A 72089-nucleotide genomic window follows, 5' to 3' on the forward strand; every position below is an offset into this window, starting at 1 on the left:
TTTTTGAGCAATGGAGTGTGTGATAATTAGATTAAATCTACCCTGCCCATCTTTAGATTTAATCACCAAATGTGAAAACATCTCCACTTAACTCACAAGTTGAGTGGTCTGTAACCCACTTGTGCTAGAGTGAGTGACAAATCAGAATTTACTGACTACCTTCTGGGGAATCCTAAGAAAAGCATCTGTTGTGATTGGACACATAAACTAAGAGGAGGGCACAGGAAGTGACGCAAAAGAGGCCCCTTTAAAAAGAGAATTCGGTGAACTCAGGGCTCTCTTCTGGTTTATGAATGGGACCTGAAGGAGCTCTTCTGGTTCATGACTGGGACTTGGAGGAGCTCTGAAGTTGGTGAGACTGTTCGTAAATCTTTCCTTTGGAATTCCACATGGTAAGTGTTAAGACTAAATCTTTCTGAACTTCCCTTTCAAAAGAAACTCTGTGACTGAAGCTTTTGCTTCAAATGCCTCCGAGGCCTTTAGGCCTTGGCCCTTGGCTCAAGGCTTGTCTTTTTTCCAACTGAGGACTAGTTAGATCTGCTTGAGTTAAACCAGGGACCTAAGCAAATTATTTAGTTTGTTAGGTTAATTATCTTACCTTATCCTCTCTCTAAATTTCTTAATTTCTCTCTCTCTTCTCATTTGTAAATAAACTTCCATAAAAGTCATTTTGACTTGAGGTTATTCTTTAATTGGGGATTGATAATTATTCAATTCCCTGTTGTGATAAGTAGATTAAGTCTACACTGCCCATCTTTAGATTTAATCACCAAAGGTGAGAGCACCTCCAATTTTGGGAGGTCCGTAACCCATGTGTTCTAGAGTGGTTGATGAATCAGAATCAACTGACTGCCCCCTAAGCAGTCCTATGAGAAGTGTCTGTTGTGACTGGACACGCAAACTAGGAGGAAGGCACAGGAAGTGACACATAAGTGACCCCTTTAAAAAGAGGGAGTTGAGTGAGTGAGAGGGGTCTTCTGGTGAAGAGGGCCACTGGTGAAGGAACTCTTCTGGTCTGTGAAGGAGTGCTGTTTGGAACGCTGAAACCTTGGTGAGACTGCTTTCAATATCTTCTTTAGAAGTCCACTACCTAACCTTTTAATATTCACCCAATCAAAACTCCTTTTTCCCCCTTACATGTGGTATGGTCAAACCTATGTTTCATAAATCTTGCACTGACAGCACTACAAAGGATAGAATGGAGGAGAGAGATATTTCAGATAAGACGACCAATTAGGAGACTTTTGCAAGAGGTGATAAAAGCTTGAATAAATGTGTATGAAACTGAATTTAATTTTATGAATTGTTTCTTAATTTCTATTTACATTTACTCAGAGAAAAGTAGAGCCTGAAAAATATGCCCAAGCAGATCATTTAAAAGACAAAATATTCTACTAAAATGTTATTGGAAAAGAGAATGAAAATGTGACTTAAATAAAAATGATAATGGCTAGCATTTATATAGTACTTTAAGTTTTGCAAAATGCTTTACAGACATTATCACATTTGGTTCTCATAACAATACTGCAAAGTAGGTGCTATTATTATCTCCATTTTCCAAATGAAGAAACTGACATCCAGAAAGGTTAAGTGATTTGCCCAGGCATATAGCTAATAAGCACATGAGGTATGATTTGAACCCAAGTCTTCTTGACTTCCAGGCCTATGTTCTATCTACTATGTCACCTACCTGCCTAACTTCCTGTGTGACCTGAGTAGGTCACTAAACTTCTCTGTCCTCATTTTCTTAATTTATAAAATGAGGGGTCTGATGTGATGACCTTTAAGAACTTTAGGACCTAATGTCTCTATCACTCATTATAGAACAGTCATAGTTAGCACTGTGTTATTTTTTTTTTCTTAAATCCATACCTTCCATCTTAGAATCAATACTATGTATTGGTTCTAAAGCAGAAGAGTGGTAAGGGCTAGGCAATGGGTTAAGTGACTTGCCCAGGGTCACATGGCTAGGAAGTGCCTGATGCTAGATTTTAAAACAAGACTCCCCTTCTCTAGGCCTGCCTCTCAATCCGATGAGCCACCCAGCTGCCCCCTGCTGTTTTTGAATTATTATTTAACTTTGTCCTTTGTGTCTGCCTTGTCTTCAAAATGAACCTGAAAGTTCCTTGAGAGAAGTAACCATGTCTTAAAGTTCTTTCCATCATCCAATAGTGTCTGCTGAGCACACAACAGACATGTACTTAATTCAATATCCTTCTATCTGGCTAAAAGAAATAAAACTAATGCAAAGTATTCTCAAACAATTGAATTGATTTGTTAATATTAATTAGGTTTTATATTTTAATGTACATATAATAAAATCTTTTTATCTAATCTGAATACCAAGTACAGTAAAATGTTCAAACACTCTTCAAGCTCATACCTCTGTGTTTTAGCCCCAAGTCGCAATGGGGAAGAACAATAAAAGATAATAAATAAATAGGGACAAAGGGCTATTTACTGAAATAGCCAAGATATTTTACATTGGCCAAGTAAGGAAAAACAATCAGAAGGAGTTTATTTCTCCCCCTTCTCCAAATCATCTTCATATAACATCAGGTTTATATCTTAGACAAAGCCTTTCTTCAGTCCTGAAGAATAATCTCAATGAAGTGTGAGAAACTAGTAGTATTTAATGTATATACAATACAATTACATGTTATCCTCACCTTCTACTTTTTCTGCGGCCCAATATTGTCCTGCAGTCTCAAGAATCCAGGCTTCATGCCTATCAGCTATCAGAAAACTATTGTGATAGCTAAATACCATATTCTCTGAACAATTTCCACCTTGTCCATATTTTTCTAGTAAATCAACAATAGTGATGAGTGCTTTCTCAGCTGTATCAGCTCTTTCAAGTCCAAGCCTAAAATAAAATATAAGTTCTCATAAGATATTTGTATTTAAAAAAGTATTGTTTGAAAGATATCACATATCAATTTCAACAAAAAATTCTGTTGAAAATAACAACTAAGCTGACAAGTATTCTTAAAATTTATCCTCTATGATATTTGGAATTCCTGGCATTTCATCTTTCTGTTCTGTGTTATTTTGGAAAAAACAAAAAACATGTTTTCACTCTCTAAGAGTGATATAACAAATATCAGACATTTTAAAACATACTGGCATTATAATTTTAAAAGTAAATCTAAGTTCTACAAAGTTTGCTTTTCCCCCTCCTACAAAACCCACAAGTATATCTAATAACCTGACAAGATCCATGCCAAGTAATGCCTCTTCCTCACGTACTTCTTCTCTTCCCCATACAGCTTCATTTCCAATGCAAACTCCATGTTCATTGGCTCCCATTTCTGCACCCCATAACCAAGATGGCCGACTTAGTACAACAGCATATGTTTCTGCCACTTGTTCAATTTCAATATACGTGCACTATAAAGAAATGCATAGTTTAAAAAAAATTTGTTAATGATTCAGTGAAAGATGGAATTCAATAGCTTTAGAATCAAAATGATTACCAAAAAAGTATAACAAAAAGCATTAAACAGACATCAACAATAAATATTATAAAATATGGTCAAAAAGGCCCCTACAATAATGAACCAACATACCAAATAAAAATAATCTAAAGTACAGTCATTTTTAAAATGAACAGTCCAAAAAAAAAAAAAGTTTACAACTTATAAATGAGAAAAAAACTGCAAAATCAACCTTTAAACTAGCCCTACATTAAAACTTGTGGAATGAAATGTTATGGTTCCATTAATTATTCATAATATCACATCAAATATGATCACAATAATTTATTACATCTTAGTGGCTAGGAAATAACTGGAAACTAACATGGACATAATTTTCACCAGCTTTGAAAACAGAGAATTGGCTAACCAGAGGAAAAAAATCAAACTGAATACCAAATTAAAAAAACTAAAATCATAAGATAACTAACTAAACTAAAATGACTCAAACTTGTCCTATTCAAATAAGCTACTGATTCAGGGAGAAAAAGAGTTAAGAAGATGGACTCTAATTCTTAAGAAAGTTTAAACTCATATAAATTAATTATCATTAACAAGGAGACCAAAAGTGCCAGAAAACTGCCTTAAAACATAAATATATAATATCCCTTACAAAAAGAAAGAGGTGGCAGCCAAGGCAACAGCAACTTGAGAATATTAACTCATTTGTAAAATCTTAAAAGAAGGTAGAAGTGGTATTGTTTCATAAACCAGCAAGAAGCAGTAGAAATAAAAAATAATCTTACAGAAAGATTAGCAAGAGACCCAATTAAGCCAGATCATGCCTTTAAAGGATGAAAATGGAAGATAATAAACAAGAATAGTAGGAAAGATTTGTCAACATCACCATTTTTTTTCCATTAAGGATAATACTACCACGATATCTGAACTTTTAACATTATAATCCCTAATATGCCTTGTGAGGTATTAGAAAGACACTAAAGGGGGCAGCTGAGTAGCTCAGTGGATTGAGAGCCAGACCTAGAGATGGGAAAGTCCTAGGTTCAAATCTGGCCTCAGACACTTCCCAGCTGTGTAACCCTGGGCAAGTCACTTAACCCCCACTGCCTAGCCCTTACCACTCTTCTGCCTTGGAGCCAATACACAGTATTGGCTCCAAGACAGAAGGTAAGGGTTCGTTAAAAAAAATCAGACAAAAAAAAAAAAGGAAAAAGAAAGAAAAGACACTAAAAAAAGAAAGCTATAAAGAACAAGACTAGAATAAATTTACACAGGAAAGCTAAGTGAAAATGTTACATTTGTGAGTGTGTTGAAAGATAGTCTCAAAATATCTGAAAGAGGAGGATACCAAAAATTTGGGGAAGTGGGGATTACAAATTTTACTACTGGAAAAAAGGGCAATCAAGATAACATATTAGAAAAAAAGAAGAAAACATCAATAACTTCCAATTCATATGTCTATATTCCCACTGTTATAAATTTTATAAGAATAACCTATATACTTATCAAGGGCATACTTAATCAAGGAATTAGAAGAAGACATTAGAAAAGCAAAATTAGAATGAAGGTTTTCATAAGTATCTTCTACAGCAGACCACATTTTATAGTCACTTGATTGACTTAAAAATTTGGAAAATTATTGTTTGCTGCCTACAAAAGAACAAGTGATTCAGTTCAGCAAAATGCAATCTCCTTCAACAGTGTCTCCCAAGAGCATATAAAAATCATATAAGATTTTTCAAAAGTTGCATCAGAGACAGCTTTAACTGATGACCCACTGATTATTATAGGTATCAAGTAAGGCATAAAGCTGGTTAGTCATGGAGAATGTCCAGGGCAGAGTTGAAATGAAAGAGATTCTTTATTGATGATGAGGTCCTTCAAATTTGTCTGTTTGTATATGACATTATGCTATTTACATCAAACCTTGTAACAGTATTGTGCTTCCTAAATGAAATCAATAATTAAGATTTTAGCCTAACTATCCACATAGGAAAAACTAAGTGGAAAAAAACATGCCTGCTCTCCAGACCATGAAAGACAGCTGTACAGATATATAGAGTTGTTCCATCAGCATACAGAAATTCAGCAGACAATGAACTGGGCCCAGAATTGGATGGGAGATGAAAGGCTAGATTGTATTTGAAAAAGTGTATGGTATTTTAAATGATCAAAAATTTCTCCCTGAAACAAAGGTCCATCTTTTTCCCATATTCTTCTGTTAATATCATATGGCTACAATCATACAATCTTAGCTTCCCAAGATCAAGATGTGGGTCACTTAAAGGACAATGGAAAGGAACATGGTGAGCATGAAGAGGTTTCATCACATCATATTACCAAATAAAAATACACAAGTAGCATGAAATAAATTATCAGAGAGATAATCAGAAAAGAATATGAGTCACTCAGCAAATGAGAGGGATAATCAATTGTGAGTGAGAAATCCCCTACCACCTTTTATGATGGTTAGATTTTAATGTTAACATAAGGAATTAATATTATAATACTCCTTATGATTTTAGTAGTTTTCATGATTGTTTTAGTAATAGTTTTAAGGTTTGATTTAATTAAAATTCTAGTCTCAGCATAATCATTGTTAGCATAGGCTGCAGTTTTAGCCTCAAACTTGCTATGTCATGCACCCTCAGAAATTATGGTCTTGAACTTGTAACTTAGCCTTCATTAGCATCAGGCTTTTCTCTAGGTTTGAGGCTCATCACCAACCCTTCACCCTAGTATACACCCTAATATACATCAGCAATTACATCATGAGGCGTCTTTGACTAATGAGAAGATTGCTTCAACCAATCTGCATCTCTTTATTTTTATCATTGTCCTGAATTATTTTTAAAATGGTATGTAAGTTGTGCTTGTCTTGGGCATAAAGGAGGTGCTCTCACAAGGCTCTGGGTCTTTTGGTCTTGACCAGAAGTCCAGCTTTATTGTACGACTGGCCATCTCTCAATAAACCTATTTCTTTTTGGCTTGAAGCCTGAGACTTTGTTTCTCTTATTGGCATTTCTGCAGGCAGAAATTTCGCCACACAATGGATGGTCCATGTAGCCTCAATAGAACTCACACATTGTCAAGAGCCTAGAGAAAGACTGCAAAAATATTAGGTAATCTCCCAGGGAAGATTTACTCGACATGGACAAAATCTGGATGGGCTGCAATCTATACCTTTGGAGGGGATACCTATATTGATAAGATAACAGATATAGCAAAGTACTGAGGTATTTTGAAACTATTTCCATTTGCATAAGTACAATAAGAGGCATCATACATTGGAGAAATCTCCATTTTTGGAAACAGAAAACTTGATGTTCGAATCTTGGCTCTGCCACTTACTACCTATGTGATTTAGAGAGGTCATTTAACTTTCCGGATCTGTTTCTTCACCGATAAAATTGGGGGGCTGTGTTAGAATGTCTCCACTAGATGACCTTTAAGGTCCTCTTCTAGAGCTACATGACAGAGACATTATTAGCCCTAATTAATAATAATGTCTAGGAAAAGCAAGATTATAAGATTTTTTAATCCTTACCTTTCTTAAATTAATTCATTTTGACACATGATTGCTCAGCTCCTACTAGTTTACAAAGCACTCACTATGCTAGTCACTATAGGAGATTAAAAAAGTATTTAAGAAAATGATCCTTGCCCTTATGTAGTGTATAATCTTTAAGGAAGAAAACTGTATACACACAAAAGCTATAATCCAAGCAAAACATAAATGAATTTAAACAATAAACACCAACAAATGTGAATTTTCCATATATAAAAAACAATGTATTATATATCAAATTCTGTTACAGCCTGTATTTTTAAAGGTACATAATAAATTCAACAAGGACAAATGAATTTTTCTAGAATATTTTGCAAGGTCAGAAATAGGAAAGGTCATATCCAGCTGGGAGAGATCAAGGAAGATTTCATGGAGAATATAGCATTTGGGCTTAAAATATAGATAAGACTTCAATAAGTTAAGATGGCAGGAAGGACATGTAAGCAATGGGGATGGAAACAGAAAATGTACAGGACAATGAGGATCCCAATTTGGCTAGAATATAAAGTATAAAGTAAAAAATAATGTGAAACAAAAGTCTGAATGATAAGACCATGTCAGAGTCTGGTAGGCCTTAAATGCAAGGATAAATAGCTTAGACTTTATTATATAGTAAGGTACAGTGAATAGAGTGCCAGGCCTAGAGTCAAAAAAACCCTGAATTCAAATCTGGCTTCAGATACTTACTAGCTCTGTGACCTTGAGCTAATCACTTAACCCTGTTTGTCTCAGTTTCTTCATCTATAAAAAGAACTGGAGAAGGAAATAGCAAACCACTCTAGTCTTGTTGCCAAGAAAATCCCAAAAGGGTCACAAAATGTCAAATATAACTGAAAATGATTAAACAACAATAACAAGCACATGGACATTGAAGAGTTTTAAAGCAAAGAAGTTACATGCAAGTTACAGAAGAATCTAAGCTTCCAGAGGACAGGGACTATCTCATTTTTTGTCTTTGTGACCCTAATCCCTAGCACAATGCTTTGAACAAAGAAAGTAATTAATAAAGGCTTACTGAATTGATTTAAGCAAAATATTACAAAGCTGCATCTATTTTTTATATCAGATTCCAGAATTTTTAAATTAAATATCCCCTAGAACAATATTTCATTCACAAAAAAGTTAATCACAGTGCTTAAGAATGGTATTGAAAAAAACATTTTACCTTACCTCAAGTTTTTTTTCAAGGCTGTGAGTTGTGGCAGGAAAATAAATAATCTCTTGTACTTCATCGAAGGGTCTATCTGAATTTTTCCCAAAAATAATCCTATTGCCAACTGTAGCAGGAGGCAATGCCACAAAGGTGTCACAAGAATTAGGTTTCATGTTTCTTGAGCCAATCCTTAAAAACCATGGAAAAAATTATTAAAGGAGGGAAATCAATTTGGAAAATAAATCAAACAAAAAAATACAGGAGTTTTCAGGATGAAGAACTATTATATTAAATTATGTAAAGATCACATTTTATGCAATATTTCAAGGGTCTTTTACACTTATATGTAAATTATGACCCTTCTATGACTTAGAACTGTAACTAGGAAGATAGTCATTAAGAGTTTGTATAGCCAAAAAATCCATCACCCTGCAGTCAACGGGAAAAAGCTGCTCTAAACTTCCATTGGTCTAAAAATAACAAACATGCAGTTTGCCTATACTGTAAAGTGTTTCTGGTTTGGTAAGCCCTTTTAGAACTTGTGCTCCAATGCTTAACCTTTGGGAATTCACCTCTATTCCACACCACAATGAGACAATGAAAGAAGATTTTAGTGGAATATAAAAAGTTCCTAAGAAATTTTCAATTTCATATATATATATATATATATATATATATATATATATATATATATATANTTTTCAGGATGAAGAACTATTATATTAAATTATGTAAAGATCACATTTTATGCAATATTTCAAGGGTCTTTTACACTTATATGTAAATTATGACCCTTCTATGACTTAGAACTGTAACTAGGAAGATAGTCATTAAGAGTTTGTATAGCCAAAAAATCCATCACCCTGCAGTCAACGGGAAAAAGCTGCTCTAAACTTCCATTGGTCTAAAAATAACAAACATGCAGTTTGCCTATACTGTAAAGTGTTTCTGGTTTGGTAAGCCCTTTTAGAACTTGTGCTCCAATGCTTAACCTTTGGGAATTCACCTCTATTCCACACCACAATGAGACAATGAAAGAAGATTTTAGTGGAATATAAAAAGTTCCTAAGAAATTTTCAATTTCATATATATATATATATATATATATATATATCATACACTCTACTATTTGAAAACCTCATTATGGAGACAACTGTGGGGTCCCAAAGGCTATGCCAGTGGAATAAAAGCTCCAAAGTACTGCTCCCCAATCCCCCAAATCTCTAGCTGCTTAGAGATTAAGTTTTTTAACCAAAGGACTCATAAAGGCCCTCTCCTATGGTAAGGAGCAGGCAATAATATATATATATATATATATATATATAGGAGCAGGCAATTATATATATATATATATAGGTTGGAGGAATTTTCCATGCCAATGAAATCAGGGATTCTTGAAGTATTAACTATATCAATCCAAAAAAATGGTATAGGACCATGATGGTGAACTTATGGCACCAGTGCCAAAGAGAGCATGCAGAGCACTCTCTGTGGGCACACAGCACTGTCACCAGGCAGAGTTCTGTCACCCAACAGTTTGCTACTAGAAAGGCAGAGGGACTTGGGTGGAACTATTCCCCTCCTCCTCTCCACCATATCTGATGACATTTTTTCACATCATCATCCTTTTTGCCCAGCAGCCCAATAGGAGTACTTCCTCCCTCCCCTGTGTGGGGTAAGAGGAGGGGGGGGCAATGCACATGGTCTCTAGGGGGCAGAGGTGGGCAGGGGTGGGGCATGGCAAAGCACTCAGCCTCTAAAAAGTTCACCATCACTGATGTAGGATATACATCATTTTTATTTGTAATAGTATTTTAAAATAATATATATCAAATATAAGCATGTATATATATATATATGTAATTTATAAATCTTAAGTAAATATTGTATCTCATGATTTGGAAAATAATTTTGAATAGTAATATAAGGCAAATGTACTGGACTCATTTATAATCAAATGAGATAATACTAATGTGCTTTGCAAGAAATGCTACCTATTATTAGTTACTATTATAACAGCAAATCCAAAAAAAGTCACAAGTTCCAAACTATTGAGATTCTAAGTTGTCCCAAACTGCCTATTGAACATTTCACACTAGATATTCCATCAAATTCAACATATCAAAAGAAAATCCATTTCTTTCACCCTAAAAGTAGGAGTTTGGAAAATTTGTATTTCTTAAAGCTCTAAATAAATTCACAATGCTCTATTTTTTATTTTCTAAGTTTCCTTCTAATAGCAATGCTATTTTTTTATCATTGTTTTAAAATATCTAGTATTTTTCTCATTTTGTAATTCTGTAAACACCATTAAGGCAATGTACACTTGACAAAACAATTTTATTTTATTTTAACATTTTTCCATTAGCATAATAGCACTGTGAAGAGAGATCTAGGAAAGTTCCTGGCACATTAGTAGGACTTTCTATGGCAAACTTATGAGAGGACATTGACAAAGAGTTACATACAAGCTGGGCAGATATGGATATCGGGCAATCTGCAGAACATCAATACATTGGTAATAGATCCATATAAGTAGATTTTTTTAAAGCCTAAACAAGGACCATGAGGACTGTGACTATAAAGATTGTTGTAGAAAAAAGAACACAGGATTTGTAATCAGAAAACCTGGATTTGAATTCCAGGCTCACCACTTAGTTTTATCATTTGTAAAAGAACACTAGCCTAAGTGTTATGTAAGGTCCCTTCTGTATCTAAATCCTGTGCACTGAGCTTTTCTCCTTTCCCTTTATTCTCCACCAATTGCAGGTGGAAAAGGGGTAGAAATGGCCCTCTCTTAAACTTCATTTCTACTTCTCCCATCTCCACCCTAACCATGTTCTTTTCTCAGCCCTTTTCCATCCTGGCACTGCTCCCCTCCTCTCCCTCACTGATGACACTGCTTCCAAGTCACCCTTTCAGATCTAACTGCCCTTCTTCTTATAAACCCAACTCATTGGTTATGGAGAGAGTCAAATTACTCTTTACTTCCCATGGATATTTCCAGACTTTCTCTCTACCACCATTACTTAGCAACCTTTCCTCTGAATTACAAATTCATCACCCAATCAGATCCTGGTGATCATTAATCTCCTCTTTCTTCTTTCTTAGTAATTTCAGGATCTGGTCCACTGTCTTTTTTCTCCATCTCAACTCCTGCCTTCAAATTAGGAGACTTTAATATATATGTTGATGTTCCCACAAATATCCTAGTTTCCCAGTTTCTTAAGCTACTTATATTCCCTGACCTCTTTCATACTCTACCTCAAGTACAAATACAAGGTCATACCCTTGATCTTGTCTTCACCCACAAATGCTCTAATTCCATGTTCAAAAACTCCAAAATGCCCTTATCTAATCATAATCTTTTATCATTTTGTCTCTTTGTACTCATCAGGCCTCCAATCTCTCCTACTCCTCAATATTTTCCTAAGTGAACAGTCTTCCTACCTCTCCAATCTTTAGTCTTTGGTTACTCTATTCATCTCTCCTCTTGAATTCTTTGCTCTTTGTTCTACACCAAATCAAACCTTGAAAAATCCTAACCCTAAATTACTTCCTACCATTCTCTTCTTTCACTCCTACTCAAGTGTTTGTAAACTGTAAGAATTCACAAACTATACTAATCAGGCTCACTATAAATTTATTTCATCTACTCTCAAATGGGCCCTGAGGGCAAGGCAATTCTACAACTTTATAATTGTTTTCCTATGCCACCCACCATAGCAGCTGTTCCAGGCCTTCTTGTTTCTCTTCAAGTCTCTAGTTATTCTTCAACCTGCCTTTAACAGTCAGCTGAGGACCTTGCCTCATACATCAATAAACATTAAGTACCTACTATGTGCTCCGTACAATGTTAAGTATAAAAAGAAAGGCAAAAAAGTCCCTACCCTTAAGAAGCTAACACTAATGAAGAAAGATAACACATTAAAAAGAAACTGGAAAGAAAGGAAGAAGTGGGAGGGCAGGAACCTGATGAAATCCTGCAGCCAAAGTCCTGGGTGCCCTCCTTAAATTATGGAAGATCTGGGAGGGGTCCTTCATCTGAAGGAGGGATGGGCTCCAGGGAGTGTGATTTTCAAAGTTTCAGGTTCAGAGATCTTGCAGGATGATCTGTTTCTGGAGACGATGACAAGAGGGAAGTTGAAGGAACAAGTATTTTTTATTACTAATTATTTATTTTTATTAAAGAAATTATTTTTATTTTATTTATATTATTAAGCACCTACTGTGTGCCAGGCACTGTGCTAAGCATTTTATACTTATTATCTCGGTTGAATCTCCCAATAATCCTGACAAGTAGGTGCCATTACTAGCCCCATTTTAGAGATGAGTTAACAGGCTGACAAGTAAAGTGACTCATCCAGGATCACACAGCTAGTAAGTGCCTGCGGTTGGAATCGAACTCAGGACTTCTTGACTCCAAGCCCTATACGGGATGCCCTCCGTAATGTCACCATCACATTCCATAATCGGAGGGAGAAAGGGGTCTCAGGGTCAGGGAGAAACGGTCCCACCTGGCCTGGACCCGCTTTGGAATCCGGTTGGCTCTCTCTCTCAGTCCAGTCGGTTCACCCGTGACAAATAAACATGCGCGTCCCCTTCTCCCCGCGACCCAAGCGACCCTTGCTTGGCCCTGCTGACTGCCCCTCACCTGGGCTAGTTCTGGACTGGAAGCGATGTCCGCGGCTGGGGGAAGGAAAGTCACAAACCCAGAAATGGAGGTGCAGCGGATCCTGGAAGGAAGTGGAGGGGGTGGGAGAATATCAGTGACCAGATCAGGTTAAGGGGAGGGAAAACTCGGTAGGGCGGAAGTCATGCCCTCTCACCCCGGAAGTTATATATGAGTGCCAGAGCAGTTCCGGTTCGATAGTGGAAGGTTGTTGACGTTGGGAGCTAATCCGACACAGCGTCCAGCTTCAACATGGGGAAATCATTCGCTAACTTCATGTGCAAGAAGGACTTCCATCCGGCGTCCAAGTCTAACATCAAAAAAGTAAGATGGGTCCACGCTGAGGCAGTGGAGTGAAGTGGGCAGGGTGCGATGTTTGGGGCCGGCCAAAGGCGGAGACCCTCCCCACCGACCGAGGGTACCCTGCGGTGCTACCGCCGAGGAAGGGGATGTGGAGGCGCTGCGGACGTAGCTCGTTAGTCCTCGGTCCGGGTTGACTACGGGCTCCGGAGTCTTGCTGAGTGCTTGATGATTCCTGTCTCCCCAAGCCCCAGTGAATCCCAGAGATAATGTTCTCTCTTTGATCAGTTTACTGAATTGTTCTGGAACCACTTTTTGGGGGAAGTTAATGCAGCCTCGGATTTCATTAAGGATCCTGAGGCCCCGTGTTAATTTACCTCATCCCTAGAGAATCTGATGGTAAATTTAATTGAGTTTCTTGTTATGATCTCGCCGGAGACCACAGATGCTTAAATGACTGCTTATTGGAACTCTGTTGTTTCGAGTTAGAGCCCCGTGCCCTCCTCGTTTTTTGACCTAGCGTCTCCTAGAATGGATTCTCCGGCCTGGAGGGGATCCGGAACACTTTGTTTTTTAATTCACTAGTGATAATACCCGGGATTGTGAGCTCGCCTTCCAAACTAAACCAAGATACCTGTTGCATTTTTTTTTTTTTTTTTTTTGGTCCTACTGGAGTAGTACAAATAGCCCATGCTGAAAAGGTGGGGCTAGATGATACAGAAATGCTACTGTGTTGGGCCTGGCGTTTTGAGTAGAGAAGGAAGTGATGTGAAAATTTCATTTGAGGTTGTTACTCCTAAATTTGAAGGGGCATAGAAAGGTTTTCTCCATGTTCATTCACGCCACTGCGTTTCATATTGGCACAGAAATTACCCCAATATTCTTGTTCATTGAGATATAGTGGTTGTGTACCCTCTTAAGTCTGCCTTTTGTCTCCTGAATTCCTTTGATCACTTGTTTTCCCTTTTATGAATTAATGTTCTTCTTTCCCTCTTCCTCATCTTTCTATCTTTGGAAGTACTACTCTTTCTTCAAGGACCAGCTTCAAATGCTAACTCCTCCATAAAGCCTTTGCTACTCTTCATCAGAAGTAATTTCGCTTTCCGTGAGATGCTTTGTATACCAAGATCTAGAGTTTTTATTTTAGTCAGTGGGCAACGGAGAGCCAGTGAAGTTTTGTGAATGGAGAAGAGATACTAGAATAGTGCTTTAGAAAGATTACTCAGCTTATGATATGAAATAGCATCTGGAATAGAATAGTTTGGAGTCAGGAAGACTAATGGGGAGGCTCAATAGTTAGGACCTTAACTGGGGTAGTTGTGTTGTGAATTCAGAAGAAAGTACTCTTGAAAAATTGAAGAGATATACCATCAACCGGATTTGGAAGGTGATTAGACATGTAGAGAAAGGGAAGTTATAGATGACTACAAAGATATGAGCTTAGATAACTTGGGAGAATTGTAGGGCCTCATTTTCTTGACTTGAAGGTGACTAGTGTTGTATTTATAGGATTTAATAAGGATTGTCATGAGAATTTTTTACTTCTGTTAGATTTTATTATTCTCATTATTTATGGTCAAGGGCTTTCTTGTTTAGGAACTTACTCACTGGCAGAAGCCTTTTCCCATGGGATGTTAAAATTAAATGAAGATCCTTTCACATTCCTGAGGTTAGACGTTTCAAGACCCAAGAAAATTTAAATTTTTTTATTTATGGAAGGGTCCCTGTCAGTGATGGGGAGTTTTATCAGGACCACCTGTCCAGAGTCCCAAGGGCTAAGAATGTAGACGGACTCAAGAGGGCTGATGGTAACCAGTGGCAACTTTATTGAGGGGAGTGATGATATTTATATTAAGCTGGTTTGATACCCAAAGATATCCATCCACACGATTACAGGCAATATTTTCATAGTAACAGATAACCAATCACAGAGAGTCTTGAGGAGAACAGTGCATCCTGTCAAGGTATTGATCTGTTGGGTACTTATCTGTATGGTGATTGGAAGATTCAGGGGTATCCATAAGGTACATGAAAACATACATGAGATGACGTCTTTTCTGTTAGAGTTTCCAGGGATATAGTACACAAATATGTCCTAGGTTCAGCCCTAGGTCATTCCTCATTCATTCAGGTATATTAAATGTATTATGGAACCTTTACTAGGGGGCCCTGTAACTTGGGGGCCCTATCAGGTCCCAACCCTCTAGGACACTGTACCTAACTTTTTCACTTAAATAACCTCTGTTTATTATCCCAAGGTGTAAAAGTTGCCTTGTAAGTGTTCATCTTGATTGACAATTCACCTTACTTTATCTGTAGTCAAAAATTATTCGTCTCTCTGATGTATTTAAAAATATATAAGCTTTGTTAAGAGTCCTAATCAGTTATTTTTCTGACCTCTGCACCTATGCTTGACATAATAAAGACCTAGATTTTAACTAAACTTTTGGATTGCTTGAGTGGTTTAATTTAATTCTTCAGCAGCAATTACTGTCACAAGAATTCAGTAGGGATATTCTTCCTAAATCAGGACTTCAAATGTTCTAGACCTGTGGTTTCACTGCTAAAAGAAACTACTGATGAAGAAACTCCCTCTACCAAAGATCTGTGTGCATCCTTGACTATTTACAATCTTAGGCTATTTCCCTGAGACCACCAAGAGGTTAAGTAATTTAATTAGCCTTAGGTCAAAGCCAGTATACATGACCTGTAGGCAAACCCATATCTTTCTGACAATGAGGCCAGCCTTTTATCCATTATCAAAAGATTCTGTTATAACTCTTAAGACTTGCCAGTCTGTCAAAAAAAATAAGGCATTTTTTAGTATTCAAAAAGATTGGTAATTTCATCAGTGTGGATACTCCATCAGTGGAGATCACCACCCTGTTTTGGAATGAGTTGCTGTGGCCTTAAAATATTTATTATTTGGTAGCTAATTTTCTAGTAAAGACCTTCTCCAGACTTTGCTAAGCTTATTCTCAAACAAATATACAGTTTGTTGTCAGTCGCATACTTTTATTGCTGTTATAAACCTGCCAGAGTCTGCACTCACTTGGAATAATCTGGTTTGTAGTAGGAAGAGACATCAGGGTATGTCTTTATTGAAGGAAATTGCCTATAAATAATAGAATTTTCTTTCTTTTGGGGGAGGGAGTAAAAGGGAAACTTAAATTTAAATATTAAGTTGAATGTTTTTGCTTTACTATTAAGGTATGGATGGCTGAACAGAAAATATCATATGATAAGAAGAAACAAGAAGAATTAATGCAACAATACCTTAAGGAACAAGAATCATATGATAACAGGTGAGAAATGGCTGGTATTTGTGTTTCTTTTTTAAGTTAGCAAAGAACTAAAACATAAATGTCAAGAATCCCTTACCAATCTATTCTGTGTGTGGCTTGGTAGAGTTCTTTTGAGTCAGGAACCCACTAATATAGCACGATTCAAGCAGTGATGTGAAACACAATTAGAAACCGGCTTCTTGACTCTTGAGTATTTGGAGTACTTGGAGTAAGAAAAATTCTTTCATTCCTGAAAATCTTCTCTAAATAGTCAGGTAATTCTTTTTGCACAAACTATTTTTAAACAATCTTTACACTAAAAATTAATGTTTTAATCATATGAAGTTATTACATGATAGCCTCTAAATCATAATTTGTCTTTAGTACCATAGTTTTTAAATGTTTTTTTTCAATGGGACCTTTCCTATTGTGATTTCTCAATTTTACCGAATTTACCCATACTGGACAATTTAAAAGAAAAAGTGTAGTGCAGTTAACAGAGGGCTAGCTTCAGAATCTGAATCAGTCCATCTGGTTATCCAGAGGTGCTCCTCACCTCACACATCCTTGCTGTGTTGTTCTAGGCTAGTCATTTAATAGCCCCAGATAATTGTCTACACATTGCATAACTGTTACTTATCTGAATAGGAAGGAGTTTGAAAGCTTCCGCCAAAAACAAAAACAAAAAAAACCAGTTCTAGTGGTATCAGTTGACATTGGTACTAAAATATAGGTAATATAAGTGTAATTTAGATCCTGAAAGTATAAATTAATGGTAATAGCTGAAGCACCTTAATAGTTTTAGCATCTTAAAATGTACAAGGTATGCTTAGATATCTTGTCATATTTGACCCTCAGAGCAACTCTTTGAAGTAAGTACTACAGTTTTATTACCCCATTTTACGGACTAGAAACTAAGGCTCTAAGAGGCTTAATGATTCACCCATGATTATTTGATCAGTGTCAGAGACAGGATTCAAACTTAGATCTTGAGTGACTCTGACCTGTGTTTTTTTTACTATGCCAGATTACCTTCTCAAATGTAGAAAAATTATTTTACAGACACTGCACTACAAACCAGACTAACAAAGATTACATGGCATACATTGGTGTGTATGCATATAGTAGTGGACTCTAGGCCAGCAAGAGATCATCAGTTCATTGCTTACCATTTTCACTTAGTCTTTGATTATTTTCTACACCGAATAAAGGTGTGCATTGTGAATGCCTGATACAAGCTATGAAGTGGATAGTTTTGCTATGGGTGCCTATACTCTATTATAGCTTTTTCCTCATGTGAACTTCTTAGATCACTATGCTGTACCCTAGAGTTTCTAGAGAACACAGTTTGAAAAATGCTGATTTAGATCATAACATGAAATAATTTTTTATCTTTGTAGCTCAGCTGTTGCAAATGAAGTCCACCAAACCCTTTAATTTTATACCTCAATCTCAAAATTATTAATGCCATTATTTGACTTTTATAGCTGTTGCTCATTTTTGCCTGAATAGTCAGTCACAATATTTATTTCATGTTATTACATGATAATTTAAGCAGTCATCAGCTAACTTGGGGGAAGAGGGAAGTGTAGTGAGGAATGAAATGAAATGGGAATGTTTAATATATTTCCAGATACATAGTAACAATGAATAATTGTATTGAATTGAACTCAGTTCTGCTTATTACAGAATTTACAACAGTGAAATAAATCATTGCAATTTCTTTAGTACTTCAAAAGTTGAATAGTCTCAGAATGGCAAAGGTGACCCTTTTCTTTTAACAAATGTGCCTGGGACTCTCAATGTAGGGGGTGAAACTTCTTCCTAATCAATATGTAATTTGTTAGAAATTTTATGTAGGTGATTATAAAGCTGTTTGTTTGTATTTCAGAAATATAAAAGCATATAGTGCTGTTCATGAAGTGAAATTTATAGACGTCTTCCTAAGAAAGTTTTTTGTAGCAAAATCCACAGGTTCTGCTCCTAGGGAGAATTATTCTTTAGAATGCATTTTTGTTTTTCTTTTGTGTAATTTTCATACTTATGTCTTATTTCACTTAGGTTGCTTATGGGTGATGAACGTGTAAAGAATGGCCTTAATTTTATGTATGAGGCCCCACCAGGAGCTAAAAAAGGTATTTGTGTGACTGCTTTATTTTTTAAAAGCCAGGGCAGGGGCAGGAGGGCAGGTGTCCAACCAATGATTAGGAAGTGTTATAAACTAGCATTAAGGAAAATAGCTTTTTGAAATGATAGTGTGAAGATAATAAAGTGACTCTTCAATAGATAAGAGAATATTTTAAAAATAATACTTGATATTGTCTCTCTTAAAAGAAAAATTCCGTGTGAATACAGATTTAATATTTCCATTTGTGCAAATATATTTCTTACTAAATACAACCCTTACAGAAACTGGAAAGATAATATTTCCATTTCACTATGCTGGAAATGCTGAAAGTTTAAAAATTAGGAATTTAACATGCTTATCAATAGTCTTATTTTAAACTGCTTTAATTCTTTATTATTCCAGAACTTACTGTGTAAGTGGAAGAAGCAAGGAAAAAGGAGATTTAGTTCTTTATAAATTATAACATGATGCCATTATGAATGAATGCATGTAGCATTAATAGGGTATATAATTTATATTAATGTTCTTAAACTTGTTTTTTCCATGTGTCTGATATTCAATCAAGAAAACAAAGAGGTAAAATGTTATTTTCTGGTTTTCCATTTACTTTAAATTCAACAAATATGTATTATTGATTGCAATGCATATATTTTATGGAACTTTTTGAAGACTCATATTTATATTTTTAGCAAGAAGATGCAAAAGGAGAGACTGAATACAAATTTGAATGGCAAAAAGGAGCCCCACGAGAAAAGTAAGAACTGTTACCTTTCCTAACTAAAATTTATACATCATAGAATTTATTTTTCTTCCCCCTTTTTTATTTCTTTTGTTGCCTCTTTCTTCACCTAAGAAAAGGTGATTTAAAAAAATACTGTCAGGTGACAGAATCTGCTTGATATCAGTCATTTTTAATTTGATTTACCTGCTCATTCTGCAAAGTCTGAATTGTCAAGCTCAATACTAGGTATAACTGTAAAGCACCTTTTAAAATTACTTCCCCATTGAGGATTTTAGCTTATTGTGGATTTTATAGTTCTCTGCTTGTTGAAATGAAATATTGTGATAACCTGTGAATTATAAAACTTTTTCAGATTAACTGTTACTGATGACTGAATTATTTCAAGTTTTTGCAACATGTACATTTTCTGTACTTAATAGATATGCAAAGGATGACATGAATATCAGAGACCAGCCATTTGGTATTCAGGTAAATATTTCACTTTGTCAGAATATTATTTATATTATAGATTGTTCTTTAATTACATCATTCAGCAAAACTGTGCGTTGTGAACAAGTGCGGTACATTTTCTCTTACCATCTGATAATAGAAAAAAAATGAAGTAAAAGCCAAGTTGGGTACACTGAAATAACAGGGGCAACATAGTTGTGTGTGTGTGTGTGTGTGTGTGTGTGTGTGTGTGTGTGTGTGTGTGTGTGTGTGTGTGTACATTATTACTAGCCTAGGGTATTGCTTCAAGCTTTGGTCTCCATGATTTTTTGAGAACTGTGGGGATTTTTGGTCAGGATCTAGAAAAGGGCTTTTCCATCTAGGTAATTTGGTCATCAGGGTATCTAGGATTTGGTTATTGCATTTAGTATTTTGAGTGCAGCCTTACTGGAAGTTATGGAAGTGTGCTTTGTTCTATTTGTATGTGTTCATTTTTTTCTATCACTGTAACTAAAATCTAGAGTACTATTCATTATGAAGAGCATGAGGTAAACCTCTGGGAGTCTGTACGACTCCTTAGCCAAACCTACATCAGCTCCAACTACGACTCTATTCTCCACACATACTTAAGGTAGAAAAAGAACAAAAACAGCCAACTGTACACCCTATATAACCAGACAGTTGAGTTCCCCTTCTTTTTGAGGCTTTCTACAGAGTTGTTTCAGACCCTTTTGTAGCCATTTAATGAACTACTTTGGGTTCTTGATCTGAGGTTGAGAACTAAATTTTTTAAGTGAAAAAACTCCTTAGTTCACAGGCCATGTACACTTCTTTTTTTTCTTAATTTTATTTTTGAATATTTTCCCATAGTTACATATTTCATGTTCTTTCCCTCTCCTCCAAACCCCACTACCCCCTTAGCCGACACACAATTCCACTGGGTTTTACATGTATCATTGATCAAGACCTAATTCCATATTATTGATAATTGGACTAGAGTTATCGTTTCATGTCTACATCCCCAATGATATCCCCATCAGCCCATGTGTTCAAACAGTTGTTTTTCTTCTGTGTTTCTCCTCCCACAGTTCTTCCTCTAAATGTGGCTAGTTTTCTTTCTCATAAGTCCCTCAGCCTTGTTCTCACAGGCCATATAGAAACAGGTAGTAGGCCAGCTTTGGCTCATGGGGCATAGTTTGCCAGTCCCTGCCTTAAAGCAACATGATATGTTTTTGTTTTTGTCTATTGAGTTGAAAACTAAAAAAAAATTAATCTGGCCCCAAATTTAGGGACTGACTTCTAGATCCAAAACAAGCCCTACCCTGAAGGAAAATCATAAAAAATTAAGCCTAGATAATGCCAGGCTAAAGGGTGACTTGATAATTGCCATATTAAAGAGGCAATCATTCTGTTATCACTTAACATGGCAAAAAGAAATAGACTTAAGTTTCCCCTTAGAGATTTCAGATTAGTTATTAGACAATATCCATATAGTTAAAGTTGTTAATCACCATATTGGAATTGCTAAAGGAGGGCATAAAGTCTCTTTTCCTGGATATCTTTTATTATTTTAAATCTTACAAAAAAAAAAAAACAAATAAAACAAGCATTTCCAAATTTAAAGAAAAAGATCATACATAAATGAAATCATAAATCTCTTATATGTTTTGCTTATTTTTCTTCATATCTACATGACAAATCCTATCTACAAGTATCCCAGCCCCTCTCAACCCTCCCCTTATCACAGAAGGTATTGTCCAGAACTTGGAGATCTTTAAAAATAGGTCAAAGCTTGTCATTGCAAAATCATTTCAGTTCAGTGATTCATAAGAATAAAGGAGTTAAAACAGCAAGAAAATCTGTGAGATATTTAGTAACCATAACAAAACCTCTGGTTTCTTAGGTTCGGAATGTAAGGTGCATTAAATGCCACAAATGGGGTCATGTCAACACTGATAGAGAGTGTCCTCTATTTGGTCTTTCCGGAATCAATGCAAGTTCAGTTTCCAGTGATGGCTCAGGTAGGCAATGGATAAATATTTGCTTAATTTTTATATTTGGGATTCAATCCAAATTTGGATAGGAAAAAAAAATACAGTTTTTTTGGTTGCTTTCTTGAATTTGGATTTGTACAAAAATGAATTTAAAATTATCAGAAATGTTATTGTTAAAACTGTTTATCAAATGTCATTACACACATAACACCACACCACACCACATCCTCCTGCCCCCTAACCCAGCCTGTAAACTAGTCCCTCTTCCTAGGATTCCTCACTCCTTCAAGCAATACAGATTCACCCTCAGGAAGCTAGTTTCTAACACAAAGAATTTTAATTTAAAAAAAGTTGAGTTTAAGATATTAGTTCTTAAAGTTCAGGTTTGGTTGGCTCATTTCAGAGGAATGGAAATTAAATTCCCAATTTTCTAGTGACTTATATGAGTCAAGCTCCTCTTGTAGTAAAAGAACAGTATTGTGCAATATAGAAAGAGCATTGGGCTTTGGTGTAGATGTTCCCTTAAAGAGACTGACCACAGTCCTTCCTGACTTGAAGTCTGGATATTTGGTTTAGATACTATTTCAAAGCACATGCTCTAGCTGTGTTTCCCATGGGTAAGTCACTGTGCCTCAGTTTCATCATTTGTAAGGTAGAGATAATGCTTGTGGTGCTTAACTTGGTGATACTGTAAGGACTAACCAAATGAGATGATATACAAAAAGCATTTGTAAAATTAGATATTTCTTGTTACAGCATTCTTCCTTGCACATTTTTAAATATTTCAAACCATGTAATTTGGTTAATTGTTTCCCTCTATCTACCTCCCAGTTTTGAGGAGAAACTTTTTCTTTTTCCCCACAATCCCCCCTTTATTGGACCACTATAGAAAAGACATGAAGTAATCTGTGAAAGGTTGTCAAAAGAAATAAATAACTTTTTTCTGTAATACTAAAACCAGTTTTAAGACACTGTTTATTGTGTTGTTTCATATGTTTGTGTGTGTCTTTAAAAGCTCTTCCAGCAATCACAGGACCAGAGTTAGAGCCACAGATATAATCCAGTCTAATTCTGTCATTTTGCTGATAAGTGTATCAGGGCCCAAGAGGGCTGATTAACTTTCTCTCAGCTAGTAGTATCAGAGAGGTCCTCTGATTCTAGGGCCATTGTGCTATCAGCTTTCCTACATTCACAAAGATGTACCCACTTCTTCCTATAAAATGTACTCTGCTTCCAACAAGATGCACAAGGGACACTCTCAAGATTGTTAGCAGACTTTTGAAGACAGCAGTGCTCCATTCATTGAGGTACCAGTATCTGGTGAAGCCAGGATCAAAAGCTCTCCTTCAGAAGAGCCTCTGAAGGTTTAGTAAGAGCAATGAAAGATGTATGAAAAGTGATTAAGGACTCTTCCTCTTGCTTTCACTAGATAAGGTTATTTCTGTTTCTCTTACCAAGCATTTGCTTGCCAATCAGAAATAATCTTACTCTGAGAGATTTTTTTTTTTTTAAGAAAATATTTCCTCTTCATAGTGGAGAGGAGGAGCTCAAGTAAATATGGTAATCCTCTATTTAACAAAAACCTGCTGATAGGGTTTAACTGTGAGGAACAGTAGAAATAGAAAATGTATTCATTTGTCTTTCACTTTTCCCTAAACATGAAAAAAATTCTCTGCAAGGTCTCCAAAATTGATATGCTTTTATTCCTTATCCTCATGTGCCCTTCTTTATATTGAAAGAACAGAAGACTCACTACTCTTCACAAGTGACTTAGCTCTAATGAACAGGCAGTCCCTAACATATTTTTCAACTCTTTTTAAAAATCTAATAATTTCTCATTATTATGATGATATAGTGCTTTGCATACTTTGTGAAATATTTTTAGATCATTGATGTCATTTGACACTCTTAGCCCTGGTAAGAGTATTTACCTGCACATAGCTAGTGTCCTTGAGACTCTTGGAAGTAGACCTTTGGCATACAAGGCTAAAACATGTGAAATATTAATGACCAAGAAACTTGCTTTATAGCAGCCCAATAAGTACAAACTTTTTTAAACAATGACTACAACAACAATAGCTTACATAACTTTAAGGTTTACAAAGTACTTTATATGTAAACTCATTTGATCCTGACAGCCTTTGAGCTAGTTGATATTATCCTTATTTTATAATTGAGGAAACTGAGGGAGAGGGATTAAGTGGCTTAGCATACAGTCATACAGCTAAGGAGTATCTTAAGACAGGATTTGAATTCGGGGGTCTTTCTAATTCCAAGGTCTGCCTATGCCACCTAGTCAGCTGTTATCTTTGATGTAACATTATCCAAAATATTTAATTATGAAAATTAGAAGAAATATCTTTGATTGGATAAAATCATATTTATCAAATGGTTTCTGCAAGTCACATTTGTAGCTAACAGATCCCCAGGATAGAGTCAATCTCATTTATGTCCTTAAAACTCGTCGCTTTTCAGAAAAATCTACATAAGTGGTTGTGTTATTTTGCTATATCAGTCAATCAATCAGAGCTCATTTAGAGTTCTGGAAAAATCTCCCAATAACCCTGTGTCTGGATCACAAAAGGAAAAGAATTAGAAGAAAAAAATAGTAATTCCTTAATAATACAAATATAATTGTGATGGTTCTCGTTATTAGATCATAAATTCTTTAAGGGCAGAAGCATCTTTATTACCAGTACCGCCCCACACAGCATTTAGTACAGTGAGTAGAATTAGAGCTTAATAAATATTTGTTTAATGAATAATGAAAAAAGTTTTATCTTGTGTCCCAGTCTTAATACAAATGCACAATATATGATGATGGCATCATTATTGTATTTCTAGTGATTCTAAATTTGTTCTTTATAAGACTCTTTTTAGATCATACCACTAAATAAAGCTTAATGTCTTTGAACTTAACCTTCATCTTGTGATTTAAAGCTTATGAAGGGAAAATGAGCTAATGCCCTGGGTTTATTCTTTAGGTAGCAATTAAAGTTAGTAAATCCTTCTGCCTTAAGGTAGATGAACTATTGTTATACCATTAAGATTTCAAAAACCCAAAGCCCTGTTTTATATGCTTGAAAGATGATTTAGTGAGGTAAGCCTTGTATCTGAAATAAAATTCTTAGTTAAATTTTAGCACCATTACTGAACCTTTCATTCTAAATTAATCAAGTTTGGAGACCATGCACTTGACAACCTGCATATCAGTCAAATAGTAACCCTACATATATACCTGCTATAAAGTTGACAGTGTTTGAAATAATTATGCTAAATTATGTAATATAAATATTGTGAGTACAGTAAAGGGTTAGAGTAGTTGGAGGTAATTTTATCAAAAAAGTATTTGGGGCATTAATAAGGGAGGGGTAAGATTTATGGATGTAGAAAGGAGTAGAGAAGACTTTCTAAGATTGAAACAATTGTGGTAAAGCATAATCTTAGCTGTGTCAAGAACAATAGAGAGCCTGGCCTGACTTGAACATTGAAGCAAGTTTCAAAATAAGGTTGGATGGAAACCAAATTATAGAGGGCTTGAAAGTTGGACAGATGAGTTTGGACTTGATGTGATAGACAATAAAAAGCCATTAGTAGATTGTTGAGCAGGTGAATGGCGTGATGGAAGTGGTGTTTTTAAAAAAAAAACTTAGGCTGGCTCACAGACATTGAACATCCTGATGCTTTTCATGAGATCACACATTTTCCTTAGGACTCTTGTCCGAGTCTCTGAATAGTTATTCAGAGAGAGAAGTAGCTATTCAGCTTATTTTTTGTAGTCTGATAGATATGTTCAGAAGTAGCGAAAGCAAGTATCTTTGCCTTTCTTCCTTATAGAAGATGTTAGGGAGGTATAGGTTCCTTCCCATACTGTCCTTTAAGACTAGTAAGTTGGAGGTATTACATCAAATAATGATAAAATAAGTAACCCTTATTATGGCCACTGTGCTGGAGAACTGATAGAATGTCATTATAAGGAGAACCAGAAAACAGCTGAATCACTGTAGAATTACTAGTGACTTAAACAAATACAGCCTACTAGGAAAAGGGAAACAGTTTCTGTAAGGGAAAAAATGCCTTACTAATCTATTAAAATTCTTTAAGGGCATAAGTATGCATACCATCGGAAGGCAACAAGTAAGTTCATATTAAATATTAAGATTTTCCAAAAGATTTCTGCCAAAATTCCATATATTTGTTTTTAATTGAGTCACCAGGAGATTGAAAGTACCTGGTCATGGATAATGAACAAATCTTCCATTTAGAAGGTGATGCAAAGGCAAAAACTACAAACAAGAATTTGGGTAGAAAATTATAAACACCAAGGTTCCACAAGAGATTGGTATGATTGCTTAACCCCACTCTGGTGTATGAAAATTTATGTTTTAGAAAATGTAGTTTATAAATCATCTAGGAGACAAGGAATTACAACACTGAAACAAGTTGGTGAGTGACCAAAAGATAGAATGGAACTAATGAAGATTCAGGAGAGCATCTAAATTGATCTAGGCAGCTGCTCTAAATAACAGGCTAAAAATTAGGATTCTATAGTCTGAAAAGATGAAGACAACCAAGAGAAAATAAAATCAAAGCCTATAAAATTAGGAACAGTTTGTGAGTGGAACACAGCTTTATTCATCAAAGTTCAGAATGAATTAAATTGAACCAGCTGCCCCTTGAACTTTGATAGAGGTAAATTGAAAACAAATTTTTTTTAAGTACTGTAGAGAGTGGATAGTATTTTGGAAGCTTTAAATTACCACTAAAAAAGACTTAGACACACAAATGACACATTTATAATAGGTTACAAAGAGAAATAAGGATGTTTTATAGCACTTCCCTAACTTTTGAGGATAACATCAAAGAAAAAGAGCCCCACTCTTCTATAATACTTGCCTTGGTGCTTCTTTCAGAAACAGACCTCTTGCCCAGGGTCACACAGCTAAGAAATGACTTTTTTTTAAGTAGATAAACTAATTAAGTTATTGCCTTTTTAATTTTAGACATAAATATGAACTTATGGTTGCTGCCCATTCTGATCAATTAAGTTTTTAAATGCATAATCATGAATTTATAATAAGATCTGCTCTATTTTTATTATAGATAAGGCCGAAGAGAAATCCCTAAATTCATCTGGTTACCTGTAACATCTTATTGTTATATACAATAGCATTGTGAGGCATTATTTAAAAAGCCAAATAAATTTTGTTCTTTTATGATACAGCCCTGGCAAAATTTTTGATGTTGCAATTTGTTCAAACTAGGTTGTTTTTTGCAGGGGAAGAGAGGGGCAGAATTGGTTCCATTTTTTATATTTCCTTGTGTGAAAGTACCAGAACATTAGTTTCTAATCCAAGGTCAGAATTAAAGAATCAGTTGAAAATGTACAAAAGGATTGAAGACAACCATCAGAAAAGGATGTACTTCCCAGCCTTCCTTCTGCATAGTATTTGTCAGTGAAAACAGAAAATGAGGAGGCTTTTTGAAATTTCTAAAAAGAGATAGGGGACAATGAGGTGGCTCAGTGGATTGAGAGCCAAGCCTAGAGACAGGAGGTCTTGGGTTCAAATCTGGCCTCAGACAATAACTAGCTGTGTGACCCTGGCCAAGTCACTTAACCCTTACCATTCTTCTGCCTTGAAATCAATATACAGTATTAATTACAAGATAGAAGATATGAATTTAAAATAAATAAAGAGATGATAAAGGCAGATTGGCCCTAGGAACAGATTCACCCTTTGCCATAGAAGTGAAGCCCCATCTCCCACTAGCACCGATACCCCATGAATGACCTGCCAGCCCTCAGCTCTACCAAGATGGTTGTGCTTTCATTTTCCTACTTAGGCTTATAAAGAAACAAGGGAGGAAGTTGCTCTTAAGATTTATTATGAGTTACTGAACGTCACATATAGTATGCCAGCTTTAAATATTTAAAAAACAAAACACTGAAACTCCTGTTAATAGAAGATTTTGAAAATCTTCTAGATCAAAGATTTAAAGCTAGAAGGGCCTTTAAAGGGCCATCTAATCCAATCCCCTCGTTTTGTAGAAGAATGACTAAAATTCAGAGAGCCTGAGTTACTTGCTGAAGGTCACACACAAAGCAGCAAGGTTGGAAATTGAACTGAGGTCCTCAACTAGTAAGTGATGTCATCTCCAACTATATAAAATTGCATGTTCACACACAGAAACTTATACATACACTCACTTTGTACTGCCTAACAAATTTTATCTGCTTTGACCTCAAAAGAGGAAATACTATTTCCTTTTATGTAAGACTAGAAAATGAAGTAAGTACCATTACAGATGAGAGTGCCATCATTTAAAGATACATTTTTCATCACATGAAAAATCATATAACTCCTTTATTTAAACCAGTATTTAGAAAATTATGTTTATCAGTGTTGCTTTTATAGCCTCCTTTTAAAAAAATAAGATTATTAGGATAGAATGCAGAGTCTAGGTTCTTAAGTATTTTCTAACTTGCTTCTTAAGTCCATTTTTCATTTCTTCATGGAAAATGCCAAGCAAAAATATCTACAGCTATTAACCTTTACCCTTTATTCTACGTGTGTATCATGTCTATTCTATTGGGTGCTATAAGATGCTTCATAATTATTTTGCAAAGGGAAATTACAAATCCAAAATGAAAGAAACAGATTGTAGATTTATATGCTTTTTCAGAAGATCTATGATTTTGTCATTAGGTTCTTCTTCCTCTAAAGCACATAAAGTCACACTCTTCTACCTTAGACCATCTTCATGAGTCACTGGCTGAAATAATGCATTACTATGTGGCCAATCTTCTGGTGAGCAATCTCTCCAAACTTAACTGGTCAACTCCTAAAATGAAGACACACTACTTTGTATTCATAGTCTTTCCAGCTTAGTTTAAGAACCCAGATTTATTTTTGTAAACTCTTTAGTGAAAGCAGATATGCTTAGCTGTAGAATGTAATAAAATCTTACAATGCAAAAGTCATTCACAAAATGTATTTTTATCTACTCTTATCAACGGTTTAGTTTAATGCTTGATTGTGTTTCCTTTACTGTAATTTTTGCTTTGCATTTAAATTCTTAGCTCTTTTCAATGCAGATACAGAAAATTAGAAAAGATATGAGACTACAGAATGTATGTTAGCTCAAATAATGGCAATAACACAAAGTTCATGATCCAAATTTAAATGCATAGTCAGTAAATTAAAAAGAAAAGTTCATAAAAGATTTGGACTCACATCCAGTTTTGTCAATTTATATAATGGTACCTTAGGGAAAAGATAAGCTTAGGGCTGGCCTTGGAATCAGGAAAGTTTGCTATCAAGTAATACTTTCAATACATACTAATAGTGTGACGGGGACAAATCATATAACCTCTCACTGCCCCCAGCAACATTGTTTTTTAGATCTATAAGAGAGTTCTTTACAACATTGAAATCATACAAATCTGAACTCTCTTCCCAGCCCTGTCCCTTCTCATTCAGTACTTTTACACTTTTTAGAGTATTTACAGAACTTGCCTTAATTATATATCATAAATGCCAATGGGAGAAAATCTTATCATTCAGACATTCTTGACATGACCTTTTATTTTGGGTTTCATAGTATTAGGTTAAACTCTGTTGAAAGAACTAGGATATGCTTTTTATGACAAATATATTCTTGATTTTTAAGGCATGGAGAGACAAAACAGAAAAAAAAAAATCACCATAGGCCGATATCTCTACTAACCATTATCTTGAAACAGTTAAAAAAAATTAGACTGAAGTAGGAATATATAACCTAGAGAAAATTCAGGGAAGGAGGTGGGCATAATAGCTGTCTTCAAGTATCTGAAGAGACATCATGTGGAAGAGGGATTATACTTGTGTCGCTTGGTCCCAGGAGGATCATTGGGTAAAAGGTACAAAAAGGTCAATGTTAGGGAAAACTTACAATTAGAGTAGTACAGAAGTAGGATGAACTGCCTAAAGAAGTCATGGATTTCCCCTTCTTGGAAGTCTTCAGGCAGCTATATTAAAATATAAATTCTTTTGATATCTGAGGTATACTAGATGATCCCCAAAGGACTCTCCAACACTCAAATTATGTGATGGACAGTTTTCTTCACTTGTTTTAATAAAAAGACACAAGTGAGAAAGAGTTAAAAAGGTAGGATTTGGAAGAGTTAGAAATGTCTTCAAACAGTATTTTAAAATAGCAAGCAAGTAAACAGATTGTGATATGTGAATGAAGTAGAATGTTATTTATTGCTCTCTAAGAAATTATAAATATGAGGAATTCAAAGAAATATGGAAAAATTTGTATAAGATAGAAAAGCAAAATGAGGAGACCCACACACACACTACATTAGTAATATAAATAAATACATCACTGAAAGGCAGCTGAATTCAGATTGCCAAGTGAGTGACTGATGTGCTGCACCTCCATCCTTTCATAGAAGTTGAGGTTTGGGGTGCAAAATACTGTATGCAGTGCCAGTTATAGGCACTGTGCTATTGGTTTTACTTAGTGGTTTTTCTTTGTTCAGTGGAGAGACTGAGAGAGAGATTGGGAAATGACTGATATAAAAACAAAAGCAGCAATAAAACTTTTTTTTAAATCAAAAAAATTATGCACAAATAATTTTTCCTCCAGATTAGAACTGTTCATTAGAAACGCATAAGAAACACATTTTATGATACTTTGAAAATTAGAAGTTTAATATTTTTAATATAAACAAGAATACATAAAGCTTTATTTTTAATTCTTTAGACACCAAAGAGAGTGACAAAACTATAAACATTCAATAATAGGATTATCATAGAAACATAACTATCTTTCACCATCTGATTTCTTATGTAGAAGAAGGTAGTAGGGGCAGATATTCTTAACTGAAAAATATAAACGTAAGTGTAATACATTTATTTTCTTGGAAGCAACAGGCATGGGTTTGAATCCTCCCTCTGCTGCTTACTTATGTGTGACATTGGGCAAGTCACTTACTAAGATAGCAGCTTTAGATCTAAAAGGAACCATGTAGATTATCTAGTTCAGCCCTCCCCCTTTCATTTAAAAAATTAGTAACTTAAGATCATAAAGGGTAAATGACTTGCCCAGGATCACACATCTTGATGATGAAGCTCCAGATCCAACACTTTGCAGCACTGTGCCATGCTACCCCTATAAGAATACATATAACTAACTACCTTACAGGGGTCTAAATCTTGTTTTTTAAACCCTACTCTCTGTCTTAGTAACAATTCTAAGACAGAAAGGCAAGGTCTAGGCAATTGGATTAAGTTGCCCAGATTCACACAGCTGGGAAGGACCTGAGACCAGATTTGAATTCAGATCTTCGCAATTGTAGGCCTTTTAGTCTAACCATTGTTCCACTGAGCTGCCCCTTCTAACTCTTTGTAAAACTTAAAATGTTACAGAAATGTGAGCTATGATGAGCATGTACCTTTGTAAAGTATGAGTATAAGTGGACAGTTGTCTTTAAAACCTTTTTTCTATATAGGCCTAGTGCCTTGAATTCAGTTCTTGAATTCATTGTAGATTTGGTTAGTTTCTTTTAAGGCAGTTGGTACTTGGTTCAGTTTTTATTGCTAAGTAGATGCTCCATTGAATTGCTCACCTTTAAGGTTGTCCAGAACAACTTAGCAGTAACCTTTAGAAATACTTGTCTGATGATAATAGAAATTCTAAGAGCTTCTCAGAAACAAAATCAAAGCTATACTGTATCAAACAGGAAAGCAAGTAATAACAATCCTGTATTCAAAGTTTGAATGCCAAGAAAAATAAACTGACCAATTTCCTAATCCACTTGCTGATTTGAGCTAAAAAATACAATCTTTTCATTTTAAAAAAATCACCTATTGAATAATGTCTCACCAGTGAATAGAGATTATTTTTGCAATAAGGCAATTTCAGTAGATGTGGTTATCATGGGATAATCACACCCCTGGGGTACAGCCTTGTGTCTGTAATCTCCCAGGAGTGTAATTATTTCATGATAACCGCACCCCCCGGTGTTGCATTATTTCTATTATGAAATTCTTAGTTTAGTATATAAAGTAACTTACTTTGATCACTTGAAACTGTAAGGTAGTGTTAGAATGTTCCAGCTGTGAGGTTTACAGAGACCAACTATAAGATTTACTACTCCTTTACAAAGTTAAATTAGGCAATCAAAATGCTTCTTTGTACTAAGCTGGTTTAGAATATGTTTTCCACTGATAAGATCTTCTTAACTTTCAGTTTTCATCATCAAGATACACCAAAAATTATATGTGAAATATTTTATGTTTCAGCAATAAACTGAATCCACATAAAACATTTATATTAAAATAGAGTTTATTAAATAGCCACTAAGACTGCTTCATGACTGTGTACACTACAGCCCTTATTTTCTCCAATAACTGTTAGCATCTTTTATTTAAATTCTTATTGTGCCTGGCAGCTTAGATGACAGTTTTTTATTTTTAAATCTAATGTAATTCTCAGTACAGTTCATTTTGATAAATATTCTTTTTTAATTTTAATATTTGAATACAGCTGAAATTTGTTTTGCTATCAGTATATTTTCTAACACACCAAAAAGCCCTAAAAACTTAATATCATAACCAGCACATTTCCCAAGAGCATAGGACATAAATACAGCTATCCTTCGTTAAATGAAAAAGACAGTTGAACAGTTACTGAATTGTTCACCCTTCAGTGTACAATCAATCTCTTCATTATTCTAAAGGAAGACCATGTGATACAGAGGGGAAGGAAGGTAGTAGGATTTGTGATCAGAGAACCTGGGTTCAAATCCTGGCTCAGCCACCTCCTACCTGTATGATTTGAGAGAAGTCATTCAAATTTCCTGGGCCATAATTTCTTCATGTGTAAAATGAGAGGGTTGGACTGGATGAGAAGGATGGACCTTTTGCTCTAAGTTGAAGCTTATTATCTGGGTAGGGGTAACAAAATCAAACTAATTGCACTGATGAGGCACACAGTGCAAAGAATGTTGGATTTGGAGTCAGTAAACTTGGATTCAAATTCTGGTTCTGTTCTCTACTGTGTGGTCTTAGACAAGGCACTCAACCTCTCTAGGACTTAACTTCATTATTGGTAAAAAAAAAAAAAAAAAAGAGAGGATGATCTCTGAGGCCTTTTCTAGCTCTAAATCACTTTTTACCTCTGTGGTTCTTGTAGTTTTTCTAAGGGCTACAAGTCTTGCCATTCCAGTCTACTAATTAATTTAACTTTACCATTCAGTCCTCCCAGAAAAGTAAAACATGTCCACTAACACTGCCCACCTAAACTGAACCAGGGTATTTCTTTTCTCCCATAGTAGTATGATGTGTAGAAAAGGACATTAGTCTTGGAAGGAGGAAACCAAGCTTTGAATTCTCCCTCTGGCACTTATGTGCTATGATCCCAAGCAAATGATCTCCCTGAGCCTTCCATGTTCTCACCTATAATGGGAGGATTATACAATCACAATAGATCAGCAGTCATTTGCTTAACCCATATTAAAAATCCTTACAAGTTGGTGGGACCTCCGAAAATTTCGCTTAACTGGTATGGCCTTCAAAGACCCAGGTTCACAGATGGTATGCTACAGTGAGTTCTAACAAAGAAAAACTTGAAATCCATAGCATTCCATTCATTTGAATCTCGTGGGACACTATATAGAATTAATTTGCCTGATTCTAGCTTTTAAGTTTGAAATTCCAGGCTCAAGTTGCCAAATGTTGCAATACCTCTGTAATTTTTAAAACATACTACAAAATATTTTTATAAGACTCTCAGATATCCATTAAATTACATAGAATTTCATGTAGTATAAATTGAATTCTATACAATTTTTTTTATATTTAAACCTTCCATCTTAGAATCAATACTGTATATTGGTTGCAAAGCAGAAGAGCAATAAAGGCTAGGCAATGGAGATTAAGTGACTTGCCCAGGGTCATACAGCTAGAAAGCATCTGAGTCCAAATTTGAATCCAGGGAATTTGAATTCCTACTTTTAGACCTGACTCTTAATCCATTGAGCCACCTAGTTTCCCTTATAAATAATATCTTAAATTCAACCATGGTTACCAATCAGGATGTTGATTTTATTCTTGGTTCCTGGCGTTTGACTCTTTTCACATTTTGGTATTCAAGACATCTGAAAATTTTGAAATAGTCAGATTCTGTTCAGAGAGGACAATTAACTTGAAACATTCTAAGACTAGTTCCTTTTTGTAGATGGAAGGGTCCATATCTAGGAAATTGTCCATGAAGAAGAGTTTACTAGAGTAATAAAGTGAAGTATGGAAGGAACAACTTCATCCTCTTTTCCATTGAATGAACTCTTTTGCCCCTAGGGAAGATGACTGGCCAAGAAATTTCACAAAATTTATCTGATTTCTAAGTTCTAATAGGCATAGAGAGATAGCTAGAAAAGTGCCTTAACAATGCCTTCTATGTTCACTCTGAAAATTCCATCTGACTGCCATGGAATTTCTAATGGAAACTCCCTTAAAAATCAGAAATCCTATTATGACAAAATCTAATAGAATTTCATGATAGAAATATTCCTTATGCAAGCAAACTAATTAATAAACAGCAGAAAAGTGGTTCCAAAAACTAATAAATGAACCAATGATTGGCCATAACTGAGACAAACTGAGAATATAGGTCTGTCTCAGTCTTCATTTTCATGTATAATAGACCAATCAGAGAACCAGTTGTATTTGTGGCATTTAAAAAAGTTTAATGGAAAATGAATATTAATGTACACAGGAGAGGACTATATAAAAAGCCTGTCAAGTCAGAGAAAGTGCAAAGTCAAACTGGTAACACCACAATGCTCCAAAGGTCTGAACACTAATAATGATGATTAATACTCTAAATTTTTTTTACCATTTTACTTTAAACCATTATCAATGATTAAATCATTTAAAACTATTTTTAAGCATTATCATAATTCAGCGTGATTAGATTTGTTTTTAAAGGGTTGTAACATGAAATTCCATTGTGATATACTAGTTAATTGTAGTACTATTATATCATAAAATTAATCTCAGCTCTGTTTTAGAGAAATATGGGGGGGTTGGTAGAAGTTACATATCTCCTAATCTCAGGAAGATATTATGATGAGTGTGTGTTTCACACCCACTCATAATATAAGCCCTCAAATCATTCTTTCATATTACTTTTTTGTATAACTATTCCTATTAAAATCATTCTACCTACTCAAAATCTGCAGACTCCGTGTCAAGAGTAAGCTTGTGACTAAGTAGAAGAATAAGAGTAACTTAGGCCAACTAGTGAGCTAATTGACTTCCATCCAAGTCATCCCTGGATTTTACTGCTTTTCCTCTGTGAAACAACCTAATAGCATTTATATTTCCCACCCGTAACAAAATAATCCAGCATTTATAATCTTACTTTCATACACATATACTTATCATACACATACACATGATAGATATAGATAGCTAGAGGGGAAGGAGAAGCAAAAGAGATACTGGATAGAGTACTAAACTTGGAGTCAGAAAAATGTGGGTTAATGTACTCAGTCCTCTCTGACGTAGCAATGTGACCCATGGGCATACCTTTTTGTTCTTCTGAGCCTCAGACAACTGTCTGATGGATATTTGATGTAGTGATGTGTATTATATTTGTTTTAGGATAAGCTATATTTAAAGTCTTATTTTAGTTTGCTAAGATATATCAGAATTCTGAAATTCTCCTTTAAAGAAGTGATTATATATTTTACTAGCCCTGAGCTAGATAAAGAAAAGTTCTCTCTGACTTCAAGGCATTAAATCTAGTTATAGAATAAAACCATTTACCAAGGCTACAACCTACTGCCATGAGCCATATTTTTTAAAAGTAAGATAACATGGGGGCAGCTGGGTAGCTCAGTGGATTGAGAGCCAGGCCTAGAGACAGTAGGTCCTAGGTTCAAATCTGGCCTCGGACACTTCCCTGCTGTGTGACCCTGGGCAAGTCACTTGACCCCCATTGCCTGGCCCTTACCACTCTTCTGCCTTGGAGTCAATACACAGTATTCCAAGACAGAAAGTAAGGGTTTTAAATTTTAAAATAAAATATTTTTTTTAAAAGTAAGATAACATGAGAGAAACACTATATTCAGAGCAGTAATGAATACAAAGAAACATCTTTAAGGTTCTATTGTATCCTAGCAGAGAAAATACATTAAACAAGAAAATGAAAACAATGCAGAACAAGAACAAGAACAACAAGAAAGAGTTGGCACAGAACTGTAAAGCTGGAAGTTTCCTGGACAGTGCTTCACCAAACCATCCTTAAAATTAGATCAAAGCTAGAGGACAGAAGCAATATGTGCATGTGTATACCAAATCACTGATATATAACAGGAGCTGCAGAGCTCATTGTCTTGTCTCTGACCTTGAAGATAATTTAGTACATTTTCTTCATTTTCAAAGTGATACCGCTAAGGACTAGAGAAACTAAGTGACTTTCTAAAAATCATACAGCTAGTTGGTGGTTGAGACTAGATGCCCACGTCTTCAGAGTACCCAAAACAAAACAAGTCCTTCCCTGAAAGGTCTAGTCTGATGAGGGGAAAATGCTAAATCCCAACCGCATTGCTGAACATTTCTAGTTGGATGTCTGCTGTTATTTCAGATTTGACATATCCCAAAGTAAATTAATCGCCTCTCAAAATCAGTTCTCCCCCAACTTCCTGGCTTATCAGTGGCATCATAATTCTTCCTATCATTTATGTAAAAAATTTCAGAGACACTTCTGGCTCATCCCTGAGATCCAGTAACACTGGCTTCCTTGCTGTTCCTCTCACATGATTCTCCATTTCCTGACTGCATTTTTACCAACTCTTTCCTTGTCTGAAATTCTCCCTCTTTTTCTGAAGACTCCTGACTATCCTGACTTCAGCCAAATCACTACTAAAATCCCACCTTCTATAAGAAGTCTTTGGAAAACTATGGTTTTGTTGATACTTGTTTTTTATATCACTATAGTTCCCTCCAGTATTTGTTTCTTTACATCTCCCAGAAACCGTTTTTATCTTTTAAAGACAAAAGGAGGGAGGGGAGTGGGAATCAACATAACTAATCCAAAAGTCTGAAAATATATGCATTGTACAATACTTGTGGATCTTCCATCTCTGCAAGAGTGGAGTGGATGTGTTTTCTCATATCTCTTCTTTGAAGCCAAACTTGTTTTCCATAATTCTGCAGTATTCATTTTAGATTTGTATTTGTGTGTGTGGTTGTTCTTTCCATTTACATTATTGTAGTCATGTATATTGTTTTCTGTTTAAATTTAAAATTAAACCAGTTAATCATTTGTTTTTAAATCTTAATTCTCTGTCTTAGAATCAATACTAAGTATTGGCTCCTAGGCAGAAGAGCAATAAAGGCTAGGCAGTTGGGACTAAGTGACTTGCCTAAAGTCACACATCTAGGAAGTGTCTGAGGCCAGATTTGAACCCAGGACTTCCCCTCTGTAGACCTGACTCTCTACTGAGCTAGTTACCCCCAAACAGTTCATTTTTAATAGTTCTTATTCAGTTTAGTATTTCAAAATGTCCAGTGTTAATGTAGTTTTTCTTAAACTACAGTGGAATAAGAAATTTTTAAGTTTACTTTACTGCTGCAGAATCCATCAGCACTTCATGAGTGATGTTTTTATGGTAGCAAAAAATTGGAAATCGGTAGATACCCTTTAGTTAGGAAATGATTAAACCATGGTCCATGCATGTAACAGAATAATATGCCTAAAGGAAGTTACAAATATGAGCAATTTGGAGAAACCTGAAAAGATTTATATAAACTGATAGCAGCTTATAATAGTAATATTTCTATGGCACTTTAAGGTGTGCAAAGCACTTGATATGTTAGGTCATTCAATCATCACAATAGCCTTGTGAAGTAAAACTATTATTTACATTGTACAGATGAAGAAACTGAGGCTTGAAGAGGTTAAGTGACTTGCCCATGGTCACGCAGCTAAGAGTCTGAGGCAGGATTCAAATTCATTCTTCCTAATTCTTTAGCCTTAACACTATTGTAGGATTATGTTGCCTCTGATATAGAGTCATGAAAAGTAGTACCAGCTTGCCTTCTCAGTGGGTGGTGGAAGGGCAAGAGGGAGGGAAAGAATTTGGAAGTCAAAGTTTTCTAAAATAAACGTTAAGATATTACATATAATTGAGAAATATTTAACAAAATTAATTTTTTAAATGTTTTAAAGAAAGTAGTACCAGAAAAGCCATATACATAATGATTACAATAATGACAACACAACACAAAAAGGCTAAAATTAGTTGCAATGACTAATCTTCAGGGGCTTCCTCTTTCTTCTAGATTAAACACTGACTTCCTCAGTCTAGGAGTCACTTTGCTTTGTGAGCTTTCCATAGTGTGGCTCACATCTTCCACATTTTCTGTCTCTGCCTACTAATTCTTCAGCTATTACATTCCATGGCTTTGTACAAGTAGTCTTCCTTTGTTTGGAATGTACTTCCTAATCATCTCTACCTCTTAGAATACTAAGCTTTTAATCCCAATTCATGTGTCAGTTCCTACAGAGGACTTCTGATTTCTCTCAGTTATTAATGCTTTGTCTCAAAATTACATTTTGCCTCATCTATACTTTCCTCCTTTTTGAGGAGAGGCAGGAGGACTGGCACATGACAACATGTACTGAATGTTGCATATCCTGCCAGACGGGGTCATTTGATTGGTCAGGTTTGCTTAACTCTTTTCCTTTCTTACAGGAAAGAGTTCTAGAGGTAAGAGCTTATATTGGGAAGTGACTGGTATAAAAAAACAAAACAAAAGGAATAAGTAAATTATTTAAAAATTGGGTTATGATAATGAGTAAGACAACCAAATATAACTCACTCACCTCCAACTACATTGACTCCCCAAGGTGGACAATAATAAGAACAAGGCTTTTCTAGAACATATGTTAATGTGAACAATTTTAAAATGGCAGTTTTGTCCTAGAATAGAGTTTTGTATTTCTTTGCCTTTTGTGTATCTTTCAGACAACATTTAGACATAAATTAAATGTTGAATTTCTCCTTAACATCGAACATTTTAATAACAATTAAATTGACTTTCTTCCCTATGAACTCAGATAAGGACAATAAGAGGCCCCATTGTTCTCAGCATCCATGAAGATGAACTGGCAATGTGTCAGAAAAATTCCTAGTATGAAAGAGCTTTTTTACAATCTAGTACAATTGGTTCTTGCATAACCCTTAGAAAATCATACATAAAACATTTTCATTTATATAAATAAAAATCACCCACACACTCTATTAATAACCAGTTCACTTTTTATTTGGAACTTATATATTGCTTGTTCTTACTGTGAAATTTTTAAAGAGAACTATTCACTTAAGCTTTCTTAAAAGTAAAAATTCTGTGATCCCATTAGGAAACTAATATTCCTACCATTTCTTCCTAGTCCCAAGTCCCATTTCTGAACTTCTGCATGTAAGTGGCAGCTATCAAGTATCCTTTTATAAGTCAGTGACAGGAGTGGCATGCAACCTTAATAAAGGCAGTTTAGCTTTTTTTAAGTAAATTATGCTAATGTGTCATATAAGATATATTTTTATTTATTTAAGGCCTTTGAAGGATATTTTTAACCAACAAAAAATTTTTAAGACTATAACTCCATAGATGTCAGCTCTTCTGAACACATGGAAAAACATAGGTCCTTGAATAACCAAAAAGCAAGAAGCTAACCAGAAACATTTAAATCACCCATTTCCTATTGTGTTCCATTAGCTGGCAATAAGTTTACAATTATTATCAGTGATGCCCTATTTAAAAGCACTACCAACTTACAAAGTGACACTTATAATATCAAGTATGGGTGAAGGAATTCCTCAGAGATAATCAGGAGCAATGGAACACCTATTCTCTTACGACTCCATTTTCCCAAATCAGCAGCAGCACAAAGCCAGGGAAGAAGTGGTGATCACGTGGAAGGTCTTTTTAGATTAAATAATGAAAGAGATGTTGGCTTTGAGAGGTGCACCTCCTGCTTGTAGTGAATTCAAGAAATGGATACTGGAGCCTTCACTATGTGCCACAGAAAATCTCTATCATAATAATTACAGCTCATATTTAAAATGATGCTTTCCTCACAAAAACAAGAGAACTGAGGCCCATGGAAAGAAAGCAGCTTGATGACACTTAACACTGTTCTCTCTGTCAGTCACATGCACTTATGTAGCACTTGTAATTTTATAGGCTTTTATGCATCTTATAACCAAAAGGTTTTCTAAATTTTGCAACATTATTTCTTGTGTGATACAATTTGAGTCATTTTATGTGGAAGGTTTGTACTTTGGAGCAAGAACTTAACAACAATGAAATCATAAATCTTTGAAATACTGAAATAAAGTGATCAAATTTAGATTTTGTCACAATATTTTTTTTTAACTTGAGAAGTAGCCCAGCATAGTGTATAGAGAACTGCCTTCAAGGCAGGAAAACTTGGGTTCAGATCCCACCTCTGAAATTTATTAGCTTTGTGGACCCCCCTGGGCAAGTCATTTAATCTCGAGTAGTATCCCAGGCAATCCTCTAAGAAGGTAAGTTGCAGAATATCTGCTGATATGCATTGGAGGAGGAAATTATTTTCTCACTGAGAGTTCCCTATACAGATGGAATCACATGTCTGGACAAAAAAAAATTACCTATTGATCAGTGGCCATTCCTCTTTTTGTCCAGTTTTTCTTGGTTACTCTGTCTTTTTCAGGAGTTCTTAATCAGAAGTCAATGAGCTTGTTTTGTTTTTAATAATTTAATAACTATGTCAGTACAATTAGTATCCTTTGTAATCTTTGAAGTTTTGTTTTATGCGCTTTAGCTGTTATTCTGAAAAGGTATCCATTGGTTTCACTGGATTGCCAAAGGGTCAGTGAGACAAACCCTCTGCTCTTGTTTGTTATGTATAGAATTGGAATTTAAAGTATTATCCAAATTCTGCTTCTGATTGTAAACTGCAGCAAACTTAAACAGTAGCCAGATCATGTGAGCATTCTTAGAGCAATCTGTACTTTGAATACAGGTTATTTATTGACTTGGCTTTCAGAGTTTACCATCTGTATATTGTAGAACACTGAGACTAACCCCATAACTGGTGCTGGTTCTCCAGTAGCCTACTAGAGATGATCTCCCTGGTGAGAACTTACTAAGTTCTTGCCAGGTTGCTTTCTGCAGTGACCCAGTGAGGTCAGCAGGAGAATAAACTTGGTCAAATTGTTCTCAAAATTGATTCAAGAACAGATCTCTCAAATAGTTCAACCCAATTAAAGTATCTGGAGAACAGGCAAGTGGAGACACTTGGGACTGCTTCTGCAAACTCCATTGTCTTTTTTTAGTGATTCTAAGTTCCTTCTGGAAATAAGACAAATGCCTTTTCCATTATATTTATCTATAAACTTCAAGTAGCTTAGATAACAGAAAAACTGTCACATAAATTTTATTGTCTTTAAGACTATGGTACTTCAGTTTGAACTGTAAGAAGAGTATAGAATAAGGAAATTTGTTCAAAGCTGACAGACCATTTTACCACCATCAAAACTTTTGAAAATGGTGAATGCAGGAATTTGTTTTGGTTCACAGTTAATATTTTTACAAGGTTTTTTGTTTTGTTTTTTTCCTCAGGAAGAAGGTTTGGAAAGGTCAAAGAGAGAGAAAATGAGTTTTTGTTCATTTTCGAACACTAAAATTTATTATATAGTAACTACCACATGATAGCTACAGTTTGACATGCTAATTTTTTTTAATGTAATTATGATTTAACCCTACTTGTTCTAATCTTCAAACAGAATGTTCAATGATGCTAATGACAAAGTATTTTTTAAATTCATCTTTATTTTACATATCTTTTCTTGTTCAGAAGTAAGTATGATATAATAGAAAGCATATTAGGCTTGCAGCAAAAAGGTTTTGTTTCAAGTGTTATCTCTTTGCTTACGAACTTTGTATTCATGGTCAAATCACTAATCCTTTGACTTTCAGTTTCCTGGTTTGCAAAATGGGAATTGCACTAATTTATATTATTTGGGTTGTAATAAGTGAAGAGTTTAGTAAACTTAAGGTGCTTGTATAATTATAGCACCATTTTCTTTCGAAAATTGGAAAGAGAATATCATTAACCAGTTCACAGCTGATATACTACTGCTGCTACTTGCTAAATATAAAATCGTCATTAGTTCTGCTTATAGATTACAATTATACATGAAGTATAAAAAATGAGGAAATTTCATTAGAAATAGTAGCTCTCTCCAAGAAATACCCGCGGCCATAATCATATGTGCTTAAAAAAAGTATGTTAAATGTAAACAATTGATTGCATTTTCCTGTTAATTCATATATGTGGAAACAAAACTATAAACACATAAATATATATGTATCCAAAACAGAATCAGAACCATTTTATTATAATCCTAACCATTTCATTCAATTCACAAAATAATATCTGTTTATGTTTATTATCATGATTGTACAAAGACTACGCCAAAGGTCTCAAATAGTTGTGTTTAATATGTTTATCTTCTGCAGAAAAAGTTTAGCTGCTGTGATAAAGAAGTATTTTAGGGGGGAAAATAGAATCAAAGGTTTTTCTAATTAGAAAGATCTTTAGAGATCCTTTATTTTGCAGAAGAAGAAACTGAAGCCCTGGGAAATTAAATGTTGCTCAGAATCATATAGCAGCAGTCAGGATGAAAATCCAATCTGTAGGCCCCAAGCCTAATACTCTTTGCTCTAGATCAGGGGTCAGCAATGTATGGCTCTTTCTGCAGGAGCCATAAAGTCAATTTTTTTTCAGGCGCTGTTACAGGAGCGTGCACTGTGAGCACTGTACGGCTCTCATGAAATTACATTTTAAAAAAGTTGCCAACCCCTGCTCTAGATGATGCCTGCTGACATTTATTTAAGTTGTAACCAGTCCATACTAAGAATAATTAGCCTAACAAGGAAAAAAATGGAGACTTTCATTTCCTTGGAGTAGCTATAAGTACCACAGTCAAATTAATGTGAAAACCATGTGGTTCTTTTTTACTCTTGTAAAAATTATCCATCTTTTGATGAAAACTGATGAAACTAGTAACTTCTCATCATAATGGAAATGCTCTTTGTCCTCGTACAAGAATGGTACACCAAGTGATTTTTTTTAGCCTAATTCCTAATATGTTAACTTGCTGAATTCATCTGTCATTTAATGAAATTGTTGACAAATGTAATTTGTAATTTTAGCACAGAAATTTTCTGTTTTGTAAATTATATTCTTAAATATGAAGTTCAAATAGCCACCTAAACGGATGTATCAGAAAATGCCTAAATTCTTAAAAAATGTTTAAGCCTATGTCTTACATTGTTGAGGTTAACAAATTGTATTGACCTTAATTGCAGTCAATAAGAGTAGCAGTGATAATTCCCTTTTTATTTAGAAATGTATCATTTTGGGTTCCTAATTGTCAAATTTCATATTAGCACATTGGACTAGCTGAAATAATTAGTAATAATTAAATTTCATAAGTAAGAAAAAGGGGGCAGCTGGGTAGCTCAGTGGATTGAGAGTCAGGCCTAGAGACGGGAGGTCCTAGGTTCAAATGCAGCCTCAGACACTTCCCAGCTATGTGACCCTGGGCAAGTCACTTGACCCCCATTGCCCACCCTTACCACTCTTCCACCTAGGAGCCAATACACAGAAGTTAAAAGCTTAAAAATATAAAGATAGATAGATAGATGATAGATAGATAGATGATAGATAGATAGATAGATAGATAGATAGATAGATAGATAGATAGATNATAGATAGATGATAGATAGATAGATAGATAGATAGATAGATAGATAGATAGATAGATAGATAGATATAAGTAAGAGAAAGTAATACTGTTAACATCTCAGAAATCCTTATATTGGACTTCCTTTTCAATAAAATAATTAGAATGAAATGTATTTATTACCATAGTATTTGTTAATTTCATGCTATTTTCTTCTTTCAGTAGATTAAGATATCATTATCATTATTTAGTACCATCCCCCCAAACAGATTTTTTTTTCCCCTCTGTATCTTCCCAACAATTCACAAAGTCAGCTCTAAATTATCCACAGTGGCAGGGATGGTAAAGTCTGTGATTCAATTGTATATCACCTGATTCCAACTTGACCCACAAAATAATTTTCCAAGGGAAATGATCAAGAGTCCAATTCCCATTTCATTACTTTTCTTTTTCTATAATCACCTTCTACTGAATATGGCAAAAGAAGTTAAATGTCTTAAGTGTATACTGCTTTTGCAATCAGAACTAGATTCATGAATACATTGAAACCACAAGATCTTTTTAACAAGGTCATCATATGTCCACATTCTGTTACTATCCAACTACTTTCAAAAACATTGCAGAGTAAAGTGAAAATAAATGTGGGAAAGAAATGAGTATGTTCTAATTTGCTGAGAGAGAAAGCGAGAGGACATACTGAAAAATCTATACAGGATTGTTCTAGATTTTTATTTCCCTCCTTTTTTTTCCTGTCCCATTCTTGCTATGGCTATTTGTGCCATTCTTAAATGGTTAGAAATAAACCATGGATTGAGTCCTTAATCATGTTAAAATGGCAATTTCAGCTGCAAACAAAAGCTTCCACCACCACCCTCAGGACCCCTCACAAAAAAAAAATAATAATAAATAATAATAATAATGTTTGGCCATATTTATGTTCTTCTAGTCTGCTTTTCCCCAAGCCCATGACTGAAAATTTCCAGGTCTAGATATATTGTACATATAGTATTTGGGAATTTATTGACTTGTTTGATGCCAACATCCACATGAGAAAAATTTGTTTTTATGGCTTTAAAATATCCATTTTTAATTGGCTTTTTGTAAAGAGTGGCCGTCAGAAGTTTAATTATGATCTTTTCTTCATTCTTGTTAGGTTTCAAAATCTCAAATCCAGCAATAACAAAATGTATTTTTTCAATATGACAAAGTTACATAAGAAGAGAATCCCCTTGCACGTAAAGAAAAATGCAATTATTTTCTATTCTGAATCTCCAGACTGCTGTTTTAGAAAATCATATCTGATTATTTGCTCAGCAGAAGATTATTGAGTTGATTTAGCTGTGATTTTACTTAACAAAGCTTCAACTGCATTCCTACTGTGGAGTCCAAAAAAGGTAGAGAGATATAAATGATACATTCAAACTGTGATTTTTGTGAACAGGGCCATCAATGCACCCCTCGGAGCTAATAGCGGAGATGAGAAACAGTGGGTTTGCACTAAAACGAAATGTACTGGGGAGAAACTTGACCGCAAATGATCCATCACAGGTAATGATCTTTTTATCAGTAAGCTGAAAATGTCTATAAATCTAAATGTGATTGCTTGTGAATTGCTACTTAATGTTTTCCAATATGCATGTCCATGGGAAAGCAAGAGAAAGCAATAGAAAATGTCTAAGATGTATTGTAGTTTTGCTTCTTTACCAAGATGGCAAATAGGAACTTATTTTTAAACCTCTTTTTTAATAAATGAAACCTCCTCTGGTTAGTGTAAATGGGCTATCCACCAACACCAATGGTTAGGGTTCTTAGCATGCTTGATCTTAAGAAATCTGGATAACAGAAACAAGTGAATAAAAAGAAATATGAGAAAGCAACCCCCTCAAAATTACAAACACAGTATTTTAAACTTTTTAATTCACTTAATTTTTTTTTTATTTGCCCACATATGGACACAATGATTCTGAGAATTTGGGGATTGTACAAATTAATGAGACAATTAATGTAACCAATACGAAGTATAATATTCTCTGTTCTACTGAAAATTTGAAACCAAAATTTTGATCTGCTTTAAAGTTCCTTTAAAGAGCCACGATCTTGTTCATTACGTAAATCTCTAAAATTCAAAATAAATCTCTATGGTTCGACATAATTCAGCCTGAGGGAAGAAGGTGGGGAGGAAAGCTATGACATGCGATGATTTATATCCCTGGTACCCCACCTTAAAACACCCTGATGCTGGCTCAGATGTTCATCTCTGCCCCAGTTCATCATATCCCTCTTGGGTATTTTTTCCACCATTTACCCAGAAGTATTTGTCAAGCAAACTTATAACTTGTTAGGAAACTTCACAATTTAATTTCATCCTCTTGTTGGTACAGGAATATGTTGCAAGTGAGGGTGAAGAAGACCCAGAAGTTGAATTCTTAAAATCACTATCAACTAAACAAAAACAGAAACTGCTCAGGTAATTATATCAAAGTTTATACTTGATGACTTGAGCTATAATTTCCTTTATGTTGAATTTTAATGTACATATTTAACCGCATGTGAGCCTAAGATACTTTGCACTCCAATTCTCCTCATCACATTAATTGGTTTTTAGAATAACTATAATGATGAAATTTAGTAGATAAGAAGTGAATGCACAGTTTCATACATTACCATTATAAATTCATGTTTTTTCTAATATCCTGATGAAACATTTATAGATTGTGCTTTTTAAAAATAGATTTTAAATTTCTTGTTTATAGTTTTCCTTAGAAAACATTTCTGATTTCTTATGTTTTCATTTAATTTTGATCTTTTCTACATTTGAATTAAACCAGTTCTGGGTTTCTAGTGGACATTTAATTTGTCCATTTCTTTCTGTGTATCAGTTTGCCCCTAATACTATGAAATTTCTACTAGAGTACCAATAGAGGGAGCTCATATTTTGTAGGTACCACAGAATTGTTAGGAATTTTTAGAGAGGCTGGTAAATTTCCTTTCCCCTTTATGAAAGCAGAGCCTACTGAAAACATATACTTTAGAGCAGAAGAGAGATATCTAATAAACCAGTTAAGTATTCTAAGAAATTTGAAAAAAAACTTTAAATTCTAAATAAATCTAACTAGTATCTTAATTATTTAGAAAAATGCAGAATTCTAAAAAAAAAAATCAGAGCTATCCTACATTAATCAAAAAAGTATCAATTTTAAAAGAATGGGAAATCATTGAGTCTCAAAGATTACCTTTTTAAATTTAGCAACATTTTCATTATGCTTTAAAATAGCTACAATATATAACTTTTTAAGACTACACACCCAAATTCTGAGACATCCCATATAGTGTTGTTTTATAGACCTTTTAGACTAGGCTTTCTTTAGCTCAGAATGACCATTTCATTATTATTAGCATGTTGTAATGTCAATTTCTGATTCAGTACTGTGAGCAAAAGAGAAGAAAATAAAGTGATAGAATCAGATTAAAAGCTACCTGAAAATTGTCTTTCTGAATTTGATTGGTTCCAATACATTATAGCTTCCAAATCGTTTTATAATTTAAAACACTTATCTTTACTTTTTTTAAGGTATACCATTTAAGTCAACAGCAGTTAACTCTGCATAAGTGTGTGTAATTATTATTGTTGTTACAGAAGACTAGTTCATGTTATTCTTACAGGTAGATGAACTATATAATCTGTAAAGTTCTTTATAGTTCAAAATTTCTTTGGAGGACCCCATGCTTTTCTTGCCACTTGACCCCATTCCCCTCAGTAAAGAATAAGTACTATAGAAAAGAGAAAAGTAAGAAAATGTTGATATTTAATAAAATACAGAAATGGTTATTTAGAAAGTCAGTATCAACACCTTTTTTTAAAAATCACTGTACAATCTTGAGCCACTGAACTGAAATCAAGGAGCTATGTTTAGCATACTGATTACTCTTTTTATCTCCAAATAAAGGAAATTGGATCGCCTTGAGAAGAAAAAGAAGAAAAAGAAAAAAGATAGAAAGAAGCAGCAGCTGCAAAAGAAGAAAAGCAGAAGTAAACACAAAAAACATAAAAACAAGTCCTCCTCCTCCTCTTCTACTACTTCCACCTCCTCTTCTTCCTCCTCTTCCTCCTCCTCCTCTTCCTCCTCTTCCTCCTCCTCTTCCTCTTCTTCCTCCTCCTCCTCCTCTTCCTCTTCCTCTTCCTCCTCCAGTGAAACTTCAGAAAGCAGCAGTGAGAGTGAGAGCGAGAGTGACAGCAAAGAGAGAAAAATGCGAAAGAAGATGGCTTCTAAGAAGAAAAAGAAAGCCAAGTTTTCAGAAGATGACAGCAGTGATTCTGAAGAGAGTGGGGGAAAGGCTGTGAAGGCCAAACATCATGAAGAGCCCTCCAGTAGTTATGGTCACAAGGCAAAGGCAAGGGAGAAGTCAAGGTTTTCAAAGCAAGAGAGTTCTGGGGAGAATAAGAAATGGAGCTACTGTGATTCTGAAAGAAAGTCCAAAAGGCAGAACCACAGCCCAGGCAAGAGGGAATCTGAGAGAAAGGAGAGGAATAGTGGGAGCCAAAGCAGGGAAGACAGAGACCAAAGAACCTCCAGCAGAAGTCACAGCAGTTCAAGGCCAAGACAGAAGAGAAAGAGAGCAAGCCGGAGCCCCAGTGAAGAGCAGAGCAGAAAGAGGGAATCCCAAGGCTCCTGCAGATGTGTGCATAGAGGTGAAAAGAAACACAGAGCGGACTCAAGGGATGAGTGTGGAAGGGTGACACACAGAGAATGAAGCAGAAGTAGAGACCGAATAAAGAGAGAGTGTCTGTGACAGGTACTTGGAAATAGAAATAGCTCCACTTTTTTATTGACTACCTTCCCCAAGGGCTAAATTATGTACTATTGTCTTTCTAATAAAAAGCTCTATTTTCATTTTCCACTCCTGTAAACTGTCATTTCATGCACAAAACTCCATCAGTACCACGAGAATGAATCTTGTGAATATTTGTAAGTAGCCTATTTTTTGTCTGTAGAAATATTTTCTTTTGGTGTTTTTTGTTTTCCTGTTCTAAATGAACACTCATGTAACTTTGTAAATGACATTTTCTTTGTTTTGAAATATCTTTTTAAGAAAAGAAAGACAGTTCATTGAATGGTTATAATTTAATTTGAATTTCTTATTGTTTTTAAGGTTTAGATTTGCTTTGGGCAAAGCATAATCTTTGTGAAATCTTGTAGTATGGTTAAATGCTAGAAAAATATTTTCAGTTCTTTCTAGGGCATAAGGGGTGGCCTGAATATAATATTTTGGGTAATACTTGAAGGAGTTTGGGTACTAAATGTTTTTTTATTCTTAAACTTCTATCTTAGAGGGCAGTTTTCATGAGCTAAATAATGGTTTAAAAGTTCTACAGAAATATATAACATGTTTTGGCCTCCTGCAGTGTATAATGGGGTGAGGACTGTCTTAACATCATGAACCCCTGTTGGTCTTTGTCACCGTGGAGTCAAGTTATTGTTCGATAATTTTTCAAGACATGAAAAGAATACTGTTTGCAGCCTTAACTGTTTCCAGGTATTTCATTCTAGGCAGTAGGATATTAACTTGGGTAGCTTTTTTTCTGTTGGCACACAGCTGTTAAGCTTTTATTTTTCTAAAGGCTTAAGTTTTCACTTCCATGTCATAAAGATGAACCATTTTAATAAATTTCATTATTTTTTAGAAGTAGTGAGAAACATTGCTTTTTGATGTTGTGTCTGATTTCAGAGGAACAAGGTACTAAAATCAAAGCATTCTTAACTTCAAATGTGGGGGAAATAAGATAAAGAATAGTCAAAGAAATATTCTAGCACAAATTACTGAAGAGGCATGCAAAGTAAATGCCTATACGACTTGAGATATATTTAGTTTTGTTTATCATGTTTTTATATTTTCAAGGAGTATGTGTTTAAATTCATTAGTGTAGATTTTGGAAGTGCTCACCTAACAGAAAAAGGAAAAAAATCAGTCCCTTCAGATACTTGAATTAAAATATTGAATCAAGTTTTCTCTTTGTTTAATTGCTTTCTTTAGATTTTAAAGTTCAGTAAGACCATGATGAATCTGTAAATTGGAGTATTACATATAAAGCCAGTTTATCAGTCTTGAGATGTATGTTTGTCTTTCCCACACCCAAGAAATCCATTATCAGTATTGAGTTTTAAAAAAAAAATTCTAACCCTATGTATTGTTCACATTATATTAAATTGCCATTATACTGACTTTTTCTTTGTGCCTCTTTGGCAATAACTTTATAATTTATTGAAACAGGGTTCTATTAACACCTTAAAGAGTTTCTCAGCAAACTAATTTTAATTATGGACTTTGAGTGAAAATTAAACCAATCTAGAGCAGTTCTCAACTGTCCTTTATCCTTCTGGCACTTGTCTTTCTGTAAACCAGTGGCCTACACATTAAGAGGCAAGAGATCCTTTTGTTCTTGGGAAGCCTTTTTTTGGCTATCCCTTAAGTTAGCTTGTTTTCTTGATGTATTTAAGAGACAGTGTAAAATGGAAACAAAAGCCCAGATATAACTTGGCTGGTTATGAGGAAGACTCCTACCAGACAGAACATTCCTCATACACACAATATATAGAGTTATAGTGACTTTGAATTTTCAATACAGCTTTTGGTATGAAGCACCTAAGGTGGCTTTGGCTAAAGATCAGAGTAGAACTTGGATGGCTTTCATCTCAACTTTCCATACTTAAAAATCAAAAGGAGAGGCATTTTACACACACAGAGAAATAATAAAGCACAGTTTTATGGAGACCTGCTTTGTTTTATATGCCTTAATGTAGATAATAAGGAGAATGGCTTGAAAGTAATTTTCTTATCTTGCCATAGTTGTAAATTAAAAACTCTTAACCATAGGTTTATTTTTTTGATTGTCATAATGAGAATGTAAATTACAGGAAAACCTAAGGAAATGAACTAACTAGGTAATTCTAGAAGATCTTTTTCTCTGGTATCACTTTCCTGGGCAGTTTTCTTATTAATAAAGGATTTGAGAGAGAGCTGAAACCATTCTTAAACTAGATTCTTTTCATTCTTTGATGCCAAAGAAGCACTATATAGTTTTAATTGGAACCAAAATCAAGAACTCAAACTTTTCTACCAGAACATAGCCTTAGAAATGGCTGAACAAATGTCACTTTTGTTTTAATATAACTATTCCATCCTTTTTTTTCTGTAATGTATTAATAAATCTGAAGACTAGTTGCTGGCGATCTTAGTGACTTCAGTTTTCCATTTCCCTTTTGTCTTATGGTTTGGGGAAAGATCATGTACAAACTTTCTTTGGTTCTGACTAGTTCACTAGTACTTGGTGATAGTGGATTTGATTTAATTTAGCATAAGCAAATTAACTCCTGTAGGAGGTGCTGTTGATTTATAAATGGCTAGGAAAGAACCACAGTTTGTGTGGCGAGACTTGATTGTTCCAGTATCTGTGTATGGAAATGTGCCGTTAGGCAGAATTGCATTTAGTAAATCCGTGCCAAGATGGACAGATGTAGCACATCATTTAGCAGCCGGTTGGATTACCTTGAGATGTTAAATGCAGATTTCTTGTTTTAAGGGGACGTGTTGATCATACCTGAGGAATGCTCTTTCTCTGGAAAGCTTTGGAAAACCTTTTTGTTGCTTTTCCGAAGAACCCATGCTGGTAATAAATCAGATCAGTCTTATGCTGCTACAAGCTTGATGTTTTCATCTTTAATCACTGAGCATTTAGCATAACTTGGCATTGACCTGCATGTGTTTAAAAATCTACCTGGGCCCCCAGGGCTATCTATCTGTATCACCTAATGACCCCTTAGTCATAACACTGTCAGAGAGTGCTAAGTAATGCATTCTGCCTGTCCCTCTTCTCCATTCCTCTCTGTAGCCTGCTCTCTAGTCCTCTGAAAAAGCTTTGCCTTAGCTAGATGATAGCTTACATTTAAATAATAAATCACTAATGGTAACCTATTGAGAAAAATGAACTCTGTCCTTCCCTCAGATTAAAATCCCTAAGAAAAGTTTTGTGCTTTTTTAAAAATTCGAGATAGTGCAGCATTTGCAATCTTTCAGTCATCTCAAGCAAGAAAAGAAATGACAGAGGGTCCTAATGTAAGTCTTAACGTTAACTGACAGATGAAGGGAACTCACCTATGCGAAGTCCCAAAAGAGAATTTATCTCCGTCTCCCATTCAGAGACTTAAGACCATAGAGGAATATAGTCAGACATAGCCTTCCCTCATCTCCTTTTGCCTCTCTACCCTATACTCTGCTGCCTCACCTCCAAAATTAGGGAAAGAAAATAGGTGAAGAAAAGGAGGAACAGATGAGGGGAAATGGGAAGGGAATTAGCTATATTGCCAATCAAAATCCATCTTTCCTCATGGAGAGAATTGCTCCGTAAGGACCCAAAGCAATTTCCTTGATCTTAACTGGGAAAGATGCATTACATTATAAACAAGGTATCGAGAGTCATGGACTCTCTCCTGCTGCCTATATGTGCTATGGTTTCAGCTGCTTTGAGACTAACCAAGTGGCACCTTTCCCCAAAGCAACAGTGTGTGCCTTCGTGTTCGAAAGGTGAGCCTGGATGAGCTCCCAAGCAGAGCTGCTGAATTTCTGGTACCTCCTGGCACTTAGAAACTCAAAAGAAGGGAAGCTGGGGCAGCCTCCACATGTCTTTGTGCTTTCTTCACCCAAGTGCTTCAAGCGAGATGCAGAACACATCCCAAATTGAAACAAAAGGGGAAATGGGAGAGCAGCTAAACCTGAAAAGGATGTCAAATCCTGACTAGAAAGGTCTGAGGTCAAAGAATCACTGGTTTGCCCCTTGCTTTCACTTTCCAGCATTTTCTCTGGGTGGGCCTCTCCTCTTGCTTAAAGAGAGGGACCCCTACCTCTCCCTCCCCTATCCCCCCAGCGATACTAGACAAACATTTGGGGAAGGCATTGCAGCTACTAGAACTAAGGTTCTCCATAAGAGGGAATGAATCTCCTCTGCCTGCCAGACTCACAGCAATCCACCTTCGTCTTTCTAAATTCCTTCTTCTCCAGCACAGCTTATGATGAGGGGACAGAACCTGAAGAACCCAACCTTTTTATCTACTCTCAGGCATTTCTGAGCACTCCATAGGCAACCCCACTCTGACTCTGGTTAGGCAGTTAGAAAAGGAAGCTACCTTCTTCCTCCTTTTAAGGCCTTAAATACTGACTCCACAGGTGTATCAGGAAGAGGCCCCCACCACCACCTTTTTTTTTTTTTTTTTTTTAGCTTCGGTTATTCTGATTTTTTTTTTCTATCTTGGACAATAACAAAAGTCCCCAAATCTCATGGGTTACCCATAGACACTATGTAAGAGATCAGTAGAAGGAAAGGATAGAGAAGGAGCCTGAGGAAGGATTGAAATCAATCCATAGCTTCGTCTTTAAAAAAAAAATTAGGCAACATGAAAAATAATGCCCATGAGGAGGATTCCAAATGAAGGAAGGGCCTAGGAAAACCCACATGCTCAAGCAAAGTGAGAGGGCCCCCTAAGAGCACGGGTGACCCTGAGAAATCACATCCAATATCACAAGGACACTCCCTGATAGCATCACCAAAAGTGGCAACATGCACACACAACATGTAATATAGAGAGGAGATGTGGATCTGAGCGTATTTGCCTCCTATGTATAACTCCCTAGTCTGGAAGGGATGGGGGGTAAATAACACTGAACGGTTAAAATTATGGAGAAGGGATAATAACTGATTACTAATTTGAAAGTAAATAAACAGGTGACTTTTTCAGATCAAATTCCTCCTTGGATCGTTACAATAAATATCTCTGAAGGAAGCTCTCTATTTATGTTGTCATTGATTAATTCTTCACTACCTCATTTGATTTCGATTTAGAACGATTTGATTCTAATTTAATTAGCATGTAATTTGGATGTACATAATTACTGTAATTATGACATTCAGGTAAGGCAGCTTTAGGCTGAAAGGCAATTTCAAATTTTCTAGCAACCTACTTTGTACTGGGAAATGGACAAGGACTTTGCGCCCTGGTACCCAAGTAGTAATTAGCACATCTTTGAAATAGGCAGTGCAGTGGGGTTTGTATTAAAACAGCAAATACAAATCCAGCCGAATTACCCACTGCAAAGGTGGCTAACGTGTTCCCCCGGAAACACGCTACATTTTACTCAGTGCGAGTTCGTGGGAGATTCGTTCCTTGGAGCTGGCGCTCTGAGGCTACACAGAGTCCTGCTAGCCGCTGAGCTGCCAACAGCTCCGCCGCAGGAGCGCACTTGGGGTGGGCATGTAGGTTGCTGCTTTTAAAATAAAAGTAAAATAATAAGGCAGGTGGGGGAGGGGGCTGTCGGAGAGGGAAAGGGTACTGGAGGAGAGAACAATCCACACAGTGGAGAGAAAATTATCAAACCGCCCCCGACTGCTATCCGATTTTAGAATTTGATTTAAAAGAAAAAAGGTGGGGGCGAATAGGGGTCTGTTTGCGCTGCTAGAGAGCTTTGAGCCCCTGGGAGGATCTGTGGGCGATAGGCTTAGGGACTTCTCACGTCCCCCTTTCTCTCCCCTTGTCCATACCTCCCCCCATTTCTTCCACGCACAAACATACACCCAAGATTGCAGCCTCCCTATCTTTCCCAGCAGTCTGGATCTCCAGTCTCAAGTACGGGCAGGACCCGCTAATGTGTAAACCGCTGGGCGAAACTGTGCCCGGGGGGTGGGGTTGGGGTGGGGGTGTGAAACAGAAAAAACTACGCCTCCCCATCCCTCCCTTGCCCCTTCCTCCGGAGACCACTTGAATCTTCTAGTCTACAGGGTTGGAGTTGGGGGTTTTCCCCCGTGCTAACTGGATCAACTTGGTTGCCCATTTCGTCATGGAAACTTTTGGCCAGCCTAGCCCCAACAGAGGACAAATTTTCCAAACCACCCAGAGATTCCCACCAGCCCCAAAAGACCTCGGGGTTAGAAAGGACACTGACTCTTGGTTACCTTCTGGGTGGTCAGAATGCAGGAGTTCATGCTACCTGTCAATCAGAGTGTTCTAGAACCAAGAGTTCTAAGTCACTGAAGTTCCTTTTTTAAAAGAACAGCAATTTCGGGCCTAGACTCAAGCTCGCGTTAATTTTTCGTTTTACTTTGATTTTGGGTTGGCACGTTTCAGGAACGATCTCGTTTTCTCGGCCTAGAGCTGTAATAATAGCCAAGCTGTAACCCGGTGCGTTTCAAAGTAACGCCTTTTTAACATCCCTCATCTCCATTTTTCCTGTGGAACCCCGAGCCTTGGTTTTTCTCTCCTGGACTCCCTTGGCTCTCTAATGCTTGGGTGCTAAAATAAAGCCCCATTCCCTTTCCTGACTTGTTTCACTAGGGGACTAGCGAGAAGTGCTGCCTTTCCTAGCCCAGAGCTCTAGATGGCGCCAGAGAGCCACAATTACAAGCATCCTCTCAAAGGAATCAAGAGCGACTGTCAAACATAAAAGCAAATCAGAGTTTTCAGTTTTTTTAATGTGTTAAGAATGTTATTCCTTAAGAAAATTTGTAGCTAAATTATTCTCACTTAAAATAAACACTTAGTATACCAATTACACAAATGGGCGGGATTTATGTAAGATTTACTTCATCTGCATTTTTGTAGTGGAAGAGAGCCTTGGTGAATACAGATAATAGATGCAAATAAGATTAGAGTTAAAATAAATAAAGTTTTCATCTGAATAGAAGAAAATCATTTTTACATGACTTTTAACGATTTAACGAAAAGTCCACACATGCATTCAGGTGCACGAATCTAATCTCAAAATAATAATTTTTTAAAAAGAAAATACTTCAATTCTCAATCCTCCCACCCCCCACTCATCAGGTAGGAAGCTACGGAGGGAAAAAGAACAATGACAATAGCGGAAAATAGAACTCCTAGAGGATCAGAAACTTAGACAACGAGCTCTGGTGGGGCAGGAGAAGTCAACTTCGGAGCTGGGCCCTCGACCCTCGAAGCCATGCTCCAAACCTGTTTGGATTGGGGCTGGGTGGTGGCAGGGATGGGCGAAAACTTAGCTGAGCTCCTGGTACTGAAGGTGAAACTCGCAAAACAGAGAGCATCTGAAATGACACCGAATAAAGCGAAATTAAATTTTCAAAACGTGGGGCCAATAGCTTCTCCTAAACCAGCCTCGCTGGACCAAACTCCCCGGGCCAAAGAGGACACTCTAATTCTTTTAGCTTGGTTCGGGGCTTCCCTCTGACCCAGCGGGACGCCGCGGCCCATCCTCCCAAGCCGAACCACAGGGAGAACCCCGGATTCCGGCAGATTTACCACTTAGCAGTCTCTCTAAGGAAACGTTGTTCAACAATAGTTTCCAGAAGAGAATCAAGGAGTTTTTATATGATGGGATTTGTTTTGTTTTGTTTTTTTCTTTCCCCACACATTCCAAGACCTTCCTTCCTCCAAAACTTGTTCTTATTCACACAAAGATTCGCCAACCACTTGGGGAAAGATTTTTCCAAACCCCAATCCACTCACCCCTATGGGTTTATCAACTGATGCCACAGCATCTTGGGGGTTAGGGATTTGGGGTTTTATTGGAAGCGGTTTTGGCTTGGGGGGAGCGGCTTTTTCTTTGTTGTTGGTTTTTTGTTGTTTTTTTTTTTTTTTTCAAATGGAGGAGGGTAACGTGTCCCTCCACCCCCACCTCCCTTTTCTCTTTTCTTTTCGGGTTACACGCTCTCTATTTTCCTCGCTAAAGGAACCAGCTCTGCGGCCCCTCAGCCGTTTCCCCATCTAAGTTTCTGGGGAGTCTGCAGATGATGGACGTTTTTTGACCTGTAGGGGCAAAAGCAACGCAAAAAGGTCCTTGATCACTGAGCTGAGAAGTGTAGCCCTAGCCGGAGAGAAACTGGACCTGGATGGTCAGGTCCTTTGATCTGTTTTTATTATACATGGGAAACAAAGCTGACTTCTGCCCAACACCCAGGGAGCATCGCATTCCTCTGAAAACCCAACAACATTAACAACCAGCTAGGAGGGGAGATCCCAGCCCACTAGCCCCGGCGACCTCACTTGTTTATTTCATCCTGCCCCAACCATATCATCCTCACCATGTTCCACTCCTCTCTCTGATTCCCAGTCCTACTCCCCAAATATTATGCATCTTCCACCAGCTTTTTCATGTACACTCCTGCATACTGGGGGAGAAGGGGGGAGGGGGATGGAGAGGAAACACCCTAGGGAAACTCCGCTAATAACAACAGCTCGAGGTGGCAGAAAAATAGCAAAGAGAAAGAAAAATTCAAGAAAAATAGAACGTTGTAGGAAAGCACCGGGGGAAGGGAGAGGCGAAGGGGACACAATGTTATCACGTTGCAAAATGACACTAAAGCTGCGCTGAATACCTCTGAAAAAATGCTGCTGGAAGATAGATCCCTTTCTGTCTCGAGCCTGGCGATCACTAGTACGTATCATCCTTAAAAGTCTGATACTTAGCTCTCCTTTCCAGGGAGTGTTTTGAGGGGCAAGTTTTGTTAAAAATTGACGACGGGTTATGGGAGATTTTTTTTTTTTTAGATTCAAAATCCTCATTCGAGTTTATATGCCCGGCAGTAATAAAACAGAATTTCCATGGAGGCTGGCTTAGTTTGCGTTTGCTATTGTGTAAAGGGCGCTTAGAAATATTTTTATTCTTTGAACACGGACTTTATTTTCTAAATTAACATTTTTTGAATTGCGAAATTATCTCATTTAACCATTTTCTTTTGCCTCTCTCCCTTCTCTCTTTTAAACTGTGGCTGTTAAGTTGGTGGTCAGAAGACAAAGGGAGTGAAAATAATTTTCATTTCAATAATTGCCTTCTGGTCAATTTAACTGTGCCTTATTTTGAAAGAGACTGTCTAAATGAGATTCCTGTCCCAAATGTGTTCCCAGGCCTTATCCCAGCCTTTAATTATTCCTGAGTTTTTTTTCTTCAGAATAAGACGCTGCGCTGAGTAATCACAAAGAAGTCAGAGAGCATCCTTGAACCTTTTCAATAGCAGAGCCACTGATATTCAAATAACCTGCGAGGGCCATTTGACTGCATGGGGACATAAGCATTTCCAATTCACTATTTGCATAGATCAACTGTCTTTGAAAAGGGAAGGAGCAGTTGTCTTCCATAACATTAAAAAGCCTAGTTATCAAATCAAGTGCTTAGTTTGGGGGCTTTTAAAACGTTTACACTTTATCTCAGGTTGCCCTTTACCGTTTGACATGCAAATTTGGTGCAGTTAATTTAGACAATTAAAAAGATCTTCAAGGGAGCTTTGTCACGGAGAATATCCCGAGTTTTCCCCGTGGACCAGCTGAGATAAAGTTGGCCAGAACAAATGATGTCTAGGAGATTAATTAGATATTTGATAAGACATGAATCCCTAATAAGGGAATACAAGGCACAGGGGGCTGCTGTGTGCTCTAAGTCAAAATTAATAACATTTAACAAGATTTTCATTTAGGCATGAAATGTCTTTTCCGGAGTATGACTAGCGATTTATCCCCCCGAGATCACTTCGCAACCAACGCAGCCTTAGGAGACTAAAGATATTTTTGTAATTTCTTTTTTTACTAGCTTAAAACAAAACAAAACAAAGCAAAACCCATTTTACTAAGATCTAGGAGTAAGTTTTCATGCTTTATACAAATACTAACTGTCCTCTCTTTTATCAAACCTCCAAGAATTAAAAAATATCACCTTTAGAAAGCACAGCTAACATATATCTTCGAGAAACAAAGTTAATTTAGCTGTTGAAATATAGACTATTTTGCCTTTTCGGGCATTTCTATATATTATGGGTTTTTTTTTTTATGAACCAGATATGCCTTACATGGACTGCAATTGTCATAGATGGGATTTTCTCCCCCACCCGGGAAAAAAATAAAATCATCCCAAGTAAGGGTTGTTGGGGGGAGGGAGGAGAAACCGGGAAAAGGAAGTGTATTGTTCAGAGTCCTTTAATAATAGCAAAAGGAAAATATTATGATGCCAAGATTTTCTTCATACAGATAAACGCATTTAATTTCTTTAGATGACCTTAACTTACGTGTTTGTGAATGAAATGATAACTCAACATTTTAAATATCTTTACATATATACTGACTTCCACAAAGTGCATCAGAAAATTAAAAAAAAAAAAAAACCTCCCTGAATTTCAGGAATTCACAAAAAAAAAACCCTATTCGAATAAACATTTACAAGAAAATAAAAGAACACAATCTTTTGAACCCTATTTATACAGATGTTATGAAATACAGAGAAATTGTCTTTAGACTTCCAGTTTAATTTCTCACCTTAAGCCTCTTTTTTGATGCTTCCTTTTTAAAAAGTCTCATTGTAATAGATATCATCAAGCAGGACTTGGAGTATTTTATATATAATATAATCCACACAAAGGGTCTGTTTTTATGGGTCCCATTTGTTTTCAACTGTTCTGACAGTCTCTGCTGGGTGGTGGGGTTTTTTTTTTTGTTTGTTTGTTTTTGTTTTTTGAGATGGGGAAGAGGTGGGTTAAGGGGGGGTTGGGCTGAAATAGAGGAGGGAGTTTGTGTATTGCTCTTCATTCAAGAAGTTTGTATCGCGGTGTGTGTGCGCGTGTTTGTATGTGTTTTTCAGTGTGTCTCGGTAAGTTAAAAAAAATGTTTTGAATTTGTCGGGGGTTATTAGTTGTTGTCCCTGGACCAAGCATGGTATTCAAGTCTCCGCTGCAGTCTGGAGGGGAGAGATTCGCCTGGAGCGGGGCGGGTCACACCTCCCGCTCCAAACTCTGGCGCTGGAGCTCACCAGCGGCTCCTTCTCCTTCCCCTTCCCCAAATGCCGGGAGCAGAGGAGGACTAGGGGGAGACGGGAGTGAGCCTCTCTCGCGCTTGCTCGTGCTCTCCACATCTCTCGCTCCTGATCGCTCTCGCTCTCGCTCGCTCTGTGTGTCTCTGTCTCTTTTGCTCGCTCGCTCGCTCTCCTCACTCTCACCACCTCTAAGAGTCATTTGGCCCCGAAGCGGATTCTTTGCCTCCCGCTGAAGCGGCAGCCGCTGCTGCCGCCGCCGCTGCTGCCGCTGCTGCAGCCGCAGCCGCCCGAGCCGCACTCACCCCGGAGTCGTGAAGAATGAGGTCCGGGGACTCGGAGCGGGGCGTCTCCAGGTTGCTTGCGTCCGTGTCACTGTCGCTGCCTTTTTTGCCCCCGCCGCCCCCGTTGTGCGTTTTAATGTGTTTGCTCAGGTGGTCGCTGCGCATGAACCGCTTGTTGCACACGGGGCAGGCGAAGCGCTTCTCGCCCGTGTGAGTCCGCAGGTGCCGCTGCAGCTCGTCCGAGCGCGTGAACCTCTTGCCGCAGAAGAGCCAGTTGCAGACGAAGGGCCGCTCGCCCGTGTGCCAGCGCAGGTGCGCCTTCAGGTGCGAAGTCTTGCCGTACACCTTGCCACAGCCGGGGATGTGGCAGCTGTGCAAACCCTTCCGCCGCAGGCTCGCTCCGGCGGGCCCCAGCCGCTCCGCCTCCTGGCAGTTGGGGCAATCGCAGGTGGCCCGGCCCGAGTAGCGGCGGGCAGAGCGCGCCGAGCTCCCCCCGGCGGCGGCGGCCGCGGCGCCTGTGATCATGGCGCTGGCGGCGGCCGCCACGGCGGCGCTGGAGTCCGTGTAGGAAGGCAGCACCGGCTTGAAGCCCTCCTGGGTCAGCAGGTGCTGGCTGGTGGAAAGCAGGTGCGAAGCGGCGGCAGCCGAGGAGCCGAGGCCGGTGGAACTGAAGGCCGAGTGCGTGAGCGAACTGAAGTCGGGGTTGTAAGTACCCAACTGAGAATGCAGCGAGGCCTGGGGGGCGCCCGAGTGCAGCGAGCTCTGGAGCCCCCCCGCCGGGTTCTGCACCTCCAGCCACGAGCCTGGGTTGGTGTGCACGTCCCACCACGAGGAGGCTGCCCCGTTGGTCACCTCGCCGGCCGCCAGGGTGGAGTGGAAGCCGGACTTGTACCAGGACTCGTAGGGGTGCGCCATGCCCACGCGCGGGTACAAGCTGTCAGCCGCCGACGTGTGCACCTTGGAAATAAAGGCCGACTGGCCGCCCGCTTCCTGGGGGGACACTCCGGCAGCCGCCGCAGCCGCAGCCGCTGAGTTGGAGAACAGGCCTCCGTAGTCGCTGCTGAAGGCGGACGACGTGGGCGAAGTGGAAGCCAAGCAGAAAGCGCTGTTGGCGGCGCCGGAACCGCCAGCCAGTCCGCTGGAGCCTCGGCTGCTGGTGGCCACGGCGAAGCCCGAGAGACTGGAGCCTAGGTTACAGCTGGAGGTGGAGCGCTTCCAGGGGTGGAAGCCCCCCTTGGCGAAGGCGCTGGACTCGGGCAGCGTAGTCAGGGGGCTGGTGTTGCCGATCTTGTTGCAGGTCGCGGCCAGCATGGCCAAGGGGGTCGTTCCAAATCTTGGCTCTTCCTAGATGGGGTGGGGTAGAGGGAGTTTAGAGTGGGATAGAGGGAGGAGAAGGGGAGGAGGAGAGGGTGGGGGAGGGAGAGGGCGGGAGGAGGTGGGGGGAAAGACACAAAAGTGCACCCGTGAGCAGCCTCATCACCCCCGTACTAGACAGTAAAGGAGAGGGGGCCGTAGCCCCCCCTCATTTCACACCTCCTCCCAACCCCCTCCCATAACACTTCACTTGGCTTCCGCACACCCCCTTTGCACACACAGAGGGCAGCCAGCGCACCACGCTAGGGCAGAAGGAATCAAAAGGAATGTTCTCTGGGATCCAAAAGTTGCTCTTCTTTGGGGAGGTTAACAAATAAAAGATGCATCCGTTTATCTAGCAACACTCACAGCAGCAACTCCTACCCAGAATCGGAGCGCAGATATGCTTCACTTTTTAGCCTCTAGCGTGCAGAACCAGACCCCTTTTTATAGGAACCCACCCAAATAGCCTTTTGGGGGTAAGGGAGAAGGTAAATATGACAATAAATCGGAGAAGTGGGGAGCTGCAAGATAAACTGCGGCACGGAGACCAAATCGAATGCTAATCACTGCGTTAGCCATTTCCTCCCAAATCTTCCTATGATTTTGATCTTCTCTATTTAAATTTTAAATATTTATTTCCCCCATTTACAGAAAAAACCAACCCGATTCTGAATGCAACAATAATCCGAAGTAAAACAACACACGGCGACGGATTCCAAAGTCACAGAGAGCTGGGCAAACCGGGATAAAAGCACAAACGTAAACGTTTGTTTACGCGACTAAACAGACTTCAATACAAATAAAGCTGCTTTCTGGAAACCCCACAGTAGCGTAATTGCAACATTTCCCAAAAGGGGGGGAGGGGAAGAAGGGGGAGGGGAGAATAAGACACGAGAAAGAACGAAACCACCCCCCCTTTTCCTTTAAAACCAAATCAAAGGGAGCTTGCATACAAATTGTTTTATTGCAAAGGCGTTTCCAGAGCTCCCCAAACTTGAACGGAATCTGCTCTGAAAATGCAGCAAGAGTCTTTAAAGAACCAGAAACTGCATTACAGCAGCAACAGTTTCTCAAGCGAAAACCGTCCCCGAAAAGCCATAACAAAAAAATGAAGCCACTTAAAATGTGCAAATACATATCTGCGCCTCGGACTTACCCCAAGAATAGACGTAGCCATAGCACGTCCCTTGGCTGAATGCTGGGACCGAATGGGGGACTCTGCCAGTAGCGGCGGAGAGGAGGAGAGTTTCCTCAGTTCCCTCCTTCGCTCCCCGCTTTACACCGCTAGTATACTCCTGGCTCCTGTGGGCAAAACTCAGCCTAAGTGTGGGGAGCGCCTGCTTTGAAGTACCGCTGGCTAGGACTCTCACCCAATGAGGGCGCAGAGAGAGCAGACAGGAGCTGCCCCGTAGCCAATCAGACACTCCGAGGTGCCAGAACCAGGGCTCCGGGCGCGTGCCAGTCAAAGGCAGAAAAGGGGGGGGGGGGAGGGAAACGCAGTGCTTTGGACTGAAGAAATTATACTGCAATTAAAATTTTTTAAAACACACACAACAACAACCTAGGTTTAAATAACGTTAAAATTGTGACACAAACCAACAAAACTCAGGAAATGCAAAGTTAGATGTCACACTTCATTCACCACTTGTGGGAAAATGGGGTGGGGTGGGGAAAGGGTAAGAGGAGGCACCAACCGGGACAGAGGGGAAAAGGAAAATGGGAAAATGTCAGTTGTTCAATTTGCATTTCCTGACTCTTGTCATTCTATATCATAATTTTATCATTTTACATCTGTCTCCTCCTCCCTCCCTCTCCCTCTCTTTGTCCCTCCTTCCTCGACTCTATATGCAGTCTAGATTGCTATTTGTGTATCCATATCCTAAGTCACTTATTACTCCTATTTCTAATTTTATATGCTATTATCCTAGAGAGAGGTATACTAAGGTAGCGAAGCAGAACAGAAAGGACAGAATCCTCAGTCCTCACCAGTCATCCAATAAAAATATCCTATATACCAGCCTAAGGGACACCCTGAGGATTATTTATCCGACAGTTTAAAATGTCTCCCTAATTGACACTTCATCTCAGTCCTTTATCTTGGTTGCAGGACCCACGACGCACTAAAAACACCACCCTCAAAAAAAAAAAAAAAGCTACACTCAGCTTTTTTAAAAGTTTCTTTCAGCTCTTTATATACCAGACAGTTATCAAATCTAAACAAACAGTAGGAGGTACTGATTATTTTTCCAGATTTCATGTTGGGTAGATGGGAGAGGAGATAGGAAAAGTATCTCGAAACACGTTTCATCTCAATTTATTTTTATTTATTGTAATATCTTCCAAAATCTAAGTAAGAATTGTTTTCTTCTCCCTCTCCTCTCTCCTATTCTTTCCTATCTTGTCTGTGTCTGGAGGGAAGTTTTTGTTGATGTTTGCTTTTTTTGTTGTACCGCTTTAGGTTTACGTGTTTGAGTGCAGTCTGGAGTCTGGTTTTCTTGCCACAACTCTACATCCCACCATTTGAAAGCTACCAACTGATGGCGTAGAGACTGCTTGCTCCCTCCTTACACCGCAGCAGCGGGAGGGCGCCGTTGTTAGCCTCTTCTTCCCCCACCCTTGGCTATGTATGGCCTGTTTGCACTGTGTACACTCTGCACTCCCCAGTGAACCATAGACACGTTACCTGCTCTCTGCGTTTGCTGAAATAGATATAAGTCCAAGTCGCGGGTCCTAGGTGCATTGCAAACTAGTTTCTGTTATTTATAATTTTTTCAGAAGCTTCTCATGACTCCTCATTACTGTCACCTCAATAGTGGGTGAGTAGATAGCTATGTAGTTTGGATATTGGGACTGGATGTAGTTGCTTCTTTGGGGACATTTACAAATGCTGATATCATTATGCTTCTTCCTTTTGGTGTCGCTCCCTTCTTTCTGTTCTCCAGGGCAGCAGCTGCCCACGATTTTTGAACCAGATATATGAATATATGCATATATTCAGTCAGAGTAGTAGTTTAAAATTGCTTCTTTCTCCCCCAATTCTCCAGTCTAAATCATCTTCAAGTATCCAAACACCAAACCTGATGTACAAAAAATAGATGGGGGAGGGGGAAGGAGAGACAGAGAGAGAGAGAAAAAAAAAGAGGGAGGGAGGAAGGGAGGGAGAGAGAGAGTCTTCATGCCCCCAGTGTTCTTTTGCCGTTGCTGAAATCCCTTTAGTTAAAAGTGCGACCATCATAATATTATGCTTGCCTTGAGACTGATCCAATCTACAGTCAGTATAGCCCAGTGGGCAAGAATATCCCTGTAGGTCTCTTAATCTTCAATAAACTACTTTGGTAAGGAATGTTTTTGTTTTGTAGGATGAGAAAAGATAAAGGAAAATTATATTTTGTTTCAGAAGGCCCTCCCAAATGGAGAGGGGGGGGGGGATGAGGAGGAGAGAAGAGAGTGAGCCCTGAGCCCATCTCTTAACAGTAGCCTGCTTACCCAGGGGAGCTGTAGTGATAATCGGGTAGAGGCGTTTGAAGAGCTCCCCTGGGGGTGGGGGTGGAGGGAGCCCAGCAGCCCGGACAAGCCAGAGTGCCCGGCAGGGGCACCGGGGAGTCATTCCCCAACAGGTGACTCTTTCCCATAGGGGGAGGACTGGCACTCCTGTTTATTTAGAGGCTCGGCGTTGATTTACTAATAGAGGTGATTGTTAAGTGGCAGCGAGGCGTTTCAGACCCACCCCGGAGCAGCCCAGGGAGGAGAAATGGCGAAGGTTCCCCCCCCCCCATCCACCCACTCCCCCCTCCTCTCTCTTTAAGGAAACCTGACAAAGTAATAAATAAGACGATCCGAAAAGCCACTTAGCGCCGGTGACATTTTAAAGTCAACCATTTAAAACAGTTCACGCCAGCACCTCATGCTCTTGGCTCCCTCGTTCCTTTCCTCCCCTCTTCTCCTCCCCCTCCCCCCTTTCCCGTTTCATGTTTTCAAACGTATTTCCAGCTGTCAGCATCTATCTATACGGGCACATAGTTATTTCTAGAGATACCCACGTCCTAATCACAATAAAAGTTAGTGAAATCTCCTAACCGAAAGAAGACAGCTCTCCATGTTCCGTACACCCGTGCCACTTAAACAGGGTGGGGGGTGGGGGTGGGGGCTTGTTAGGAAATCTTTAGGGGGAGGTCCAGCTTTTTTTTCCCCCTTTCCTCTGACAGATTTTTTCATACTCTAAAAATCCAGTTTTTAAACAAAGATCAATGTGTTATGCTAAAGTGTTGAGCTGACTGTTAAAACATTTGGGGAAATAATGACAATGTAACAAAGGCCTGGTTTGGAGTGAATCATCACCCTTTTAAAAGTTAAAGCAATTTTCAGGAGAATAGCTTTCAGCAAACGCTTTACATTATTCAAAACGGCCAAATAATGCTCTATTATAGCGCCTGAATGCTGCCAGTCAGCCCATAAGTGCAATTTGTGCAAAGGCTCGGTGCCTTATCTCCACTTCTTTATAAAGAGGTGAATATAAAACAATTTCTTCCAAACCCAGACAGAGAGCACGAAAATTGCTTCCCTTTCTGCAATCAGGGCAATTTAACTGGAGTGCAATTAGCACTATTAAATGTCGATTCTGCATAAACAAATCTGACTAAGAAGCGAAAGTGGGGTGAGAACCTCATATACACTGAAACTGATTTTTTAAAATTATGTATCCGGGTCCTTTACAATTGATCCGTGACGTTTTCTCCCAGGAATATATTTACATTGTAAATACACTATCGTGAAATACACTTTTTTTTTATTTGTTAAAAAGAAACACCCAACAACTCAAGAATCCTAATAAAGAAGAATGGGGTAATTAAAGGGAGCAGTTCACTTCCTTTGAACAAATATTGTTTCCCCCATCTTGCCTCTCCATTGAGCTTTGATCTGAGCCAGTGCTAAAGTTGCTGTGTTTAGAAGGCAAGGCTGAGGAACAATTCCTTCATTAGAGCTGATTGGAAGGATCCGGGGTTCATGCGCCACGGATGAAATGATTCTCCTTCGCGTTCAAGGAAGCAGGGTTCTGGGAGAGAAGCGCCAAATAGGTTCTGAATAAATCGATATAATAGCTGGTTAAATGTAAGGTGGCAGCACAATTTCCTAGAAATCTCAGAAAGGCGCAGAATTTACCCACGGATGTTACAGGGATGCGATGGGATGAGACGGAATGGGACAGAATAGGGAGGGGATGGGGTAAAGGGGGAGGATAAGAGGATCAAGAAAGGGAGGAGGGAGGAGGTAGGTACAGACCTTTTCCAGTTCAGCTGCAGTCAGATCTTCTGCCACAAGGAATGGGTGTGCGGGGGAGACCTGCAAAAAACACCTTTCTGACAATTCATCGCACCCTGCCATGTTTTTTTAAGCTACCGTGGCTCCCTTTCTGAGTCCTTCTCCCAGTTTTGCTTTTCATTTACATTTCTTATGCTCAAGCAATGATTTTCGGGTCAACAAGATGTGGGAGTTGGGGAGATAAAAGAAATAACTTTAGTAAGAAAAGGCTTTCCTGCTCTACTTATCAAAGATTGGTTATGAAAAGGGGAGCAAGGAGAAGATGTTAAAAATACAGACCTTGGTGCCTGTTGAGTCCAGTGAATTCTCCTCTTCCCCAACTCCTCCCTCCCTCCCCCCCCCCCCCCCATAGAGTTTTTCATTTGCGGGCAAAGATGTAGTCACACTTTTGATTAGAAGAGACTCTTTTATAGTTAATAATAATAGTAGTACTAATAAAAGGGAGGAGGGGAGTTAGCACTGCGATCAAATGAATCAAAGAAATTAATTGAAAAAATTATGGAACTCTCCCACAATTTTCAAGGGGCTTTCATTTCATATTTGTTATATAACGCCCTCTTGCTGCCCCCACCTCTGCCAATGAAAGGAAAAGGAAGGATCAATTGACAAATGGGTTTTAATCTTTCCTCGGTCTTGAAGGTGCCACTGCTATTTAGAGTTAACAGGGAGATGCAGATTTCCCTACATCTGTGAGGAGGAGGAGGAGGAGGATGCTGGAAGAATTGAAAAGCCCTCGTCTATTAAGTGCTCTCCAAACGTTTGCCTACATAACTAATTTTCCACCTCAAAATGTATTTGGACCATCCGTATATTTTAAGCCTTCCTTGTTCTGTTGATGTGAGCCAAAAACACATGAACAATTAAAGGAAAGACTCTGGTGTGTCAAAGGAAGGAAGGTGACTGTAGACTGTATGATGATTTTAATTACTGCAATTATTGGAAGATTATTCAACAAGCATCATAGATTTGTTTACTGCATTAGGAGGAAACTATGGGGAACGTTTTGCTGAGAATTTTACCCTCTCACATCACATTCCCCACCAGCACCTTCAGATAGGTATAAAAAGAGTCATGACAGGTTTAGACCTAAGCAGTTCTGAGACTCAAATCAATGGGAGAAGTCATCGCCAGGTCCCTTTTGCTAAAATGGATATATTTTCAAGTAGGGAGTTGCATAATTAAACTCCACTGGAACTATCTTTAGAGAGACTGAAGCTTCCTTTTCATAGAAATCGTGCGAGATTGTGAAAGAAAGCTCTGATGACTTTAGCAATTAGCGAGCATTTCCAAGCGAGAGCCCCTGCTTGTTAGTTTTCCGCTTTCTTCACGTGTAAACTAACATCCCGAAGGCATCATACATGGAGGCTTTCGTAACTTCTCTCCTTTCCCCCTCCTCCCTCCTCTAGGTCCTTGGAAGAGACACTGAAGCTATAAGAAGTTCATCGTGAGAGGAAGTCTGCTGGCACCCATTCCGTACCTGAGGAAAAGGCTTCTTTCTTTCTCCTAACCCTTGATTTTTCCCCCATGCGCACAGCTCCAGAGGCTACCCCGGCCTTTTTTCTTTTTTCTTTTCTTTTCTTTTCTTTTCCTTTCCTTTTTAAATAAACAAGACACTTGGCGAGAACTGATCGTAGGTGTGAGGATTTGTGACTAAGGAATTTCGAACTTGGTGCGGATATAGACGTGAGTGAATGTTAACGAGAGGTGATTGACATGGCCAAGTGCTTTTCGGTCCACAATGACCAATAAATCCTGGCACAGGTTTTGCTCATTAATGAATTACTGATTTGGAAAAGAGGAAAAAAATAATGTGAATCTCCCCAGTGCAAGCTACCTCACTAGTCACCTCCCTCTTCTCTCCTCCCCCTCCCCCTTCCCGAACGGGTGCGAGGACTGGGAACGGAAAGGAGAAGGGGCGCCTCTCATTGTGCTCCTTATAATTATTGGATCTTGAGCTTAAGGTGAATTTCTGCTCAGATCATGAACCATTTCACGTTCAAATGCAAGCTTGCAGTACTTTGCTAGTGGCAATTAGGAGCCTATTACAAGCCATTAGATTGATCAATGTACCTTAAACAATGTGAATGATTTATACGGCCAAGAAGAAGGAAAAAGGAAGGGGGTGGGGGGGTGGGGGGGAAGGCCGGGAAAGGGTGAGGGGAGGCGGAGGGGAAAAGACCTCCAAACCCTTTACACCCACTGCGCTACTCCGGAGCCCAACCTGGCCTGGAGACTATCCATCTTGGTTTTGAACAACAAAAGCGATTTATTTAGAAAACTTAACACGCCAAGACAGGCTGGCTTCGCTTGTATGGTAGGTGTGGAAGATACCAAGCCCCTTGCCTTTCCCCCTCTTTCTTTCCTCTCCAATAGTACCCTTGCCCTCTGGAGTGGTATTTAAGAGAGAGAGAGCGGGGAGAGTGAGGATCCGGGAAGGCCGAACAGTTTCTACCCACCTTATACCTGGAGAGGAAACAAAGACTGTTGCGGACTTTAGAGTCCTGCAGCTAGCTGTTCCACACCCCATCCCTCTCCACACACACCCCCAGCTGTACTGCGTCTGAAAAAAGAAGACCGGTTGGGGGGTGAGTGCTGGGAACCGGTGCTGGGACTTGCATATTTGTTTAACGAAGTGCTAGGGAAGCTTTGTTGCCTTTTAATTACCACAGGAATACAAAAACCATCAGTCCTTGAAGTTTCAGACTGGGCTAGAGGAGCTGCGACCCAGCTTCCGACGTGCCAGATGACTAGGGGGATGGGAAGGGAGGAGAATCCGATCCACATAACTTCTCGCTATGGTTAAATATTTCAGCTAATCTATATAGCGAAGGAGAAATTACAACAGAACTGAAGCCATCAAAGGCAGCCCAATCCACCACCACCCCCTCCACCCCCATCGTCTCCTCCCACCCTGGGGCCGTGAATCTGTTTGCAGTTGTCTCCTCTTCAATAGACACACATTGATCTTCTCACGACAAGGAAATTCTTTCCAGTTTTTCGAGAGCCTGCGAGGAGAGGACAGACACACTTCACACTTGCCAGAGAAATAGAGAGTTCCCATTGGCTCTTCCCATTCTCTCCCCTTCTCCCCCAGCTTGCTTTCTGAAAGGAAAACGGGTGGAGGGATTCTGGGGTGTGGGGGTGGGGAGGAATCGAGGAATACACCCAACCTCGATCCCAGCTCTATTCTTTTCTCTTTATTCTTCTTTCCATAAAACCCCTCCATTTCCTCTTCTCTTTTGCCTTTTCCTCCTCTTATTCTCTTCTGCTTCTCTCTTTCTCTCACTTCTTCCCTCACTTTTCTCTTTCTCCCCTTTCTTCCTCCTTCCTTTGGCCTCCGTCTTTCTCTCTCATCTTTCTCATTTTTTTTTTTTAAACTGGACTTGGAACTGCCTAACCTTGTCTCTTGCATCCTTTCCTTCTTTTCCTTTACGTCGGTCAGTTAAGTGTCTGGGCATGCGCTTTGTGGTTCCCTGTAGCCCTACAGGCGGGAAAGGGCTTCGTCCTGGCTTGTCCCTAGACTTGCCAGGCTAATCCTTTTGTTCTTGTCCACTTTTAGGGTAGGAAGCATTCTGGACTGAAAATCAAGAGAAGGGCAAAGTGGAAGAAGAGAAACAATCTACAATAATTACCTTTCCAGTCTTGTCTGATACTGCCCGGTTCTGGTCCTAATCTCTCCCGACCTCCCTGCCTTCCCCTCATAGGGACTCCTCTATCTCCCTTCTCTAGAAGAAATCCCCTTACTATTCATTTCTGCCTGCTAAAATTCTTCCCATTAATCAAAACTCAACTTAGATGTAACCTCCTCTAAGAAGCTTTCTCTTCTCCTCCTCAGAAAAAAGATGATCTTTCTCCTGCCTTAAATTTCTCTAACACCTTGTTTACACACCTTATTACATTCTCATTTGTATTATAGTTATTAGTCTTCAAGTCACTTCCAACTCCAATTATATTTTAAAGCTCCTTGAGAGGAGAAACTGTTGTTTGTCATCCCTGAGGCTAGAACAATTCCTTATGCATAGTATGTAGCTAGTGAAGCTTTATCCAATGGTGCCAACATAGAAGGAACCATCCTTCCTGGAAGAAGCCAGCTTGGAGATGGCAGTCACAACCATTTACCTGGGGTCACTCACTTTTCCTTTTACTATGGTTCTTCTCTCCTCACCCCCACCAGGAATAAGTGAAGCCTTCTTCCCAAGTTATAGCACATGATGTCCATTCATCTCTGTAGCCTGTCACCTTGCGCCCCCCCCCAAGTGTGGCTTTCTTGCTGCTAAGTATATTTCCTATATTATCCTTTTAAGTCTAATTTCTTCATTCATGTGCTCTTCTAATACCTCACCTCAGTGTGTAGGTTACCACAGAATCTCAGATTTGGAAGGGAACTCAGATGCTCTTCAATACATCCCACACTTGAACAAGAAACCCCTCTACAATGTGACCTACAGGTGTCATTCAGCCTTTACCTGAAGCAGAGTTATAGCAAACTTCTTTTGCATCCATATTGAGCACCACAAACCAAGACCATTTGAGCAGTCCTGGAGAGGATTTGTTGGGGTGCAGGAGGGAAAAGCAAGGATAAAGAAAAGGGAGTTCACTTGGCCTACCCCAAAGAGGTAGAGGATTGAGGATATCTGGTAAGTTCCTAGTTTGAGTAGATATTCAATTTATTGTTAATCAGTTATTACTAATAAGTACTAAGTTTTGTGACTGAAAAGTTGCCTTTAGTGTTTTACAAATTTAATACTCTAGAGCAAAACCCCAGTTGACTTGTGATAGTTATAGCTTTGACTTGAAGACTTTCAGTGAGGAAGAACCCACAATTTTCAGACAGTCAGTCTTTAACATCTTTAATTGTTAGATTTTTCCCCTCACTTCAAGTCTAATTTACACCTACTGCTCCTAGTTCTGTCTTCCAAGTCCAAGCAGAACAAATGGACTCAAGGGTAGTACTTCAAATACTTAAAGATAGCTGTCATTCTGGTTCCACCACTTACTACTGTGAGACCCTCTATGAGTCACTTCATCTCCATGAATCTCATTCTCGGCTTTTGTAAAATTAGTCCATGTACCATAGTAGAAGAATACTGGATTTTTGGAGACAGGGGAAAAATATTAGCTTTACAGTTTAGGCAACTAGCCCACTCCCAATTATTATTGCCAATAGCTCCCTCTCTCAAACCCCACTGTTGTATTGTCCTCTTTAGTAGAAGAGTCTTAAAATGGGGTTCAGAAAACACAAGTTTACTTTTTGATTCTACTTCTCATCATCCATATGACCTTTTGAAAATCATTTAATCTCACTGGGATCTAGTTACTTCACCTATAATATGAGAGGATTAGACTGTATGATTACCCTATTCCCACTAGGAGCACACCAAAATCCACCTTCCTTTTTCCCTTCTAAGTCTTTTGATTCCTCTATGACCACATTTCCCACTTCTATACAATCCAGATACATTTCTCATCTTTCTTCTGAATTAGTCCCATAGCTCATTTTATCCAAGTAAAATAGCCCCTTGAAGGCAAGGCTTACTTCATTTTTATTTTTTCCTCAATGGCCAACATAGGCAAAGGATAGGTGCTTAATCGAAAGAATGAATCTTGTCCTGATTTAAGGGCTAGGGTAGAAATTTTTTTTTCAGGGACTTTATATAAGTTCAAATAGACAGTAAAGAAGATCCCTTTTAAGATTTTCCAATGAACCTGAAGTCTTACAGACTTAAATGAAATCAGACTCTCAGTGTTCTTGTCCTTCCCACTCCTATTCTCTCCTCATTTCCTAGAATAGAGTGGAGTCAGTAAAATCCAATA

At 37.9% G+C, this 72089-nt stretch overlaps 3 protein-coding genes across 4 annotated transcripts in view; 1 reads left to right on the forward strand and 2 right to left on the reverse strand.

Annotated features, from left to right (window-relative positions):
- The window catches only part of SCRN3 (secernin 3), a 37222-nt gene extending 28891 nt beyond the window's left edge, over positions 1-8331 (reverse strand). Inside the window, exons 1-3 of the mRNA XM_044666495.1 lie at positions 8176-8331; positions 3209-3390; positions 2670-2866 (exon numbers count right to left, since the gene is read on the reverse strand). Coding sequence (XP_044522430.1) covers positions 2670-2866; positions 3209-3390; positions 8176-8331 — 535 coding nt within the window. The remainder of the gene's footprint in view (positions 1-2669; positions 2867-3208; positions 3391-8175) is intronic.
- Positions 8332-13028: 4697 nt separating this feature from the next.
- On the forward strand, positions 13029-48473 carry CIR1 (corepressor interacting with RBPJ, CIR1). Of its 2 annotated transcripts, XM_044669783.1 has the most exons (11): positions 13029-13154; positions 16341-16435; positions 18476-18549; positions 19108-19118; positions 19232-19296; positions 19704-19752; positions 21617-21734; positions 44945-45051; positions 45885-45970; positions 47451-47553; positions 47650-48473. In XM_044669783.1, the coding sequence occupies exons 1-11, from the start codon at positions 13083-13085 to the stop codon at positions 48253-48255; spliced, it is 1386 nt and encodes a 461-aa protein (XP_044525718.1). In that variant the 5' UTR covers positions 13029-13082; the 3' UTR covers positions 48256-48473. The 2 variants fall into 2 exon arrangements, with proteins under 2 accessions (XP_044525718.1, XP_044525717.1); XM_044669782.1 differs by having other exon boundaries at positions 47451-48473.
- An 11034-nt stretch (positions 48474-59507) lies between these two features.
- SP9 (Sp9 transcription factor) lies at positions 59508-62133 on the reverse strand. The gene is made up of 2 exons (XM_044666496.1): positions 62113-62133; positions 59508-60944 (listed from the first exon to the last, which is right to left on the reverse strand). Exons 1-2 carry the CDS (start codon positions 62131-62133, stop codon positions 59508-59510), a joined length of 1458 nt encoding a protein of 485 aa, XP_044522431.1.
- Between the last annotated feature and the right edge of the window lie 9956 nt (positions 62134-72089).

The sequence above is a fragment of the Gracilinanus agilis genome, chromosome 3 (genome assembly GCF_016433145.1).
Source record: "Gracilinanus agilis isolate LMUSP501 chromosome 3, AgileGrace, whole genome shotgun sequence".
Classification (NCBI taxonomy): domain Eukaryota; kingdom Metazoa; phylum Chordata; class Mammalia; order Didelphimorphia; family Didelphidae; genus Gracilinanus; species Gracilinanus agilis.

What these genes read in the sequence shown, in the direction of transcription:
- SP9 (XM_044666496.1), bottom strand. Translation starts at nt 62,133, where the DNA reads ATGGCTACGTCTATTCTTGGG. An exon ending in TGGCTACGTCTATTCTTGGG is followed by an intron (nt 60,945 to 62,112) that starts GTAAGTCCGAGG and finishes CACCCCATCTAG; the next exon opens with GAAGAGCCAAGATTTGGAAC.
- CIR1 (XM_044669782.1), top strand. Translation starts at nt 13,083, where the DNA reads ATGGGGAAATCATTCGCTAACTTCATGTGCAAGAAGGACTTCCATCCG. An exon ending in CCAAGTCTAACATCAAAAAA is followed by an intron (nt 13,155 to 16,340) that starts GTAAGATGGGTC and finishes TTTACTATTAAG; the next exon opens with GTATGGATGGCTGAACAGAA. An exon ending in AAAGGAGCCCCACGAGAAAA is followed by an intron (nt 19,297 to 19,703) that starts GTAAGAACTGTT and finishes TGTACTTAATAG; the next exon opens with ATATGCAAAGGATGACATGA.